Genomic DNA, 72089 nt, shown 5'->3' on the forward strand with positions numbered 1-72089 from the left:
CTGAAATCAGGATGCAGAAGCTACTTCTCCTGCAGAATATTAAATTTGTCATGAAGCATGAAAACTTGGCCATTATATATAAGCATTCAGGAAAATAATTTAATTGGGTACTTGTTTATGTGTAATGGCTTGTAACTCTTGGTCTGCTCCTAAATTACCTTTTATTTAGGAGAATTTAAGGCCATGTGCAAAGACATGGATCTTACTCTTCAGGGTTTAAATGTGCATGGGTATATTCGCAGTTATAAAACAACAACAGCAACAAACAAATTCTGTTAATAAAGTCAAAGTTCATTAGTCCTACTTGAAAGGTGTGTCCTCCCCATTGCACTCACGGTAGTTCAGAGTCATCTTCTGTCTCCTAAGCTCTGATGGTCATTTGACTGGCAGGGCTTTGCAGCCATGGAGGGTGACAGCTGTGAAGTTCTCCATCCAAGCCTGTCTCCCAAATGCCTGGCCAAACATTCAGCAAGGGCACTAAGGAGAAGGCACACATTTCTCAGACAACCATTTTAAAGAAGTTGTATGGCATAGTACTAATCTCAGTCCTTCCTGATGCACATATTTCAGAAAACAACCACAACAAAACCAAAACAACAACAGAAAACAACCAAACAATGAAACAACAACAACGAATATCATTTTTCTAAACAAAGACACCAGAACAACACACCCTTTTATGTCTGCACACCCTCCATAGCCGCCTTAACTCCAGGCTAAACCACTTCTGTATATCTCCATAATCTTAAACCTTAGCAAATTAGAAAATAAATAGGTGTGTATGCATTTGAAATAGCACTTTCTCCTCCAGGATTTCTTTCTCTGTTAACTCCTGAAGTTGTCTGACAAGGCTGCTCCTTGGAGTCCCATCACACAGATCTACAGTGAAAAGGTTTCAGCAGTTTGCAGTGCAGATGTACCATCAGGATTGTCACTGGGATGCTCTGGGGGGATTTGTGAAAAACAACTGCCCCTAGAGAAGACACGAGCAGGTCTCTTCTGTGTGCAGAGGCTGCACAGGCATGGAGTAACTGTGTATAGCACCTCTGATAGAGCCCATATCAGACTTACTGCCTAAAAAAACAGCTTCAGTTGTCTCTCTGCCAACAGTAAACTCAGCAGGGCAGTTAAAAAGTGGCCTGTGTGATGTCTGTGTGAGATGTGCTGGTATACTACACGGAAAAAAAAAAAAAAAAAGGGAAAAAAGCTGGTGAGGATATCTGAAGTCTTTCAACAAGCAGAACTTTTATTCCCACCAAATAATGCAAACAGAAACTTGTGCTTTATATTTGTAGTCTACTACCTTGAAGCTGCAACAGGGGTGGTTCAGGCTGGATATCAGGAAAAGGTTCTTCACCAAGAGGGTGGTTGTGTGCTGGAACAGGCTCCCCAGGGCAGTGGTCACAGCACTGAGCCTGCTGGAGTTCAAGAAGCATTTGGACAACACTCTCAGAAACGTGGTCTGATTTTTGTGTGGTCCTTTGGGGTCCCAGGAGTTGGACTTGATGATCCTTTTGGGTCCCTTCCAACTTGGGATATTATGTAATTCTACCTGGTGGGAAAAGGATTAACTGTAAACAAAGGTGTTTCATGAAAAGGAAGCACTACTGCTATCAACACCAGCCCTGTAAATACATTTAAATGTAAATTCCTGTTCTTTCTGCTAAGTCCAAGCTGTCAGACTGCATTGGGCATAGTCTCCCATCAGGCTGGTCCCTTCAAAGGGCAGGGATGAACCCAAAGTCCATGAACCCAAAGGAGTTGGGTTCATAAAATAAATATCAAATAAATACAAATCAGTAATAGAAAAGTAAAAAAAGTAAATGCAAAAAACAAATAAAATATCAGCAAAATGACAGAAGTTATTAAGCACTAAAGAAACTTTACAGGTAGAAACACAGAAGTCCAAGAAGAGGTAGGTACTGTGGGACGAGGCAGGTTTCTTGTCACTTAGGTGTGTAGGCAGACAAATTCCACCCAGGTAGCACATTAGGCATCAGATTGCTTCTCTGGACCAGCTGTATATGGACACCGTGTAGCCTACATGGGAAATACGTGGTGGAGCATGAAACTCAGCTCTGATTTTCCAAATCCCAGTGCCTTAACTGCAGACTCCTCTACCTCCAGTGATTCTGATCGCACGAGGCTGTTGCTTTGCCATAGCTATTTAGTTCTCTGGAGTTCCTCCAACTTAGCACTGATACGGGAACAGAGATAGGCCCTTCCAACACAAAATAAACACGGGTAGTCCATATATGCTAATCACGCAATATACGTTCGGAGAGTACAGACTCCCACCCCAAAATGCTGACAGCTGGAGATTGTTTTAAGATCAAACACTCATTATTTTAATAGGCTTTGTCTCAGTAATCTATCTTAACATTATGGTTAATATCTGACAATTATGCCAGATTAACATCCAAGAGTAATGGAAAGACGGAGGTAAATGCATTCAGAACAGACTCCCATAAAGCTAACATAGAGCTGTTTGCTGTCAGGGAAAGGTTTTCTATTATAAACAAGTACGTTGCTATTAATGTTGACATGTAACTACCTAGGGATAGCAAGTGGGCCCTTTGCAACTTTAAATGTTAAGTAACTATAGCATGCAAAAGCTAAGGCTTTGAATATAAAATTTATTAGGGTTTCTAATTAAAAAAAAAATAGATAATATAACAGCAAACCTGCAATGCTCTGCCTTTTCTTGTCTCCCCATCATGTTGTTGCCCTACTTGTCGATTCAGTATATACATGCCTGGTCAAAGATTGAAACCAACAGAATCAGGTTTCATAGGACGCTCGGGTATCTAAGGAAAGATGCAAGGGTGAGACAATGTACAGGAAGGAATTCAAACCCAATTGAAAAATAATAAGAAAGAGGATCTTCAGCCTGAGAATGCACAGTATGAGAAACAAGGGGGTACACGGATTTTATTTATATAGTCATGCTTCATTAAAATGACATTCAGTAAAGTACATCATTAAAAATAACCCCAAAGATTTCAAGTTCCTTAACTAATGATGTTTCTGCCCAGCAAACTACAGCTACTGAAACATCGCAGAAAGACTTCTATGAAGCTGCACCAAGAAGTCATTGGACAATACATATATAATATTTGAAGTACAACATTCCCTAGAAATGTATTTTTTTTAAATCTGCTGGTTTTGCTGCTCATATCTCATGAATGGTTGGGCAGGGAGTATGGATGTGTGTACAAATACTGAAGTCCAGGACATTGATAAATGCACAGATTTCCACTTCTGTTGTATGGCAAGTGTTTTGATCAATACAAAGACCTCTTATATTTCTGTGTTATTACTGGTGACCAAATCCTACAGTATAGTGAGAGAAGATATCTTTGACCTGTTGTTTGCCATGATTCTTCATAAGTTATTTAATTAAAACACATCATTAATACAGGATTTCCAGTGTGCACTGATGCCCTTCAGCATTCAACCTGTGGTTCCTAGGCTCTGAGTATGATGATTGGACTGATACTGGAGATACTGCTGTCAGTGCTGCCACAATTAATCGACAGTGCAAGAAGATTTCATGGAACCACAGAATCACAGAGTGGCTGAGGTTGGGCAGCACCTCTGGAGACCATCCAGTCCAACCACATGCTCAGAGCAGAGAAAATTGCTCAGGATCATGCCCACCTGGGTTTTGAATGTTTTTGAGGATAGAGATCCCACAACTTGTCTTTGCATCCTGTGTCAGGGTTTGATCACCCTCATAATGGTGAGGAGGACTCAGGAGAATCTCCATCCTTTACTGGATGCGAGGGGAAACCTAGTTACTAAGGATGAGGAAAAGGCTGAGGTGCTTAATGCCGCCTTTGCCTCAGTCTTTAGCGGCAATACCGGTTGTTCTCTGGATACCCAGTGCCCTGAGCTGGCGGAAGGGGATGGGGAGCAGGATGTGGCCTTCGCTATTCATGAGGAAATGGTTGGCGACCTGCTAAGGAGCTTGGATGTGCACAAGTCGATGGGGCCGGATGGGATGCACCCGAGGGTACTGAAAGAACTGGCGGAGGAGCTGGCCGAGCCGCTTTCCATCATTTATCGGCAGTCCTGGCTATCGGGGGAGGTCCCAGTTGACTGGCGGCTAGCCAATGTGACGCCCATCTATAAGAAGGGCCGGAGGGCAGACCCGGGGAACTATAGGCCTGTCAGTTTGACCTCAGTGCCAGGAAAGCTCATGGAGAAGATTATCTTGAGGGTCATCACGCGGCACTTGCAGGGCAAGCAGGCGATCAGGCCCAGTCAGCATGGGTTTATGAAAGGCAGGTCCTGCTTGACGAACCTGATCTCCTTCTATGACAAAGTGACGCGCTTGGTGGATGAGGGAAGGGCTGTGGATGTGGTTTACCTTGACCTCAGTAAGGCTTTTGACACCATTCCCCACAACATTCTCCTCAAGAAACTGGCTGCTCGGGGCTTGGACTGGCGTACGCTTCGCTGGGTTAGAAACTGGCTGGATAGCCGGGCCCAGAGAGTTGTGGTGAATGGAGTCAAATCTGGTTGGAGGCTGGTCACAAGTGGTCTCCCCCAGGGCTCGGTACTGGGGCCGGTCCTCTTTAATATCTTTATCGATGATCTGGATGAGGGCATCCAGTGCACCCTCAGTAAGTTTGCAGATGACACCAAGCTAAGTGCGTGTGTCGATCTGCTCGAGGGCAGGAAGGCTCTGCAGGAGGATCTGGATAGGCTGGAGCAATGGGCTGAGGTCAACTGTATGAAGTTCAACAAGGCCAAGTGCCGGGTCCTGCACCTGGGGCGCAACAACCCCAAGCAGAGCTACAGGCTGGGAGATGAGTAGTTGGAAAGCTGCCTGGCCGAGAAGGACCTGGGAGTATTGGTTGATAGTCGGCTGAATATGAGCCAGCAGTGTGCTCAGGTGGCCAAGAAGGCCAACAGCATCCTGGCCTGTATAAGAAGCAGTGTGGCCAGCAGGTCTAGGGAAGTGATTGTCCCCCTGTACTCGGCTCTGGTGAGGCCGCACCTCGAGTACTGTGTTCAGTTTTGGGCCCCTCGCTACAGGAAGGACATGGACGTGCTCGAGCGAGTCCAGAGAAGGGCGACCAAGCTGGTGAGGGGTCTGGAGAACAAGTCTTACGAGGAGCGGCTGAGGGAGCTGGGCTTGTTCAGCCTGGAGAAGAGGAGGCTCAGGGGCGACCTTATCGCTCTCTACAGTTACCTTAAAGGAGGCTGTAGCGAGGTGGGGGTTGGTCTGTTCTCCCACGTGCCTGGTGACAGGACGAGAGGGAATGGGCGAAAGTTGCGACAGGGGAGTTTTAGGTTGGATGTTAGGAAGTACTTCTTTACCGAAAGGGTTATTAAGCATTGGAACGGGCTGCCCAGGGAGGTGGTGGAGTCACCATCCCTGGAGGTCTTTAAAAGACGTTTAGATGTAGAGCTTAGCGATATGGTTTAGTGGAGTACTTAGTGTTAGGTTGGAGGTTGGACTCGATGATCTTGAGGTCTCTTCCAACCTAGAAATCTGTGTCTGTGTCTGTGTCTATAATATATTTTTTTTTTCTCTTAAAATTAAGCAGAATTTCTTGCATTTTAATTTGTGCCTATTTCCTCTTGTCATTTCATTGGATACCACTGAGAAGAGTCTGGTTCTTTCTTTTTTAATTGTTATCTATTTATTTTGTATATGTATTGTTTATTTGTCTTTTTATTATATCTGGTGTCAGATTTGAATTAGAATTAGGATAGTTCAGTTGGAAGGGACCTACAAAGATCACTGAGTCCAACTGCCAGGTCATAATGTTGTTATGTGGTTATTAAACATTATTCTGTCTTATATCTTGTTGTTATATCTTTGTTACACCCTCCCATAAGATACTTCTCTACATTGAAAAGATACCCCTCTGCTCAAAAGCCTTCTGTCCTCAAGATTTGTTTGCTTTCTCTTGGTGACCTTGGTGGCTTCCTAAATGCTGGCCCTAACTCCAGAATTCATTTGAGTTCCACAGGACTGCTCTTCCCCTTAACGTTATTTGGATGCATTATTGCCTGATGGGACAGCAGTACTGTTCTTTACAAACACATTGTGAAATCAAGCCTCAGGAACGACGTGATGAATATGCTGTTTGAACTACGTTTCTTTTCCTACTCATACAGAAGCCCATATGTCTTTTAAATACAGGAAAGAAAATTGCCTTCCTTTTGGCAAACAATGTAAGAAAGGTTCTGTGGGAAGGAAAAAAATAAAATAAAATAAAATAAAATAAAATAAAATAAAATAAAATAAGAAGAGGTGGAATATAGATGCCACTTCATCATAATTTTGTCCCTGGGAAGCAATCCAATCCATATGACATATGGCTCAGATGCTCCATACAACCACTAGAGAGTAATCAAGTTCAAACACTTCTCCCCTCTGGCAACATACCACAGCGACTATGTGCACCCCAGCAGCGATTCGGTCTGCTCGAGTTTGTTGTTTACCTCTTCCACTAGCAACATGTGGAAGTAGGAGAAAAGTTGTGCTCCCTTCTCCATTTGGCACCTTGGCCACAGAGCCTCCTTGGAGGATGGGTGCTGGAAAAACCATCGCCAGAGTTTCTGCAGTGTTCGCAGTTGTCCCTCGAGGTTTAGGAGCTAGAGGCTGTGTTTTGAAGCACCTGTGTAGTCCACAGCCTGAATGCTGTGTCAGAAGAGCACTTTAGCTATCACCCAGTAAGGGCACTATGGGTGAACATGCTCTTGGCTGACCTTTGGAAGCCAGGCAGCAATTAAAACCCATGGGACCAGGTAGAAAGCTGGTGAGAGGAATCCTCACGATAGGCTGGCAACTGGCTTGTTTTGTTTATGGCACAGCAGAATTGATGTTCAGATCCTACATTCAACATCAGACTACCTGCCATGGGATAAAAGCTTGCTTCTCTTCTGCTGCCAACATGATGTCCTGTTCTCCAAACCCATCAATCTTTCAGAAACTGAGAGCAGCCTCAAATCCCTACCTCCAGCTGCCAGTTCTTTGGCTGTGAAGCTTCCTGGCTCTGCACTTCAGAGGCTTCTCTGTCTTTTTCTGATCCCAGGAGCTTTATATCTTGCACTGACTCAGTAAAACCCGAGCAATTTAAAAAAAAAAAAAAAAAAAAAAACGTATTTGGATTGCAAATTCAGGCATTCAAAAACCAGGAAATACTAGCTAGCTAACTGAGACATTTCAGCTTTTTTCCCTTTTCATCCATTCTGTACTGCCCAGGCTGTCCTGTCAGTGAGCGTGAGAGCTACTGACTTTAATTACAGATCTGACATTAATGTCAACACCATCCTAAGCATGCATGGGGGGAGCCTTCGTAACCTAAATAACAGTAAGCCAGTCCTCCTTCCTTCCTTCCTTCCTTCCTTCCTTCCTTCCTTCCTTCCTTCCCAGCCAGAGTAACCCTCACCATTGAAATACTGCCAGAATTTGGAGCTCTGAACCTTGCATACTGCATATTGAACTGAGCTTCAAGACTAACACCATATACCAAGAAGGAAAGCTGTATTCTTTAAGCCATGGAGAGGATGCAGAGCCCAAGCTCAAGTCTGAAGGAGTGTTAGTGTAGCTCCTGACCTTGTGATCTTTCTCCTTTGTGCAGAAGTTAGACAACTTCTGCTGTACATGCTGCTGCACAGGGTAATTAAGATCTTGGGATGTGGGCCATGCCTGCTTGCCATTAGTTTGTTCATCTCTTTCTGCTTAGGAGCTGAAGAGTAAGAGAAGTATTGGTGCTCCAGTACCAAGTTGTTCCTGGAGCATGTGTGCTATGTGAGGGAGGTAACCCAAAATCCCTCTCTCAACCCCCCATTTTTTTTTCCCCTCAAAAAGACACCCTCAGGTTGGGTGTCTTTGTTCTACATAAACAAATTCAAAGCTTTATATTTGGAGAAGAAACTTACATTCAGTTGACAAGTGATTTTCCTCAGTGAAGAGGTTCTTGATAACTTATTTTCCTGAGTAAATAGGCTAACTAGTTTGAGTTACAATTTAGTATGAGTGGGCACCTTAAGCACTTTCTTGTCTCAAAATCTGGTGGTTTTATAAAATGATTTTTAATGATTTTTTGACAAAAAATAAATGTGGAGCCAACATCCACCACCCACTACTCATTGCATTCGTTATCCTACTTCTTCCCCAACAGGCTCCATTTGCAGTGTAATTAATGAAGTCCCTTATCATAAGGATTGTTGTTTTGTGACTGGCTGGTTTGTGTAGATAAAAACTTAATATAGTTCATGGTATGCTTTTCCTGAACAGTATTCTGTCAGCCATATGCTTGCCCTCTGCCAGGTTCAGATGTACAGCCCAGCTGTCAGGATCAGAAGTTGTTAGGACAGATCTTGTGCAGTCAGACTCAACTCTCTGCTCTTCCTGGTAAATTATTTACACAGGGCATGCAGGTACATAATTTTATTTTGAGACATAGACCCTTGTACTAACTGTTATCAAAGCTGCCCGTGGACTGAAAGATGTTAATGCAAGGAACACACACACACACACACATTAAGGTGGGCACACAATTTTACTTCCTTAGCAATGATGGTGAGTTGTATGTTGCACGCTGGCAGAGAAACAGAAGGAAAACAGCATCAAAGAGGCTTCACATTTGATTGCTCCTGAATCCTCCTGATTGCAGGTGTGTCACACACAGCAGTGACACCGCGGGGTGGCAATTCCAGCGGGAGGGCTCCTGCTGTCAGCCCAAATGCATCACAGCCATTTGACAAAGGCTGTTAAGTGGAGCAAAATCTTTCTGCCAGTTCAAATGTGTTCAAGAGAAGTTTGAAGGGGCAATTTTGTCCCCAAAGACTTTATTTATATATTTATTTTCTGGTCACGTGCAACCCATCCTCTTCCAGATGGCATTAACATTACAGTTCTGCGTAATTCAACAGAAACAAAATTGTGAGTTCACATCAGACCCAGGTTAGGTTTGTAATGGGTAGTTACCCAGCATTGATGGGAGCGGAGCGATGTCCTCACATACAGAATAATCTTTGTACATGCAAATGGCTCAAAAGTTACAAGAAATAAGGTCTGATTTCAAGCTTTTTCAACAGTTGTGTACTTCACCTTTGGCAGGCCACTGAATTTCTTTGTCTCCCCTTTCTTACCTGCAAAACAGGAGCAATAATTACTTGCTGGTGTAATGAGATATGGATGACAAATGGGAAGGATTGCTATCACCCAAAGAAGTCTTAGCCCCTCAGTGTTAATTCACATCTATTAATCTGCTCAGAAGTACCCTGTTAGTCTCAGGAGTTGCAAAAATGCTTGCTTCTGCTGCCACATATGTAGGAGTAGGTGAGGATTAACTCTCCTGAAGTTAATAACAAAGCCAGGCTGAGTAAATGCAGAATCAAACCTTCCCAGTAATGAAACACCCCAGACCCACTCTCACAGGAGCTGAACTTTCTCCAGCTACTTTCAACACCATTATAATCTCCTGTGACAAAAGTCACTTCTGCTCCTTGTTTTCCTTCAGGGACTCCCACAGATCCAACATTTCCAAACCCAATCTCTTTCCCAAGTCAACAACTTGATTTTCTCACCTGGAGAGCTTAGGTCACCAGTCTTGGTGTGCTCATTTTTTAATTCCCATGGACAGATACTTCACAACAAGAAGCTTTCACCACCTGTAGCAAGGGTGAAGATCACACATTGATTAAATCCAGACACTTATTTATACAGTATCTATTTTACTCAACTATTGCTGAATAACAATTTCAAAAAGCTGAAAAGCAATGATATGAGGAAATCTTATACACATGATTTCCAGTGCTTATGGATCAGTGTGTGTGTGTGTGTACTACATGTCACCTCACAAAATAAAGAAAATTCTCTAATTGGACTTCTATAACATTTTTACTCCTCTTCCACAGGTTCCCAGCCTAGCCTGAGGTTCAGTGAAAATGTTGCTACCTTTGTGTAAAGTATGCATTTTTTTTCTATTTATTAAGGTTTGAGGCACATATTATTTTCTGGGAATAAACCAAGCAGTCTGTAGCTCTGGACTCTAACTCAGAAAGCAGCCCTCAGGATGTGGTGGATGAGGATGCTCCAGAGCATGGATGCATGGAGAGCAAACATGTCCCTGCACCAGGGATGGCAAACTCCTGGGGTGACAGGCACCAAATACACTTGAGAAAAGACTGCAGCCTGTTACTGCTGGGACCAGTCCAGCTCCACCTAGGACAAAAATGGCTCCATTAATGCCCTGCACTGCCCACTAGGTACGTAGCCACAGCAAAGGCTAAGGGCAGAGGACAGCAAGCTTCAAATCCTTGCCTTATAAAGAGCATTTTGTCTCCAGCTGGCACCCATGTGGTGTATACACAGGGAGAAACTGAGATGTTCCAGGCTCTGCTGTCATCTCGGGAGCAAAGCAATAACACACAGCCCTGTGCCTTCTCTCCACGGAGCTGGATGCTGGTGCTTGGCTTCTCTCTTAGCATCTGCCTTCGATGGGAGTGAGGGCAAAGCGCTGCGCTATGTGGGACAGGCGCAGGGCCTGCTCTGGGCTGCTGGGCAAGCTGAGGTAAGAGAGGCACAGGGGTGCTTTCACTCAGCTGTCGAGCCCAAATATCAAAGTCATTTTTTCCTGTCTTGAGAAGCATTCATGCAGCCCTGGTCTCAATGACCGACACCTCGCTGTATCCTGGCGAAGAGGCAGGACAGCTTGCTCGAGGGAACGGCAGAGGAAGGTCACCTCAGCGCTTCAGCCAGCTCAGCTCACGTCTTTCTAGCCAAAAACCTGTGGTGGCACAGGGGAGCGGCCTTTCATCCCCAGCGTGTATTTTGTGCCAGGAGAAAGCAACACAGACGGGGGTTTGAAACACCAGCCCACAACCTGAAACTCTCAGACACAGCTCGAGGCAGCAGAAAGGCTGCTGCTGACAAAGGGAATGAGTCCTGTGCAATTGCTATACAAAACTGTGTCACCATTGGGCCTGTTCAGCAGGGTGGGCCTGGCTCCCTGCCCCTCTCCTCCCTCCCTGTGGAGGGAGTTACAGGGCCTTGAAGGAAAAATCAGGCTGGAAGGCCTTACACAGTGCCTCTTCCAGGGAGAGATCAGGAAACTTTGCCTACAGAAACACTGGGCAACACCTGCTTTGGGGCACAAAAACATGTGGCTATGGGTGGTAAAAAAACGCTTGTGCTAACCGATCTGTTAGCATTCACTTCAGACCTTGCAAAGCCTGTGCCCCAATCCCCTCTCATTAACAGAGATTTAGACTAAATGTGTATTATTTCCCTCAGACATATTGCACTGCATATGCCAACATATATCCTGTATTCAGTTCTAATTATATAAGCAGTCACCTTCTCTATTTAAAGAAGGGGATGCTGGTCATGCAAGCTTTTTTTTTTTTTTTCTTTCCATTTTGGCTACATGAGTCCTTCTGACACGAATAAGCAAAAAACTTCTGGATCGCTTGATTTTTGTTGAGAGCCAGGTGTCAGCTTCAGGCTTATGTTAACTTGTTTCCTATCGAAGCAGTTCTTGTGAGCCCGTCAGTGCTGTGTTTTCACAGCAAAGATTTTTCGCAGCAAAATGCGACTGTAACTTCCTGTATGATCTGAGACAGGGCTGTACTCCGTGGCCGATACCTGCAGTAAGAGAAGGAGGGGACCAGAGACTTACCACGTTTTATTATTTTGATTTTTGCTTTTCTGGCCAGTGAGGGCTTTCGTGCCATTCCTAGGTCCAGCTGGAAGTAGGCCATCATATCCCATCTATTCCCTAGTGGGAGAAGTGCCTGGAGGGTGAAAAATATGTACATTTCTATAACATATACATAGAAATATACAAGAAGGAAACACTTCCAGGGTATTTATAGCAGACTTGATACTTTTTAAGTAGCCTCAGAAGATCTAGGGAATGCTTAGGAGGGAATCAAGACAAAGAAAAAGATCTTAACTTAAATTTGGATATTTTTTTTAACCCTCTCCCTTTTCCCCCCACGAAATAGCCATGTGTGTTCTGCAGCCTGGAAAAAGACCAGCAGCAAATTCTGAAGGACAAAGAAGATAAACAAACAGTGGTTTAAATTAGGAAACTGCAGATTGATGCACAGCATGCATGGCTACAGTGAGAGTGAAAGCTGAGGGAGAGGCTTCAGGAGGCAGGCCTGAGTTTTGCCAGGAGCAGGATAAAGACTTGTCTGCAGCCTGGAAAGAAGCTGGGACCAGGAGCACCCAGCTCCACACAGCTGCTATATTTGCAAGACTAAAATTGTTTTCTGCAAAAACTTCAGTCGGGTTGATGTGGTATCTGCAGTTACAGTCTGGACTTCACAAAGAAAATCTAAGCTGAATATAGGCAGGTGATATTCACCTTTTAGAGCGGGGGGAAGTCATTTTAGGGGGAAAAAAAAAAAAAGTTCGTAGTCAGTTCAGCTAGTGGGAAGGGCTGAAAATCATGGGCTTAGTAATAGGGGCTTGATTCAGTTTCCTAAAGAAAACATTTACTGTCCTCAGGGTGCCCTAAAGAGTCCAGTCTGACCCCGTTTACTACTCGGGTAGGGCATGGGCCTTCTGTAGGCCTTCTGCTTTACCCAGGAGTGTACGTGGATGTCTCAGAGTATCGTAGAACCATCTAGGTTGGAAAAGACCTTCAGGGTCGTCAAGTCCAACCATTGACCTGACTTCACAAGTCCCACCACTAAACCATGTCCTTCGGTGCCACATCCACACATCTCATAAATACCGCCAAGATGGGGACTCCACCACTTCCCTGGGCCGCCTGTTGCAATGCTACAGCACCCTCTTCATGAAGAAATTCCTTCTAATGTCCAGTCTAAACCTCCCCTGGTGCAACAGTGCCAGTCAGGACACGCTGGAGTACCAGCTACCGGTGTCCAGCAAAATTACCCAGGTCTCAGGCTGTCATTAGCAGAGCACTCATGACATTTTGTATAATGATGTAGTAGAAAAAGTATGCATACTGAGCAGGCTTGCTCACTGGCCCTGCTTTGAGCAGGGACTTGGACTGGACGATCTCCAGAGGTGCCATCCAGCCTCAGCAGCTCTGTGACTGTGTGTGGAAGACAGCTACATGCTGTCTCTAAGTTATTATTTCTCCTCTCCCAAACTGTATTACACAGCTGATGAGCATATAATTGATGTCATAGTCAAGGTATTTGCCAGAAATAGTATACCAGTAATGGTAGTGGTAGACAGTAGACCACAGCTTTATTCTTACAAGCTTAAAAAACAAAGCCTTTGCAAGTTGTTCAAACATTTTACTTCAAGTGTAGGATATTCACAGTTTAAATGCATTGTGTATAGTGGTGCTAAAACAGCTAATCATCTAAGGGCATTATAGTATGCAGATTTTAGGGAAGCCAGATGTTGTTTGAAGAATAACTAAGAAGATGTAGAAAAGCTCGTATTAATGATAGAAAAGAAAGGAATACTCAAGTGCCAGCAGCCTATAAAATAGCCCAAGGAAAATCTGGAGTGAGTTATACCAAAGGAATGTGTGTGAAGGGAGGAAAAGAGAGGGAACATAACCACACAGAGAAAGCTTTGCCAGTGCAGGCCATGCAGGACTGGTTAGAAATGTAAGATGGGATCTAAAAGAGAAGGGAATATTATCTAGCTAAGGTAAAGGTGGACATAAACAACCCATAACAAACGGTGACAGCTGAAAGGTTGAGAAGGATATAAATAAATGAGGAAGGTAATTTAGGTAATTTATTTGAGGAAGAACTGTAAAGGAGATGCAATCACATCTTTAGCAAAGTGTTTTGTAAAAAAAAATAAAAATAAAAATAAAAATAAAGTTTTTCTAAGGGTGATCTCCAAGTGGAAATGGCATGGAAAAAAAATTAAAAATTGAAAACTCTGAAGTGTCTAACCTGAAAAGGAAGGAAGGGAGGGAGGAAAGAAGAATGGGGAGCAGGGGGTTGGTGGGGTGAAGAGAGTGGGAGGGAGAGAGAGAGAGTTTAAGCAATGTTCAGTCTTTGACAGATTTTTGGAGAATGGAGGAACTCATAATCCAACTATGTTAGGAACTAAATTCAGGGCAGAAAAGATTCAGATATACATGTATAATAAAATATAAATTTTGTAAAGTGCAAGCGTGAAAAAAATGAAAGATGTAAAAATATATGCCGTTCATGGCAAAGAAAAACTGCTGCCAGACACATGGCCAAGTTCACCTTTGCATTTGATCTGAGCTTGCCACAAAAACTAGGAGGTAACTGGGGAGTCCCTCCACTGCTCTGGGAGGCAGGATCCTCTTCATGACCAAAGTCTTTGTGCCAGGATCCCTTGCAAGGGGTAGACTGTTACAGAGAGTGCTATCCTGACTCTGCCTCTTGAAGACTTTGTTGGAAGAATTTCTTAGGCAACTGTAGCTGTTTCTTGACTACTTTATTCACACCGTGATGTTGGGCGTGGGACCAGGACAACGCAGTGAAATACAAAGGACAAATTCTATGGCATAGGCCATAAACTGGATGAGAGATCATACAGTGAAGTAACAGTTAAAAATGCAGCAAAATGCATCTGCACAACAGGAGGGTGAAAACAAAAGAAAGACCTTGGAAAAGAGAGAAAGAAAAATAAAAATAAACAATCTTGAAAAGGTAAGTATCACCATTGGGCAAGGCTGGTATCACTATAGTCATTAGCCAAGAATAAAAGCCAAAACCAAACCTGCAAAGATGGGTTTGATTTGAAGAATTAGGCACTGGAGAGAAGTCTGGACTTTCTCCAGCTTCATTCAGCAGCCAAAGGTGTGAGCAAGACGAAAAACAGAAACCAGTCAATGCTAAGGAGTGTCCCAGATGCCAGAACGTGAAACAAGAAGAGTGAAGACAAAGAATTACAGAGGTAAGAGACACAAGGTCCGCAGCCAGCTCAGAGAAAACACTCCCTACCTCAGATCACCATGTTATTCACAGGAAATGCTATGGCGATGGAATTGATAGAGTATTTCGCAGGGAAGTTCCAGCCTGTGGTGTAACCTAAAAGAAGCTGAACCAAATGTGGTTTGATCCAGTGGCCAAAGCTATAACTTTCTAAAGAAATTTGGCATTCTGTCTGTGATGCTGCAGGCCACATGACCCTGGTGCAGACCATAAGCTGAATACCACAGGTAAAAAGTATTTTGCCAACATTTTGCAAGAGCCTGCAGTGACAAAAAGAAAGCGTTGGGGAAGAGATTTTCTTTCCAGCTGAGCTCCTGCCTTCTTCCCACATAGAAATATCCCTTTCCAGACTTCTCTGGTAGGATATGACCAAGGGAACCTCCTCTTTGTGGAGGAGGCAGGCTGACAGGCACCTACCCTCACTGAAACACGTAGCAGCTAGTGTCTGCCCCAAGTCACAGCATCTTCTGGGATTTATGGAGAAAACAGCCATGCTCACTAGCACTAAAACAGTGTATGTTACGTGTTCTGAGAGAGCTTGTCTACCTCTGCTGATCCCAGTCTACAAGTGCTTTGCAGACTCACCCCATCTCTCTGTTCTCCCTGATGCCCCACATGATCTGGAACAGGAGGCTGCTCTGTTCCTGCCTTTAGCTACCCCATTGACTCATAAAGTGTTAAATCACACATACAGGATGCTGAAGAGGAGACGTCATCCATGATAAATGACCTCTGAAAGCAAGCTTTGATGATGCAGTCGTGTAGGCTCGTTGGTGATGTGACAGACTGAAGACAGCTGATGCAGGTTGTGGGATTTTTGTCCGTGTTAACTCACAGCTTCGATGCAGGGTCATAACCTCAAAGAAGTGCAACTCCACTGTCCTGTGGCCTTGAAAGAGTCAGTGGCATCTCCAGAAACTGCAGGTGAAATGTGTGACCCACTCATCACGGCATGGCATGAGGAGCACCCTCACAACTCAGAAGCAGGTTGCTGCTGCTGCCTGGATGCTTGCTGACCAGGCACAGCTCCATGGCTCACCAGCTCAGTGTGGGCAAGGCAGCTGTGGGTTTATGGAGGAGTACTAGAGAGTCTCTTTTTAAAGACACAGACCTGAAAAAATGAAATTCAAACCATGTAAACATAGTTTAACCTATAATACAGACTGGAATATAGAGCAAGAATGTCAAACCTACCACGTGAGTCCACATGCTAAGTGATGAAAGTGCTTCATATCCACCTCAGAGTAAGAACATACACATGGGGATCAAAGCGTAGCTGGGGCATTGCCAGCTTATATCCCAGCTTGTTTGCAATAACGGGAGCATCTGTCTGTGCTTCATGCCACTGAATGCTTAATTGGAACAGGACACTTTCATTTTTCCTGAACATGTTGGTAGGTCCATAGTAATAATACTAATGCTAACACTAACACCACCACCACCACTAGTAGTAGTAGTAGTAGTAGTAGTGGTGGTGGTGGTGGTAGTGTACTACTACTACTAGTAGTAGTGGTGGTGGTGGTGTTAGTGGTGTAGTAGTAATAGTAGTAGTAGTAGTAGATGATTCCAGGGACATATATATTTGTTGGGGAAGGGAAGCAGGAAGCACCTAAGGGGCCTGTAGTTCTCCTCTTCCCATTAGCATCATCTGGTTTAACATGCACTCCAGGCCATGTAATACTAGAACATTATTGTGACTCCGCTTCCAGCACAGACAGCAGCTGCGTTTAGCCTCTGTTCAAAGGACTGAGTCTGCATCTGTGTTTTTCGGCTTGCGCACACTGGCCAAAAAGCCATCTGGTAATAAGTGTGAAACCACCTTTGCTGGTAGGTGAGGGAGCAAGAGTAGGGGAACCTTGCGTGATTTTAATTTCCTTTATAACTTGACAATATGATTATTTATTTATTTATTTATTTGTGATGAGGATAAAACCAAAATTACACTAGATTTACAGAAACATTCATCGATGATTCTTTTCCAGAAGTCTGAAGCACAATTTCCACTGCGTAAAAACATATTACACTGGAGTGCCACTTACAGATTAGTTATGCCAAATATAATTCCTATTAGACTTTCAGGAACAGTCATGATTCACTCTAGTTCACATTTGATAGTTCTGTTTTCAAAGCACTGCACAGCCAAGAATTAATCAATTCACTCAGAACAGTAGAAAAAATCATTAAGTGCATTTGTTAATTGAGAAATATAACCAAAGAAGGCTATTGGTGATGTTTTTGCCAAGAATTTCAGAAAATAATAAAAAATAAATAAATCCGAAACAGAGATTTGAGCAATATTGAAATAAGATTTACTAATTTCTTCAGATGTAATTCTAGAAATACTAGAATGTCATACTTTTAATGACAAGCGTTTCAGTATACTTTCCATCACATCATAATTTGATAGCTTTTTACTTTCGAAGTTAACAGTTGCTCAGAAATGAGGATTAATTCATTCAAGATTCAAATAGTTCACACTAACAGAATTAATCTTGCATTTTTGTTTTCCCACATGAACATTTGTTTGTGACTTCTGTGTCTGTTGTAGATTTAAAATATTGGCTTTGATACAAAACATGCATTATTTATGAAATACTGGACAAGGGGCAAGTTGCTAGCATACTTACTGAGCTATTCCTCAAAATATTGTAGAAATGTTAACTAAAATGCCCTACCTCAAACTCAGATCAGCTTCAGAAAGATCATTTAATACCTGAGAAAAGTTAGGTGATAGGTTTATGCAAAACTTGTCAGGGAAGATCTTGTTTTACATCAGGCTAAATTCAGAACCCTCTTCCCCCGGGAAATTAAGAAGTGTCAGTTTCCATTTTCGTCCTGTTTTATCATCCCAAAGAAAGCTGGCATTTCAACATTTTCTGCATGAAACCAGCACTAACCACTACTTATTCATCACCAAGAATCAGACTTCAGCAATAGATGCAAATTCTGCTGCAGTTTTATTTCTTGTTACACTATTCAACCAAGTTGTTAGTATTCTTCACCAATGGTTACTCTCCCACACTCAGAGATACCAGAAGATGCATTTTACTCTTTAAAGGCAGGTCCTGAAAAAGCACAGAACAAAAATTCCAAAGCTTTTAATCAAGAAATTTCACAGTAGAGAATCAAGTTGAAACAATGCTAAAAACCTTTGTTTCCAGTCATCTCAACATTAAACTTTCATTTCCCACTGCTCTATGTTTTAAAAAGCTTGTCAGTTCAAGTAAAGATACCCTGTTCTTTGCCACAGGCATGGCAAGCTGGTCACACTACATCTTCTGTAACATATCAGCCAGAGAAGTCAGAGGGAAAGCATCATGCTACAGTGAGAGCTGTAGCACAGGAATTTCAGCCTAATGGAGAAATTGTGGAAAAAAAAAAAATTAAAAAATCACGTACAAATTCAGATTGTTTTTTTTTTTTGAAAGTACATCTTCTGATGTAAAACAATTTTCTGGCCAGCCCTAGACTGCTTTCTTGTCATAATTGGGAAAGTGGTGTATGCAGCATGAAGTTAGGCTCTTCCCATTCCTACCTGCATCTGCAAACTAGATGTTGGGTGAATGACTTGCAAAGAAAGGGCAAAGAAAGGCTTGACTCCAGGTTCATCCCAACTCATGCAGCAAGTAGGAGTCAGCCAGGCACCTAAAATGAAATAAACGTCACCCTTCAAGTAAAACAATAGTCTACCCAGGAGGGCTGGGATTCACCGTCCTGTGTATTAGCTGTACATCTGGCTCGGAACACTTCTTTGAACCAATTTCAGGAGCAAGCAATTTGCAGATTGATCTATATTTAGAGTTGTGCCAACAACACACTCCAGCTGTACTGAAATATGACCCAAAAAAGGCTCTTAAAGTGAGCTTGGTAAATTAGCCTATTTTACAGCCAGGCACAGCTAGAGTCAACGATTTATAGTAAACCACTCACAATTCTGCAGCCCGCATTCACTGCGGAAGAAAGAAAACAATAGAATAATCCTAAATAAGTAGTAAACAATTTTTAAAAATGAATGTATAATGCCTGTTGACCTGAAACAAACATTTCATTCATATTGGTGTAGATATTTAATTTTGAGCAGAAAGAGTAACAAATACAGTTTTCTCTTACACGCTAGCCTATTCACGTTCTCCATTGCAGCACTACCCAACTGCTTTTCAGTAGTGCATTAAGCAACACAGTGTTTGTTCTCCCTTCCTCTGCCCCAGGGGAGAGGTTTGCAGAATGATTTGCTTCGATAATTTGGGTGCTTTTCTTTAATGTACATGTTGCAATGCCTTTATATCATAGAGGCTGGTTAAAGAAATCCTGTTTGCATTTATACGATGATCTTTGTGATAGTCTTCAGCTCCTGAGGGAGTTCATTTCACACTCTGGGACCAGACTTTGAAAGCCTTTAACCTCCTGAGTGGAGTACATTGAGGCCAATGAGTAAACATTTTTTTTCTTGATTTTTGTCTTGCTTTTCTGTCTCGAGCTTTAGCCCATCCTTTGGATCAGCGGTCTCCAAAGCAGGGTGCAGGCCCCCCACGGGGTGTGCAAGACAACCCACTGGGGTTTGTGAAGAAAACACCTTTTGTGCCATTAATAAATAAAATAAGTTTTAAACATTGTGTTTATTCCATCCTTATTGCATCCTTTTATAATTTCTATTTCTACTTATGTTTTATAATGTACATAGTATATTAGTACAGTAATGCATGTATATAATTCATAATTAAATATACATATAATGGGGAGCACGTGCTCAACATTTTTTGTTGATAGGGGTGTTCGATCAAAAAAGTTTGGATACCTCTACCTAGATCACGGTTCCCTGATGATACCACGCCCTAACAACACAAACTAAGATCTTGAGTTTCTGTCGGTACTCTGTGAATCAATGCAAAACCAAAGATAGTTGTCAAGCGTACTTAAAAGAAGCGTTGTTGTTGTGGAGAGTTGCTGTGGCCTTCCCATGCTACATGGATTTTCCTGGTGCCAGGAGTCTCATGCGGATACATTGTGGGACCGTTGTCTAACCAAGGGGTGGTAGGAATATGAGAAGATGGCAATACAGATCTGCCAGCACAAGAGTCTCCCACTCAAATAGAGATAATTAAACACTGATTGCTTTATGAGCCCCTATTTGGGCATCAGGGAAAAAAAAATAAATAAAAATTCTCACAAACTGTGGACTGAGCTAACTGTGGGGTTATGCATTCACACAAATTAAGCTAGAGTGGATGTGTAAATTCTCTGAGAAGTTTTCTGTGAGCACCACCTCCAACTTGCTGAGATTTTTGACCCAAGAGTTGATGCCATCATGTTGTGTCCTTAAAAACCCAAGTCAATTGCCTAAATGCGCATGTGAATGCCATCGGGTGACCAGTGCTAAGTGATCTGGCATTAGCACCTACTTTTGAAAATGTTGCCTTCCAAAATCAAATCAAAGTATTTCTGAGGTGCCAGTTGTAAAAAATCCTTAAAATCCTTGTGTGTGTGTGTGCCTGCAGGGCTCTTTTATTTACTCTACTTTGACACAATTAGTTCAGTTATGCCATATGCCTAATCCCTAAGAACACTTACAAAATAAACTTACGGAAAGCCAAGTAGGCACTCTGATTTAATGCAGGTCGTACTGTAAATTCACCCACTCCCTCACACACAAAAACAATGAAATGCTTTCTAGTTTACTTACAACATCCAGAAACGCCTGACTAGTTACACGGAGGTAAGCCTGAAGTCTTCCTGACTGAGCCAGAATTTTCTAAGCATTAGATTTCACGTTTTAGCAGTATTGTAAAAACAGATTTTCTTCCTAGTAAAAGCAGGCATGGCTTTCTGAAACATCCTCTGGAAACAACTGCGTTCCTGGTGGCAACATAAAGTTGCAACCTCAGGTGCACAGATTAATTGATTACTAATTAATAGCCTGTCCATACCACAGGGAGGAGGGAAATAAGACGTTAAACAAGAATACTTCAGGCAGGCACCAGCAATAGCTCACAGAAGCTGTCTGCTGGCAGCAGGATATGATAGAGAAAAGGATATCAGCACCCGGAGCTCCCGGGACATGCTCCAGATCCATGCCATAGTGAAGGGAACAGGCACAAACATTTGGGCAACACCTTGCCAGGCACTAAAGGGGACACTCCAAGAAAGCCATGGGTATTATTACTATAATTATGAATTAAACAGGGGAATTCAGGGGGCGTAAGGTCATCAACGCTGCTTTGTGGGAGCCCATGCAGCACTCTGTTGGTACACGCTTCAGCACGGTGGTATGGCTGACGGCTTTGATGGGGTTGGAAATGTACATGAGGGAGAGGGATGGCACGAGGAGAGTGCCCAGGCTTTGCTGTGGGCTGCTTCTCTTGCACTAGCGTGCTTTGGGAAAAGAGAAAAGGCAGCACTGGGTCGGAGAATGACTGGTGAAGTGGAAAGGGGACTTAAGTAAGGACAAAACTGAGCCTCAGGGCCCTGAGCCCACTCCCATCCTCCTGGGGGTTTGGCTGCCTGGGCTCGGGGCCAGCTCTAGGGACAGTGCAGCTGGTGACCCTGGGGAAAGCTCTTCCCGAAAGCTCTGCCGGGAGGCCTCAGCAAGGGCTGTCCCTCCTTCCCCTCCTTCCTTACTCCTTCCTTAGGACCTGTTTTTAAGTGGAGACTTCCCTCAGTCACTGCCCGAGTTGTGTTGCAGCTGCACTGCGGTCAAGCCTGCGCATCGCCTGCAAAAGACTCTGAGAAGAAAATTGTGTGTCCATGTCTGGCGTTGGCAGTGGCCATAAACTTGCAACGGTAGAAACTGCAACATCCTATAATGAGTAGTAGATCATTAATCACATTTGGGAGTGTTGTCCTTGTTCCTTACTGACCTGGCATTAGCATCCTCGCTGACAGATTTCACTCAGTTTGAGGAACTTTGTTATAAATTTGATTTTCTGAGTGATAAAAAGTATCCTGTAAAAACATTTTTAAGAGCTACTTGAATTCCCCCCAGCAAATATAATTACAGCTGTTGTATCGAATTGCAGAATTAACAAAGTGTGCCATAACAAATGTGTTTGCTTAGTGTTGTTTTCTTATCTTCTCCCTAGACATGGATTCATAAGGATCATCCTACAAGGACATTTTAATAAGCAAAATTTCCAAATTTCATTCCTGTCCATTACTGCATGGACTAAATCCACCCAGCTGAGGTTCTGCAGCCCATGATAACTGTAATAACTGCTCACTAATTAATACGAGGACAAATTAATGGAGGCAGAGAGATGTTTTCTAGGAACTTTGGTAACATAAGACAGAGTACCACTGACCTGCTGGCAGATTTAGAAATCAGCGAAAATGAATAAGGTTATCTAGACAAACAAGAGACGGAAAGCAGATGTTGTAACAAAGAGATGGCTAAATTGGATTACCTGAAGTCAGCAGTCAGAAAGTTAGGAGGAGGCTGCGCCCTGATTGAACAAGCACTGATCAAAGCCACGGGGAAAGTGCCGTTGTCTAAACACCCAGAACAGGAGCTTCGCGCTCTTGATTAGAGTGCATCTTTCACAGCCCATTCACTCGCTGATAAAGCACATCTGTCCGAGCTGCAGACTGCAAAACGCAGGACTGTGAAGGAGAACCATCAAAGAAACACAAGACATGAAATACCAAGAATGGACTATTTTTTTCAGTGAGGCAGAACGTGAGATCCTATGGCTTTAGGAGCTGACTTACATTCAGAGTAGAGGCCTGACCTGAAGACAGACAAAAAGGATCAGATCTTAATAAGAAAGAATCAATATATGTTAGATTAAAAAAAGGATACATCACTTTAAAAGAGGACTGAAACTAAGAGGAAGTTCATTGCATTTGCTAAGGCTAAACTGTTGGTAAGGCTGTCTAAAAGCCCTAGCCTGAAAATACAAGGAAAATGTGTTTGTGAAAGCTGTGGAGATTAGGATAATACTGAAAAGGAGAAGAGAACAGAAAGTGGAAAATAGACTCTGCAATGTATCTGCCATACAGCGACCGTTCGCCAAAGACAGCAGGGGAATCTGCAGAAGGAGTGGAGCTGCCACGTGTCCTCTGGCTCTGTCAAGGTGAGGGTGCAGCCAGAGGGGAAGGCTCTGCGACAGGACGGACGAACCTGGAAAGACAGCGATGAGGACAGCTGCTCCCAGCCAGCCAGCCAGAACTCTTTGTGGAGGCCTGTGTGCCACTGGGCCCCTCTGGGTTTAAGAGTAACAGGAGTCATGCACACAGCAAGCATGAGAAAACGTGGAAACCAGGAAAAAATGCTGGACTCTGCACTGCAACGTGAGCTTCTCTCCAGTGGTATAAAACCTGTGAGACACCAAGCCCCAAATGGACTGTCACTCGGCTGACAGATGCCCTGCATTCGGGGCTGAGGTTCTGGATAAAACATTATGGATTTAATTCTGCAGGACTACAGTTATTGATATTCACCCGTCAGACCCTTTTCACACTGTTTTGAAGAATAAGAAGGCTTTAAAAGGGTTATAAATTCCATCTTTGAACACTTTAAAAAAAAAAAAAAAAAAAAGAAGAGGGGAGGGGGTGTATAAATTACATCACTGAACACTTTCAAATTGTTCTATAGTGCCAGGCCAATACAAAAGCACTTAGTATAAAAGGGAACTAAGCCAAGAATGCGTAACAGAAAAGGCATGAACATGTTTGGAAGAGTTAAAATATCCAGCAGCGTATGCAGGACTAAGTCATGCACTGGCATTGAGTTTGCAGACAGGTGTGCCAGTTGGTGACATTATCATTCTTCCAGTTGTTCCTGAACAGCCCTCTGCCGAGAGCTTCCACCCCCACAGCTCTGTTGGCAAAAGCAATGATGTGAGTGCTCCCTCACCAGCTTCCAACAAGTCAGATGGATTAGCCGATGAGAGGGTATAAACTAACCTGCTCACTTGGCCTGGAGCAAATTAAAGACCCTCTTAAACAAACCCTTCTACCAGCAGAGCTATGTCAGCAGTAACCACGGCATCTGAGATGGAAAATGGCACAGTTAGATCTGGAGCAGAGTGTCTGTCCATGGGCTCACGAGTATTCACAAGTTATAGCATCTGATATGCATAATACTCGTCCATGTGTATGTTTTGTTCTGCAGCAAACGTAACACAAAGTAATGCAAATATACTTAAAGTTCTGGTGTTGTGGACTAGGTTGACTCACATTATCTCCTGCTTGCTCCGTGCTAAAAGTGCAAGGCAACAGTTATCAAGTGGTGGATGGTGAGTTTTAATTCACGATACCTTCCTGACCTGTCTGCGGTCACAAGGTGTGATTGTGCAAAATTAAGTACTTCACTGCATGTCCTGATTAAGGTTGTAAATTACTTTTCCCAGTATCACTTACAAGGTATTCCAAGAGGAATAACTGCACAAACTCAATCTGAGTTCAGTTTACTCAGAAACTGCTACTGACTGTAACCCCTCTGGGTCTTCTGGGAGTTTACAAGTTCTGTTATTGGGAATGGGGCTTACACTTCCAAAAGTCTTCTCTGATGGTACTATGGAAGCAAGGATTGCAGCACAAGCAGATGCACCCGTGTCAGGTTGAACCGCAATGAAAATTCAGCACAGGCTCCTTCCCAAGACAGCTGAACCCGTGCCACCCTAATCCACTCGGGTACATCTACTTCAGCTGCACCTGGACGTGCAGCACAGACGGAACGTCAGACCAGTGATGGCATCGAGGTTTGTGAGTCCTTTCTTCCCCATCTTCAAGTATTATTTTCTCTTCCTGGTACTTGTTCTGTGGCGTAGTGCTGCTCATACTACAGGGTGACTGCTTATGCTATCTATTTTCAGCTATAATCTATTTTTCCACTTTTGGCATATCAGGACAAATGTGCATTCACTTCTGCCACAGTAATAAGGCTCCAGTTCAGCCATGCTCACTGTGTTGTGTGATCCCCACAGCAAATAATCCCATTCTCTAGAGTAATGCTTTTATTTGTGAGACAAAAGCGCCTCTCCTATTAGTGAATTTCTAGCTTCAAAAATCCCTTAACATGCAGAAGTATTTGAATTGAAACTTTCATGTGCCTGGGAACATAGATTTCCAATAATACAAAAGACATGTTAGTGGAGTTTCAACTCTAAAAAAAAAAAAAAAATCTTGAATCTTCTTTGTTGTATGGATATCTGTGGCAGAAATGTGCTCTAGGAATCAGATAACATCCCATCAGTCTTTGAAGATATCTTGGAGGAGCCAGCCTCATCGTGAAAGCGGTTGTTAGGTCTTGGCAGGAACTTTGGGACACAAATCTCCCCAGAAATAACATGCTGTTAGTATGAGTAGCATTTTGCTGAAAATGCCACGATTGGTATACCCTGGAACCGCACGATGTTTCCCATGGCACGATCTGCTTGTCACTGATTTCTGTAAGAGTTGACTCAGAAGTTAAATATTCTCCTCAGCTGTGACCAAAGGAAACACTGGATGTGTGTATGAAGCTCACTCCCCCTGTGGCTTGCATACTGTCCCCAGTCAGCATGATATTCTACATCGTGGGTTACACAAGTATGAGAATTTAATTCTCAGGGTCTCATACAATGAATTTTATCCTCTAAGAGCAAAAGATCCTATTCTTTGTGTAGGAGCTTGCCATTTGTTCACTGAAACCCTAATTCAGCAGAACATACAAACATGCTTTTAAATATTTTGATGGAATGGACTTTAAATATTATTACATATGGAATTTATCAGCCATGACATTCATCCACTAAGTAGCTCTATAAACCTTTCTCCCCAGATATACATATGCAGTTGGAATGCTAAACAGGATTGTATGCGCTATTCACTCCCTTCCGTAGCATTATGCCCACTTAATTATTTTTAAACAAAGCAATGCCAGTGACTGGCAATGGCATAGTTTAGATTTGGGTTATTCTAGATTTGGTGCAAGACAGCACACTGCAGCAGCAGCATATGCAACACGATGCATCGATTGTTAATTCCGCTCTCCCATGTGAGGCGTGAGAGCTCTTCATTTACAGGAAGCTGAATCAGTTTATGATTTTTTTTTTTTAACTAATGAACCATGGGAGACTTGCATGCCTGTCTGTAGTATAGGAGAAAGAAGCGGAAAGAACCATGGGGCTATCAGAGAAATAAGAAAGCTGCAAGTTTTATCCGTAGGATTAGATTTGCGACTGAACAAACCAGATTTGCTGTCTGCAGGACTAGGGCACTTAACCACTAAAGAGTTCTTTCCTATACTGTCTCATCAAAAAATGGAACAGGAAAGAGATTCTAGTTGTTGTCCAAACTGATGAACTTTGGTAGTAAACACCACTGACTCTCAAGAGACTACAAGGAAAAAAGGTGTGCTAAAAATCACCAGGAGCTGCACATCAGTGATCATTTCTACCTAGGAACCTTAGTAGCATGTGGGTTTGACAGGGGAACTGAAAAACTGTTGATGAAGAAACAGTGAATTAATGTTACTACGAAATAAATGCATTCTTGCTACAGCATCTCAGGATGCTTTTTGAAATATTTAGTCCCATCATGAATATAACATAAAACTGCATTTGCAACAAAGCACTCTAAAAATAAAAACTTCTGCAGCAAAGATAAGCAATTTAATTTTATTTTTGTGACTTACTCAGTGACAAGAGTGCTATGCAAAAGTTAAGATTACCTGGTGAGACCTGTGTCCATAGAGTAAAAGTATCAAATTCACCAATACAATCTAAGTTCTGTTGTCACAAGGCCATTAATGACCAATTAAATTAGCCACAATGGTTTGAGTTCCCCACGTTGAGCACTCTGAATGGAGGAGGAACCCCTTGGAGGGAGCTGGCAAAGCAAGAGAGTGGTGAGGTGATTTGGGAGGAGCTGTGCTACTAAACGTTTTCTGTGCAAAGAGTCCCGGAGACTCTGAGATGTTGTCCCTGAGCAGCCTCATGTATCGCTGGGGTCGGCCCCGCTTTGAACTCCAGAGGTTTCTTCCAATCTAAATTATTTTATGATTCTCTATCAATTTTATTAGCATTCTAGATTACCCACTGCACTTAAATGCAGATTATCCTTGCACTCCAGCATCGGGACCTATAGCTTGTTATCCTCCAGCTCCTCCTGTGCTGCCTGAGCATCCCAGTTCACTCCGAGATGTCCATTTCAAGCACGCCCCTCCTGGATGCAGGGTACGTTCCCTGACTGCAACGCCTTTACCTCACGCATGAGTCCCTCAGGGATTCTTCGTGTAAGCTCACGGCAACCTGCACTGGTTTAAACATTCAGTAAGAAATAATCCATAGCAATACAATTTTCAAACGACTAAGAAATTCAAATGTAGGCATGTGCTGAGGCAGACATCAGTGGATGGACGCGTACAGACAAGGACCATGAGCTGCAGGGACGTAGGAGCACTGACACATCGCACAGCCTAAAAGTGGACGAGCTACCAGTCCCGTCTGCGCTTTATGGACGCTGCACCACGGGAAGCTTTTGCTTCGGTGGACCCAGGTTTGAATCGCTATCTCCACCCTGTGCCCCGCTGAGGCACAGCAAATTTCATCATGCTTTATCTCCCGTCCCTCCTCTCACCCCTCGCCTAAATTTAGAGCATCCCTCCTGGAAATCCGACACTGCCTTTGACGGCTTCTGTGTTTATCCATGGGTGACTCTCCCCTCACCCCTGGAATTGTAGGACGATTTTCTTAACCAGTGGAAACTAATTTTCCACCTAAAGTCTCCTTTTCTCAAATAATTATTTGGAAGGAAAGTGATACTATATGGCACCACCTACAGCATTTACAGCATTTACAGCAAACTCTCCTCAGAGGTTTAGGTTATTTCCCTCCCCGTGTCTTTCACGATACTGAAAAGAGTGAGCTCTCCAAGTGCTTTGAGGCGGAGGATTATCTTTTTTGTTACCGAACACTTGCAGACACAAAACCTGCGGCACCAGGGCTGGAGGGTGCCAGGAGGGGAGGCTGCACACATGAGCCAGCCAAAAGGGCACTGCAGGCCCCAAAACACCATGAGTGGGACAGGGAGCAGGGGGCTCGGCCGGCCTGTCCAGGCAACCGGCCAGCCATGGGTCTGCCCACAAATGGTGCCATAAAACCATGGGATGGTTTGGGTGGGAAGGGCCCTACAGATCATTTAATTACAACGCCCTGCCATGGGTGGGATGCCTCCCACAAGGTCGGGCACCCGGTGATGGCCTTGGCGCCTCTGCTGCTGTCCTGTTGCTGGCTCCTCTCACTCCTCCACTTGTGTTTGCCCCAGAACCACTTGGTTTTGCCCCAACTCCCCTCACAAACCCGCTTGGTTTTGCCCCAAAACGCCTTTGTTCACACATTCACTCCCCCCTCTCCGTGGGGCGCTCGGCTACCGTCTGTGTGAATCCCCCACCACCCTCCCCGCCCTTCCCGGTGCTTCCTTTCACCGATTTCAGTTTTATTTTACTTTATTATTTTATTATCTACTTTAACCCCTTCGGCGCCGCCGGGCCGGGCGGGGCGGGGCTGTGGGCGGGGCGGGCTCCCCGCGCGCGCGGCGGCTGCGAGGCGCCGCACGTGCCCGGCGCCTAACGGTCCCGCACGCGCCCAACGGTCCAACGGGCGCAACGGGCGCTCCGTCAGGCGGCGGCGGCGGCAGCGGCGGCGGGGCGGGCGGGACCGGCGGCCGGGTGCTCCCCGCTCGCACCGGGCTGGGCTGGGCTGGCGGCGGCGGAGCACGGAGAGGCCGAGCCGCTGCCGTTAACACGGGACGGGGCGGGGGGGTAGAAGAAAAAAGGGACGGGGGGTGGGGGGGGAGAGGGGAGCCCCCTGCGCGTGCGCAGTAGGAGGAGGGGGGGCTTGGGGTGGGGGGCTCGGGGGGAGAGCAGGAGGAGGAGGAGGAGGAGGAGGGGGGGGGCTCAGGAGGGGCGGGGCGGGGTCGCGTGACGCGCCCCAGCTGTCGCGCGCCCGCCCCCCCCCCCCCGCCCCACTCCCCCCCCCTCCCGCCGCCGCCGCCGCCGCCCCCCGCTCGCGCTCCCCCTCCCCTGCGGCGGGCCCCCCGGTGCATTGTGGGAGCGGTCCGTTGTTCGCTTTGCCATTCGACCTGATCCGGGGCCTGTCGGGACGGAAGCGCCGCCGAGCCGGATCCATTGTGGGCAGCCCGCGGCGGCGCCCAGCTAGGCCGGAGCCGGGGGGGGGCCGGACTTTGTTTCCCTCGGCCGCCGCCCCCCTCGCTCCCTCCCTCCGCTCCCTCCTCCCCGCTCCCTCACGGCGGCGGCTGCGACGACGGGCGGGGGGCGCGCGCCATGTTCGCGGAGATGAACCGGCGGACGCTGGCGTTCCGGGGCGGCGGCCTGCTCACCGCGGCGGCGGCGGCTGCGGCGGCGGCGGCAGCGGCGGGCGGAGGAGGAGGAGGAGGGGCCGGAGCGGGCGAGGCCTGGGAGCCGCAAGCCCCCGAGGCGCTGAACGGGCGCGGGGCGGACGAGGAAGTGGAGCTGGAGGGGCTGGAGGCCGAGGAGCTGGAGGCGGCCGGCGACGAGAAGGAGCTGCTGCTGCTGCCGCCGCAGTCCGCCGCCGCCGCCTCCTCGCCGCCCCCCGCCGCCGCCGCCGGCCCCATGTTCGCCGAGCGGAACCGCCGGACGCTGGCCTTTCGGGGCGGCGGGGGGCTCCTCGGCGGCCCCCCCGCCGCTAACAATGGCTGCGAGGCCTCGGCCTGGCCGCGGAAGCACTTCAACGGGCGGGGGGCGGACGAGGAGCTGGAGCTGGAGGGCGCCGAGGGCCTGGAGCCGGAGGGGCTGCTGGAGGGCAAGGAGCTGGTGCAGGACGGCGGCTCGCTGAGCGACAGCAGCGACGACGAGGAGGACGGCGAAGGGGGCAGCCTGGGCGACGGCAGCGGCGCCGAGGGCGGCAGCTGCAGCAGCAGCAGGCGGTCCGGGGGCGACGGAGGGGACGAGGCGGAGGGCAGCAGCGTGGGCGCGGGGGAGGGGGAGAGCATCAAGCACTTCCCGCTGGCCCGGCCCAAGTCCCTGCTGCAGAAGCTGCACATCTCCTTCCAGGGCTCCTGGCTCAAGGAGTTCCCATGGCTCTACTACTGCCAGGAGACCGGCCTCATGTCCTGCGCCTGGTGCACCGCCGCCGCGGCCGCCGCCGCCCCCCCCGAGCTGATCCTGGCCGGCGGCCCCGTCCCCGGGGGGCACGACGAGCTCTGCAAGGGCACCCGCAACTACAAGCGGGCCCTGCTGCTGCGGCACCACCTCTCCGCCGAGCATCGCCTCAACGAGCCGGGCAGCGCCGAGCAGGTAGGGGACGCGGGGGGGGGGACGGCCTCCCCTTTCGCCCAGTTTTGTGTGGTTATTTATTTATTTTTTTTTTTAATCCACGCTTGCCCACGTGTACGGGCTCCTTTACGCGGCTTCCTGTGTTTGTCGCGGCTGCGGCCGGCCTCGGCGCATGGGGGCAGCGAGTGCCCCTTGCCAAGCCCGCCCGTCCGTCTGTCCGTCCTTCGTGCCGCCGAGGTAAGCCGGCGCAGCAGCGGAGGGCAGCCCGCGGCGCTGCAGTGATTGAAGGCGCCGGGCACCGCTTCCTCCTGCCGTCCCGGGGGAGGAGGGCAGCGGCCGGAGCTCGGCAGCACGAAATCCCGCTCCTTCGGGGCCCTTCCAGCGCCCTGCTCTTGGTGCCTTGCTCGGGTGGCTCCGGGCTGCGCCTCCCCGTTTAAATCTTTCTGCCGGACGCGGTGCTTTAGATTAACTTACTTTGTCAGAAATCTGCAGTCGCAACTTGGTGTTTGTTTGAGATAAACATGTGGTTTCCCGAAAGCCACGGTAATATGCCAGCTCTCCTCCAGTGCTTTCGGACTAGTGAAACCCTTCGTGCTCCCTGCCGAATTCAAAATCACTGCATTTCTTCGCATCCCTTACGTGTCAGGCAGGAGCTAACTGAGAGCTTTTCATCCGCATATGCTCCAAAGAATAGCCTTGCCGAATCACTGGCCTCCTGCAGCCTTTCTCCCGAAGGATGTCTGCACTGCAGAAGTTCGCTCAGATTGGCTAACTGGCAGTAAAGTTGCCAGCAGGGACAAGCTGCTGAGCTCCAGGTTAGGTTACTGCTTGACCTGTCAGATCGAACCCGAGCTGTTAGGTGGAATTAATCCTCGACTGCTCTGCTCTCACTGTTTAGAGCTGAGTTTTCATTAAAATGCCTGTCGCCGCTGCAGTGATGCATCTGGACTCCAACTCACAGCGTAGCACTTAAATTGAGCTTGTCGCTCGAGCACTTTAAGGAGCTCAGGGTACCTTGGACAAGAGCTGCTATTCTAGTGGTTTGGGTAGGATATCAGAATGACAGATAAATGTTAGGTGAGCATAGGTTTTCTTAGAGCCGATCGGAAAAGGGATACAGGTTTAATTTAAAACTCATGCAGGACTTTAAAAAAGAAAGTTATGAAGTAGTACCAGTTATCCAAAACAGTATTTTGGGTCCAGAAGTGCAGCGTTCACGTTTAAGATGAGTAATGCTGCCTCTACAGTAAGTGCATTCACGGACTGAAATTCTAGGGCCCCTGTTGTTACGCACGTCCCATGGCAGGAGGTCGCTTTATCAGTTTCCTGCAATCTGAGTTCTGCTATTCTCTGCAGTATTTTGGCCTGACTTGCCTTAAATATCTTCAGCTTCTATTTTGAAGCTCTCAGTTGTGATTTCTTTTATCTCTTAACATTTCGAAAACATTCTTTTTGGTCAGTGTTAGCATGGTATGTTCTGTGCCATCCTGTTGTGAATGATTGATTACCCTGCAAAGGTATGTCCTGTCGCTGCGCAGCCTCCATCTCACTGGATAATGCTACTTGGTGGCACAGTTGGAGGTTTCTCTTACAGTCCTTAGCTATGTGCAAATAAAACATATTCCAGGTGTTGTTTTTTTTTCCCTACTAGGCTTAATGCTCTTTCCTTCTGACCTTCTATCCCCATTGTGTCACAACACTAATATTGGGGAGGAGGGAGGAGCGGGTGGAATCTTATCTCGCACATCACAGTAGCCTAAAAGTTAATGTATTGTTTGTACTTGAAGATTAACCTTTCACTGTCATGGGAATCCTCATAAAAATGAGCCTCTGCCTTTATACCACTGATAACTCGAGAAAAAATAATTGTAGTAACTGTAATAATGAATGAAACCGGTAGGATAGGTAAGATGTGTCAGTGGTTCTTTTGTACTTACTGATGATAAGGTTTGGACAAAGTAAGCTTTCAGTAGCTCTAGAAGGAGTGGTGATTTTGAGTAGAAAACGGCTGGATGCGTCCCTGTGCAATCACACTTCAGTTAAAAACTTGCTACGAGGGAGGAATTGCAGTTTTTCAAGAGTTCCTGTAGGGTTTTTTTGTGGTGCGCTTCTGGGTTACACTTGCCTTATTGCAAATGTGATTAAGAATAACTGTTTTCTTTGCACTTTTTGTTTAGTTTTCATTTCCTTTCACATTTTTAATAGCACTTCCGCTTATCTTGATCCATATGTTTAATCTAATACCAAAACAATAGCCATATTTTTATCTTAATGCCACGATGCCAGATACTCGGAACGAAAGTGGGTAATGCGTACCCTGACTGTATTTCCAGCGCGCATAATGAGGCAGCAAAGCCTTTTAAATTTAATGAAATTTGGGAGAGATCTTTTAGTCTTTGTCTTAGAGACAACACATATGTATTCTTGACTTGACAAGCTCCAACTGCAGGGCATGTTTAGCAGCTGCTAATAAACATATGGCAGAGTGCCACTGTTGGAGAGCGGGAAGGAAATTGTAGGTGTTGAGACAGTAAAGCAGTGGAAATTTCTATAGGTCTGTTGGATATTACACATGAAGAAGTGAGTGATGATTTCAGTTTATTTTTGGGATACGTTTAATTTGGAATGCCAAAATACATCACAAGTGGTTGCAGCTGCTGTAATTCAAGGGTATGGGGCTGTCAGGGGTTGGTGTTTCTTCCTAAGACCAAAATCGCAACTCCTTTCTTTCTCATCTAGTTTTTAAAATAATCTCTCCGTGTTAAAGTTTAGAGAGAGATAAAATTCAGCAAGAAACTACCTTCAGATTTTTTAGAAAATGGACTTTTTTTTTTAAAACTAAAAATGAAACAATGACACTTACTGGGAAATGACTGTAAAATATTCTGTGATGAATTTAGATCCATGAGTTGCAGATTTATAGGCAGTTGTTGGTTCTTCTCTTTAAAGCTGTTTCTTAAACCTTTTTTTTTTTTTTTCTCTGGACATAATTTGAAGCTAAGCTTTGGAAATACTGCCAGAAAAGCTTTCTCCAGCCTAACAGGCATGTTGGTTTAAAGCAGAAGCTCTCCGAAAGGAGGAAGGCCTTTGATGTGTTATTTTTTCCATGTGAACTGTAATTGTTTGCTTTCTGTGAGCAGTGATGAATAGAAGTCGTGCTTCAGATGCGAAAGTGGCATTGTAGTGGTCGAAGTTAACTTCTTGAGTTACTCGCAGCAGAGCAGAGCAGCGAGGAGGAAGTCAGGACCGCGGGGCAGGGACTCCCGCCTGCCCTAGCTTTGCACAGTGCTCCCACCCGACATGGAGCCCCTCGACTGGCTGTCGGGCAGGGGCGTAGCAACTCCGAGTCGCTGGGTTTCGAGTGATGCTGCAGCACGTCAGACAGCGGTGGAGCTGATAAGACCGTTTTACGAGATAATTTTCCTCTGTAGCTGCATGTGCTGGAGAAATTCCTGGCAGCTCATTTTTGTTACAAGGTCCGTCTTTCAGGTTGCGAATTGATTTGGGGGTATAGAAAAGATTCTGTAGAGCAAGGTGTGGTAATGGGGAAGGGATTACAAAAATGTGGCAAAACTACTTTTGGTATACGTACGGCTGGGGTGGAATCTGTGCTTGGGTTGTTTTTGCTAACCTCCCCCCGCTCTTGTTCCCAGGAGGCAGAGCATGCTGATGCACAGGAGGGAAAGAAAAGCTGGTTTCTAGTAGCAGTTCTTGATCGTCTCTTTCAGCTACTATTAGCTTGTAGGCAGGTTTAATTAGTGAGTTATACATATGAAAGAGTCATTTATCTTTGTGTATATTCAGAGACGGGTTAACTGGAACTGAGCTCAATATTAGTTTCTCTGAGCAGTTTGTGTTCTGTTAGACCACTTCGTGTTGCACGCAGAGTGAAGCTTCTCAAACTTACTCTGTAAATTCCACGCAGGAGAACACGATTCTTCATTTTCTAGATGTCTAACGAGTTTTTAAAGGTAAAGTGGTTGAGGTAGCTTAAGCCAGGGGAATATTTTTGTCTGTATTCTGAAAATGTAATCTGACATCTAAGGAAATACTAGTTTGTGTTTCTTACCAGAAAAACATTACCCATATGATGATTGCTATGAGCATAACGGGGGTAATAGAAGCTTGAAGTTAACTTTTCTTTGATTTTTCTGTAATTATCTTCTTAACTCTAATCTAGCAGATTGTGTTGTACCTCTTCTGTACTGAGGGGAGATGTTTGAAACTCTCCAAGGGGGTTATTACATTTCTTCCATTTTTCTCATGGTAAATGCTAACGCTTGGTTTCCATAGACTTGTTAGCTGTTGGGATGTTAGGGCTTTCATTTTGTTTGAGGTGCAGCATTAAGGTTGGCTGCTCCCGTAGCAGCAGTTAGCCAGTTGTGTTCAGTATTAGAATCAGCTTAAAAAAAAATCTTTATGCACCCCATTCTGTAAAGCTCTGGGTGCCTGTGGTAAGCATATCTCTTTGCCCCAACACCCCCCCATCTGTATTTCAGATGTTAGTTACACTATGTCTCTTAATTCCACTCTGCCTCCCGTTTTCATAATGAAGACTTCAGCCTTCTTTCTGTAGCACATAAATCTGCAGGTCCTTTTTACCATGCTGGCTTGTCGTTTTCTTAAAGAAAAGATGCATTGTAAATCTCACTTTCCAGCTGGATTTGGTTGCATACACATCGTCACTTAAAACGTACTCTATCACTTCTCTGTAATCAGACACTGTAAAAAAGACACTGTAATCTGCCTCCTGCAGGTTATGTTTAAGCTTTATGTGGTGTTTAACATGTTTCCAGATAATGAAATTCCGTCAGCTATTGTAGCCTGTGCCCGACATGTGCTGTCTACGATGCAAGTCACTGATGTTTGATTTGGACTAGAGTGACAACACTTTGGTACCATCATTTTTGTTTTAATCTGACGCAAAATCAGGGTGATTGGCACTTTGAAACTACACAGTGCTCCACTGCTGGGCGACAGCAACTTGGTCCACATCTGAAATCCTCAGAACTTAATGTCACACTTAGTTGTTGCGCATCTGGGATGTCATTCCCGTTTCAGCGGCCTGATCTGGGAGAGTACTTGCTTTTGTCAGAGAGCATGTACTAAAATGCATTAAAAAAAAAAGTGTAAAAATGTATATATTAAAAAAAAAAAAGCTGAGGCTGGACAAAGATCTGTTGCTTCTTTTCATGTAAAAACCTAATTGCTACTGGGTGCTTTCTGAGAAGAGATTTAGAAGTAACTCGAATGTGACAGCAAACTGAACTTTGTCTGCACGAGATGCTGAAAACTTTGTCTTGGTTATGTTGGGCATTATTTGCTGCTTATAGATGTAAAATCCCTTTTTGGAGGGGGTAGTTACAACCTCAGTTGTTCGGTTGGCATCCCAGTGATCAACACTGGGACTGTATCTTGAGGCGAGTACTCATTTAATGCACTAATTCCTGTGTAGTGGAAAGTGGCTGTTTGATATAGCTGCTGTAGTCCCAAAATAAGGGGAGTGCTTTGCTTTACGATATATTTTAGCCCCAGTATACATTATGGGTTCTCAAAAGCCCATTGCCTGTATCTGACCTGTAATGCTGAGGCAGTGGAGCTTTTAATACCTCTACCTTTTCTAATACCTTTGAGTCTCTGTTTGGTTTTGTTTTTTAAACAGAGGAAACAAACCAACAAACAAAAGGCATAATTGGCAAAATATACCCCTCTCTCATTCAAAATCACTTTGGAGCCAGCCAGTTTTGAACTGTTCTTATTTGCTAGAAAAGAAGAGTCGTAGAGATCCAGCACAAAAACGACCCTGTCATCATCAGTGCTCTTGATGGCAGCACCGATCAATCAGTATAAGTATGGTCTCAAACATGCCAGTCTGTGTTACCTTCTGCTTGCTTCTAGCTGCTTCTTTGTACCACATCTGAATCATCACTGTCTAAACATCAGTTACAAATTGCCCCAGTGCTGTAAAGACCTCTTGTTACTCATCAGCCTCTGCCTGAACTAATCTTTAATAACTCATTTCTTGGTGTTGGATTGTTTGATGCTACTGTTAGGAGATTTTTGAAGTCACTTTTGAGATCTCTTCTTGGAAAGGTTGTAGAGAGACACACAAGTACATATTGTCTGTATGATTAAATATTTAGCATTTAAAGATGTCGCTGCTGGGAAGTTTCAGTGAAGTTTGATTCAAGAAAGCCGTAGATAATGTCGCTTAACTTTTGTTTGCAATATTCTGTCCACTTGTCTTCTAATACAGCTATTTAATACTAAACCTGCACAGTCAGAAAATAATTTTAAAAAGCACCCTAATTTGTTAGAACTGTAGAAGAAATGTAGCTGTTGTTATAACTACTCTGACAATATGTTTTCTTGGAACATATAAAACAGGTAGAGGTTGGGAGATAAGACATCATGTATTCATCTCTCAGCCTGAGCAAATGTTGAATCCATTATCAGGGTTGCCTTTTGACCTGTTAAAGTGGAGAGTTCTAAGGAACAACAAAGAACTGGATATGGGAGAACCATGTAGTTAAATCTTAGGAAAGGGACTCCACATCTTTAATGTATATGGCTTAACAAAGACAAGTACTTGGTGCTCAACTAAATCTTACCTTACTTTTGGCCCAAATTTTACTTCCTTTGTCCTTAGGGCAATTGTGCTAGTTCTGTCTTTGTTCCATATGGGAGAGTGGGGGGCGGAATGAGAACGTGACTCTTAGTTTACAGAAGTATTTTTTTAATTATATATTCCAGCCTGTCTTTATGACCAAGATTATTAAAAAAAAAAATAATCTAAGTTTAGTTCTATATCCTTATAATAGCATTGTATGATTAAGGAGAACATTCGTTAAGAGCTAATTATGGCTTTTTTTCTAATTCCAGGAGTCAGAGTTACCGTCAGAACTGAATAATGAAGGATACTGTGATTTTAACAGCAGGCCAAATGAGAACTCTTACTGCTATCAGCTCCTGCAAGAACTAAATGAACAGAGGAAGAAAGGCATTCTTTGTGATGTCAATATTGTGGTGAGTGGGAGGGTCTTCAGAGCTCACAAGAACATCCTGGTTGCAGGCAGCCGCTTCTTTAAGACTCTGTATTGCTTTACAAACAAAGAAAGCCGTAACCAAACCACTGTTACCTATTTAGATGTTGTTGCTGTTCAAGGTTTTTCTGTCATCTTGGACTTCTTGTATTCCGGGAACCTCGTGCTTACGAGCCAAAATGCCATTGAAGTGATGTCAGTGGCCAGCTACCTTCAGATGACGGAGGTTGTCCAGTCTTGCCGCAATTTCATTAAAGATGCCTTAAACATAAGTATAAAATCAGAAGCTCCGGAGACCGTTGTGGTGGATTATAACAGAAGATCTGTTAGCAGGGATGGTATGTCTCCAAGGGATCAGAAAGTTGCCAGTTTCTGGGCAACACGAAACCTTACCAACTTGGCAAGCAGCATAAAAACTGAGAACGATGGTTACTCTATTGATGAGGCCCAAATTGAAAGCTACCAAATGAATGACTGCAGTTGGGTCCAGGACAGCTCACCTGAAATGGCTGAAAACGAATCTCAAGGCGAGGGAAAAGTTTTCGTGTGGAACGACATGGGCTCACAGGGACAATCAGTTCAAGAACCCGGAAAAGCAAGAAGGAAAAACCAAACCGCAAAGAGATTTATTTATAATATACCACCTAATACTGAAGAGAACTCGGAAGATTGCTCAGTGTTGCAACCATCAGTCCCATATCCAGAAGAAGATTTGTCATTTATTAAAGAAGAAGCAGGTAAATATCGCGTAGCATCAGTCATTATTTGAAAACTGATTTTTTTGAATAAAGTACACAACAATGTAATTTTTATAAGGCTACGTTAGGGTCTTTTACTGAAAATTAGCACACAGAGGATAATTCAGCAATCTGATTCTCTCTCTTGGGCCGCACCAATGTGTCTTCAGCTAGAAAAAAGATTTGCCTTAGCCCATGCCATGTGGTACGTAACACTTTTTACAACTGACTCTTGGGTTGCGGCTCCTTACCAACTAGTGGAAGCTAAAATCTTCACGTCTCTATTTGATCTGTAGCTACAATTAGGCACAAAATCAAGGAGCAATAGCTGATGGGTAATAATGCTAGCTGGTTGCATGGAGATTGTCTTTATAATTTTCTTTCCCTGGCAAAAGATTTTTGGGGCCGTCTCCCTGAGTCTCAACAAGAAACAGAAATGACCTTTCCACTGCTGCTTGTTGTAAGGATATCTGGGAAAATGCACAAGGAGTAATCCTGGCTAGTATAATATTGACTCTTACAGCAGGTAGATTTGAGAAGCAGATGGGAAAGAGATGCCACGATGACTTACCGGAGAGAGCATATCTTATTGTTGAACTGTTTTGCGAGCAAATCTTGAAATGTGGCTTGATTCACAGCGTTTTGTTTTTTTCAAAGAATATTGGTTGATGTAAGTGCTAGAATAAAATTAAATGTGTTTAAAGATAAATACAGGCACAAAGTTCTAAGCAGACAGTTCACAGTGTATTTAGAATTCAGGGTAGTGTAGTTTTTAATTATTATTACATCATATGGGTAGCTGAAACACATACTTAAAATACTGCTGTTTACCTGTATCACTTCCAGGCGGATTGGCGACTTTGAAAGTGTGACTCTGAACCTTGAATTTCAGAGCTGACTCCCAAATAGAGTTAAATTAAAGGTAGATGTAAGACAGCTGGAACAAAGCTCTTTAGACGTGTCTGTTTCTAAAGCCTTTTAAAATGAATGGCCCCTTCAAGCATCTCAAGAGACTGTAGGTGTCCTCTGCCTCCCAGGCTCACATGGTAGAATTAAGAGGAGAATAACTTAAGGAAAAACAAAGTCACTCAGACCTGTGGGCATAGGCTATTTTTGTAAGCCAGCGACAAGACAGAGTTGAAAGCAACCTGAGTTCTCAGGAAGGCCTAGAAACCTACATTCATTTTGGCGGAAGGAGGAATGACCTTAGCTTCTTCCTGTGCGCCCAGTCTTGTTGAAAAACAAGGCTGAAAGAAATCCAGATCAGTTCTTCTGGGGCCCTGAAGCTCCTCAGCTCGTGGTGCTGTGGAGCCTTTCTCTGTTGCTGGCAGCTGCCGAGGTGTGAAGAGGCAGCGGGTGGGTAGCAGTCCAGCAGAGGGCACGTGGTGCCTGTGCTGTGTTGTACCAGAACAGAGTCGTGGATCGTATATACGTGAGCACCGCGACGGCATGTGACAGTGGAGCGGTGCAGACGGGAGCTATGGATAGCTCTATCTGGTGGGAGCAGGAGCGGGCAGTTCAGGAGACGTCCGTTGTCAGCAAGTGGCACTACGGGAGCAGATCTGGAGAAGCAGCTGTGCTGGGGAGCTAACACTGGCTCTGTGAGTGTAAAGGGGGGTTGCTTTTCTGCAGCCTTCATCTCTGAACTCGGGGCAGGTCCTCAATAGCTGTTCAGTTCGGCTTGGGAACACACTTGTGAGGAGAATTTCCCGATCTTAGCGTACTTTGATTCACATTGTGGAGCATTCTTGGGCTGCACAGGGTTTCTTCTGCGTGAAATGAAAATGAAGGCTGTGTTTGAGAAACGTGCCTATTGTGTGTCAACCACAAACAGCTGTTGGGTCTGCAGCACCAGGTTAGATACAGCCTGAAGTAAAACAGCTCGAGCTGTGCGTAGTGGCGATGTTGGGTCTTCAGCACCCACATAGCACATCTGCCTGTGCTGGGCCGCACTGCTTGCTGAAACATGTTTGGCTGGAATGGCATGAGGAAGGGCAGCAGAAAGGCTGGAGCAGGAGTGGGGGACCTGAGGTGCTGTAAATTGCACAAATACCAAGTTCCTGACACAATTTAGCATGTGTTTTTTACTTCTGATTTATTTGGGGTAGACAGTCAACTCTTCTTTTTACTGTTGGAAATATCACAGAGAATAAGTATGCATCTAACAAATGGTGTCTCCTGCAACAAAAATAAATGCTTGTACACATTCTACAGAATTTGAATAGCTGTTTTGGACCTTCCATGTAGGAATAAGGGATGATGGGGGCAGTGCAATAACAATCGAACAAGTTCTGAACTTGCTCAGTTTTTTTTTTGGACAGAAACACCAAGGTTTCCAGTCATTCATTGTGCTGAAGCATTAAATTACAAAATATATTCCATGCAACATCTTGATGGAAAGAACTGTGGTGGAGGCATGGGTCACGGTGAATTTGTGCTGAGGTGTCTGTCCAAAATCATTGAAAGCTCTGGTTGTAGGGGATAAGTTTATTTTTTTTATTAAACTATAAAACAGTGTCAATTAATGATCTCCTTGGTACTTTGACTGCAACGTAAGTGATCCCAAGTACATAATTACATCTTTTCTATTAGTTCTAGAACTATTTTGGAAGCCATGTCTAATACTTTTATATTAAGACCTTTACTTTTATGAAGTCCTTTTGAGTATGCTTGTGGTTTGGAATGAGGAGATGCTGGAAGTAGAGCTTGGTACAGCTTACTTTCAGCTGTTCTCAGTGCTTCAGCAACCAGTGTTCTTTCTCCTCCACTGCTTGCTAGCTTTTTCTTTGCTCTGTGTGTGTGATAAGTGCATTTGTTCTGTAAAACACTCTCTTTAATGGCTCCCTCCAGCCCCAAGTAAAGGTGCAGGAGGGAGGAGGAAGAGGGATAAAGAACGGAGAATTGGAAGAATGTCAAGAATGGGTTGTAGAATAACCTGCAGGTTATATGATAACTTCTCAGTTGTGGATTAAATTTCCTGTGGCGATGAAAATCTACCAAAAAACAAAGGCACTGGGAGTTAAAAATCCACAAAAAATGTTTTCTGGAACAGATTTAAAACAATGCAGTTAGAAGAAAAAGAATGAATGGTAAATTCTTGTGATGCAAGCTAAGCAATACACTCTCGCTGTCCCTTTGGCTGCTAAAAGAGAAAATGAGCTTCTTCTGTTACACTTTGTAGTGTGCTGCTGGGGATAACTAACACCAGCTGTGGTTATTAGATGTCTGATTACATGCAAAGTGAGTTGCCCTGTACTTGGTTGTGGTTTTAGGTTGTTTGGCTTTTCTGTGAGGGGAGAGAAATACCACAGGCATGGTGGAAGGGAAGCCAGTATAAGAACATTCCGCTCATTACGAAAACTTAAAAACAAAAACCAAAACAGGATAAAAAACAAAAGCCACTACCTTGAATTCTGTAGTAAATGGACTTTCCAGTTGGGTACTACAGGTAAGTATTAGATAAACAACAAGAAAAGTTTTCTGAGCTGTCACCTCTTGTCCCAGTAAAGCAAACGTGCTAAACTGCTGCTTGCTGAATGTGAGTTTTCCTGCAGACATCCATCCGTAAGGGTATGTCAGCTTCTCCTTCCTCTCACCCTGCGTTGCCAGTGAGTTTGTATTTAACACCTTTCCTGCAAGAAGTAGCACTTTGGGCTTCAGATAACTCCATAAAGCTCAGATGGGTTTTAAATTCAGCGTGACATTGTACTTCATTTATCTGCTTTTACTGAAGCCTTCAAGCATTCTCCCGTTTTAGCTACATTAATTAAAATAGCTGAGCTTCTCCCCGCTGAAGGTACCATCCATCTCACTATTTTCTGTTCTAGTTGATAGTCTGTTAAAAACGTCTGCACTGGTTACAGCCGTGGTGCATCCTACAATTAACCATTTACCATGGTGGAAATAACCGTGCAAACAGTCAGTACCTCTCGGTCAGTTTGCAGTTCTTAAAAGCTCAGTGATTCCAAGTGGTATTTTTAGTGTCTGTTTGTAAGATTATTACCACTTCTTGAATCTGTTTTTCATTTGGGCTTGGTTTTTGGAGTGTGTGTCCTATTCTTAGGCTTCAGAACACAACTGAAGTATTGCTTATGCTTTCCAGAGCTGACCGTGTTGATTCTTACGGGCACTTTAACGGAGTATTCCAGTAGCTTTATGACGCTAACGCTGGATCACTTGTTAGCATGATTTTCAGGCCATGTAATGCTGTGTTATGCGTTGGATCGGAGGGGGCTCAAGGCAAAAGGTAACAAGGACAGGGTGAAAACAGCCTTTTGTGGAACAGGAGTTTTCTGGAGTTTCACTGGAGTTCTTAAGGATTTGAATTCAGTTTGCTATAAAAGCAACTATTTTTCCAGTATGTTACAAGCAGTGTCTCAAGCTGCTTACAAAAAGGTAGTGCTAGTCACAGTTCTTGTCATATGCTGCTGCCTCAAGTCATGACTCAATCAGGACTTTGCAATAAGAACAGGTAACTTTGTATTTAAAGAAATGGAGACTGATGGATTACTTTTTGTAGAGGTAAGTCCCATTTTACTGTCCCATTTAGAAAGAAAACAAATATACTAATAGAAAACTAAGCTTATTTTTCTCCCCCTCTCTTCTGATTCTATGACTCTCAGTCAGATCTTCCTCAGACGGCCGGCTGACACCCTGATTGAAAGATTTAAGTCGCTTAATGGACATTTAACCTCTCTATGTGCTTCATTTCTTGTCTAAGCTGGAAATGAAGGCCCCGGGGGTTTTGAAAGGCACCTAAAGAGAATACAACACCTGGGAGTCAACTGCTTCCCTACCCCGTAAACTTACCTCTCCTCGGGATGATCCTGAAGACAAGTAGATTCTCATGGAATGGACAACCGCTGACCTCATAACTTTAAGGAATGTTTTGTGTATTCATATGTTGGGTTTTTAATTAAAAAAAAAAAAAGGGCAGATGGGTTGGGGAAGAAGGTTATGTGGTGTCCATGGGCACTTGGATTCCAGATCAAGATTTGCACTTTGTCATCTGATTACACAGACTGTTCAAGTTCTGCTTTTTGCTTTTACCATCTGCTGTAGAACTACTTTTTGTCTCAGTGCAATTGAAGCATAGGCAATACATTTACTTCGAAGAAGTTATCGGTCTGAAGAGTTGACTTGATCTTTCCACTACCTCTGCTATTTATGAAATAAATAGTGATGATGCTGGGAACAACGACATAAATAAAGAAAAACAGGGGCTGCCTATCTTCTTGATTCATTTGGGGGACACAGCTCCCGCTGTAGAAGTGAGCTGTGCTGTTCCTTCAACTGCATTCCCTCCTGCACCTCAAAGATGTAGCTCAGTAAGTCACCAAATTCATTTAATCATATGCTGAGCAGTGAAAGTGTTTTTGATCCAGATGTTTCAGATCCTCTTTGATCGTAGATGACTTCAGTGTGGTGCTTTTTTCTGAACTATCATGAAGATAAGAGTACAACTTCCCTTAAAAAGCACTTTCTTTTCCTCCAGATAACCATTACCCTAAAAAAAATAAGGAGACTGTGGATAAAAACAAGACTTTATTTCCTGCGTTCTTGTCTTCACATGTATACCCGCTCCCAGATGACATTTATGAAGCTAAAGGATAGGCAAAGGACTCTTAGTAATGGCTGTCTTTGCTGACGTGGTACAGAAAAGCAATAAGTTCCTTATTTAACCTGCAGGTTTTCTGCCTTGATGGGCCTGTTCAATTCAGTTAAAATACCATAATGCCCCCTGAGAGCTTTTTGTGCTAGTGTGACCTTGTCACGTAAGAGTTTGTAGAAGTGTGAGTTGACCAATTGCTGTTCAGTTCCTTGGGTGGGTTGTTGTTGTTGTTTGCTGTTTGAGGGAAGGTGTAGGTCACCCTCAGTGTTGGTAGCTGTAGTGTAATGGGTTGCAAGTTTCAAGTGACATGTAGTTGGACTAAAACCACTCCTTTCAGCTCTGTTTTCAGTTTCTTTACTGCTGAGTTCTGGCTGCCCAGCTGCTCATGCTCTGTGTGCTGGAGGGGTTCTGGAACCGTAGAGGACTTGGAGTAGTTTTGTGGGGTGGAGGAGAAGTAGGCAGCATTTCTTACTTGTGCCAGTTTCTGGCAGGTATCAGTAAATATATCCAACCAGAAATGTGTTCATATTGTAGAAACTTTATGCTATGAGTAGAATACTATGGCGTAGCAAGTTTATATTATGCTTGTTTGGGAGGGTTTTCCTGTTTTTTTTTTTTTTTTTTAAACAGATCGGTGTTTTTACAGATCTGTGCCTCGATCTTGTACCTTGTGTTTCTTCAAAGCTCTGTGTAAAGACAAAATCTCTCAATATTCCTGGACAAAGTCAGACTTTGGCAAAATCCGTCTGGAATGAATGATACTGAGATACTCGTTTAGCACAAGAGTTTGGGTCAGTTGTGGCGCTGCTGCTTCTCAGGTTGCCTGCAGTTAGAGAAGCTAGCATAAATTGAAACACTCCTTCCTTAATATTTCCTTTCAACTATTTAGCATTCAAAGTTGTTCTGTTCAAAACAGTCTGCATAGCAATGGTACCTGTGCTTATGTCCTTACGTAAGAATAAACACAAATGAATACATGTGGGTCCTTGGTGTACTTGTCTTGACTACAAGCGACGCTGTGATCAGTTAGCGCAGCCTAGCAGCAGTGAAGGCTGGCCTCGTACTGGCAGAGCTAGCAAGAACTAGCAGAATTAAGCAGCAGAACTGGCAGAACTAGCAAGTCCCCTGTGCTCGTGACTGGCAAGGCAACACCTGAAATATTGTGCCCAGTTTAGGGCAGCCCAGGTCAGTCAGCAAACTGGAGGGAGTCCAGTGAAGGGGCACTTAAGGTGGTTAGGGGGCTGGAGAACGTGTTCAAGGAGAGGCTGAGAAACTGAATCAGTTCAGCATGAAGAAGCCCAAGGGGGATCTACCTGCAGTCTTTGACCACCTTAAAGGGATTCTAGAGAAAATGAATCCAGCTGCTTTTCAGAGGTGCACAGTGAAAGGGCGAGAGTCTTGTCACAAGTTGCAGCAAGAGAAATTCCACGTGTCCAAGCTGTTGACCGTGAAAGCAGTTGGGTTGGAGCAGATTGCTTGGAGGGTTTATTGAATCTCCATCCTCGTGTATATTTAACACTTGGTAAGGTTCAAAGCAACATATAATCTAGCTTTGAAGCTAGCCCTGCTGTGAGCTAGGTTGAACTAGGTGACCTTCAGAGGTTCCTTCTGATCTCAGCTCTTCCTTGAGTCTGTTCCCTGAGACCAGTAGCTCCCCCCACATAAATGGTGTGGATGAGGATAGTTCTCACCCTCTCATGTTTCACTGTTGTTGCCTTTATGGGGATACCAGCAAACTGGCTTTGTAAGCAGTGACAGACTGAATGGCACCCCTTTCTTGGGGGACGGGGGGGAGGAGTATTTCGAGGGAATAATGATAAGCAAGCTGTAAAAGCAAGTTATTTATTTGGCAACAATTGCTGGTTATCTGGCAGGGTTAGTTGATGACGGTTCTGCCTCCATAGTCAAGGCACTAAACCAGTTTTCATGATGAATGGGAGGTAGCAAAAATTAAGAGCAATTGGGAGTGGTACATGGAGTATTTGTAAGATTGCACTGGCAAAATATCTTAAGTTTGTCTGAGACTTGTGTTGCAAGAGGCAGTTGAGAAGTAATCTGCCTTGACCCCTTTTCAGAAGCAAGGTTAAAGATGTGAGTAATGCTCTGGGAACAAGCAGTACAATATATTTTCTTTCCTCTACCTTGCCAGTATGTAACTCTTGGCAGCACTGTTTTTTTTTCCTGTCACATTACTTAACATAAGCAACAAATCCAGCTCTCTAAGAGCAAACCAGATTGTATCAGTGGATTACCAGTGCTCTCTTTACGATCCTTGAAAGCTCTGGCCTAATCGCTTATCTGATCTACTTTCTGGCTTTTTTTTGAATTGATCTGAATAAGCAGTCAGTGTCAGAAAAGTTGGGGGAGAAAGCAGTCCTATTGCTTTTCTTCTTCCTTTGGCACTGCTTTTGGTGGTAATATGTATGAAGAAAACAGAAGCTGAATTCATTACAGGTAACTGTCTACTGTGCAGTTTTGTATCCTTTCCACTCATGCACCCTGCCGCCATACCCCTTTCTATAGCGACCTGTTCAACAGCTCAAATCACTGAGCTTCTCGATCTTTTCCCACTCCTTTCTTGAGGAGTCTCCTTTCCTTCCCAAAAGTTCAGCTTATTTCTGCTTATAGAAAAAAACAAAACTATGTCCAACTAAGGATGTTCCTGCTCACGTGTTCTTCATGGTGATATTCCCCTACCTGTTGCCCTGAAAACTGAAATTCAGCATCTGACTTGCGGTTATCCTTTTGCCTGAGAAGTTAAAATGTAAAAGCCTTCCATGAAGTTCTTCCGTTGTGTAAAAGCCCACACGACCACTTCATGGTATTTGGAACAGCCTTAATCTCTTCTCAGACTGACATGATGAGAGTTTTAATGCTGATAGTTAATCAGTTTGTGTTCTGTTTTATTATTGGTATTATTTTGGTTTGTGGTTTGCTTTTTTTTTTTTTTTGAGGTCAGGTTGCTAATAGAAGCCTCTTCTCCACGCAGGGTGGAAGCATGGGTGGATGTTGGAGGCTAGCTGACATTTGAATGATTAACCTACGCTTATTTTAGGAATGAACAAAGCTGTAAAAAGCTGTCCGTAGATTAGGGGAAGGCTGTGGTCAGATGAACTGGTCTGAAGATACAGATTATTGCTTCTAATTACCCTGTTTTTTGGCCTTTCTCACTACTGTGTGGATTCTGCTGTGCCCCCCACCCCTCCCACCTGGTCTGCCCCCACAGCTGCATATGGAGTTGCTTTCAGTCTCCTGTCAAAATCATCTGGGGTTGTGTTAACTTGACAGGAACAACTTGGGTGGTGACTACAGCTGCAGGTTTGAGAGGAGCCGCAGCCTGGGTGGGAGGACTGGGAGAGGGCGCTGCGAGCCCCTGGGGTTTGTGGCATCCCGCACGTGGCTCAGCAGCAGTCGGGAGCTGATGGGGCTGTCGGCTGCGCGTCCACCTTGGGGCAACTACTGGAGCCTAGGCGCTGCGCTTCGTTACGTGTAATTCATGTCTTCCCTGTGTGGACGAGCCATGAGATGTTAAAAATGCCTTTTTAGTGTTTTAAGCCTGTTAGATGTGTGCTCAATCTAGGAAGTAGGTTTTCTGGGTCAACAAATTATTTTGAGAAGGAATAAGCATTAGGTTTAATTATGATCTGCTTAATCCTGTGTTCTGCAGAGGCTGAGATGTCTGTAGCAATCTCTTATCTCTTGTGGTATCTATACCAGTGTTCTTTCATGTTATAGCAGGTCTTCTCTTCAAATTGGAGGTAGACAGACTTAATAGCTTTTTATCTGTACTAGACTACAGCTCTGAAGTCTCTTTGGCTCTGTGCCGGGGCTCATGCTAAGATCTAGGTCTCCCGAGGGGTTTGAGCTCCTAACTTCCCTCAAAGTTCGATACCAGCTGCGAGCGCAGATGTTCCTCATGAAATTCCCTGTGTGTTCTCCTAGATCCATAAGAACCATCAAAGTGACAGTGTTATACATGCGCTTGGCTTGGTAGACCTTTTACTTATGGCCAGTCTTTGTATGCTTATTTTGAAGGAGGTTGTGTGATACTGCCTGTACACAGCATATGCGTTACACCTGCGAGCAGTCAAGGCCTCGGTCTGCTGATCTTGCAGGTCCTCCTAAAACGGGAGGGGACGAGGACTGATTAAAATACTTTAATTGTTGCTCTTCCACTGTACAGCTAGAGACAGGACAGTTTGGGGGAGGGAGGGATAAAACCATGAAGAAAAGTTCTAACGTTTTAAACAAATTATAAAAGGCGTTTTGCTTTTCTATTAGCTCCTGAAGTCTGCTTTAATTTGGAGGCTTTTAGCCTTGAAGTCATCATCCTAGCTTTTGCCTGGAGCTGTACAGCTCTGCTTCCTCACTAATCCTTTCTTGCATATTACAGAAGGAAGGTTTAGTGCTCACCTCAAAGGAATGTGTAGTTGGCATGCCTATAGGGTATCTGTTCTATTGCTTGAGCTGTTGAGATGGCGCTGCGGGAGTATATAGCTTCAGGTTAGCGTAAGGACTTCTTGCCTCTTTTGGACGTAATGACAGCTATTGGAGTTTGTAGTTTAAAAGGTTTTTGTTAAAATGTTGTCCTCATTACTTTGTTTTCTTCTAAGGTGCAGGGAAGCTTAGTCTTCCCTGGCCCTTTCTCCCCCCCACTCCCCTTCTCTCTCCATGCCAAAATAGCTAGGTGGGTAAGTTAAAATACTGACATTTCTCTTACCTCGTCCGTTCAAGCTGTGATTTTTAAAAGCTCAGATGGGTGGAATAGCTTTTTGCTCACTCTGTGGTTTGGCAGTCACAGTACAGCTTTGCTTATCATTTGCTGTTGTGTAAAGGACATGGCAGAATTCTAGGTTTCCTATTTGTTAATTTATGTCCTTTCGAACTGTCGTCTTCTCATGTTGCGGCTGCAATTGCTGCTGCCAACTGTAATACTGCTTGAGTGTTAAATAAAGCTAATATCTATGCCTAATGCTGTAAGGATGGATAATTTGTACTTTTCTCCAATAAAACAGTAAGTTATGAGTGTTTCAGTGTGCTGCTTATACTACTGGCTGTATGAAACTGTAGTTTACACTGAGAGAAGTTCCTTTCCCAGAAAAATCCTTGGAATGAGCAGTATGGGGACAAGTGAAAAAGTCTTTGGACCATGAAAACCTACAGTCTCAGGGTGGAAAGTAAAAATAGATACATTTGCTGTGAAGTCCTTCTCGAGGTTTCTGACAGGAGTGATGTTGGGAATCCAGTGTGGTGAGGATCTCAGCACCATCCAGACAAATAAAAGGAAATCTGCCAGTTTCCATTGCAGTTTGTTTATTTAACAGTTATGTGCCTGTGAGGAAAGTAATGGATTTATGAGTTCATGTTTTCCAGCAAACTCCTGTCTTGGGGGGGAAGATTGATTTGCTCTCTTGCCAGGAGAGTCTTTGACCTACAAATACAATTCTGTCAAATGCCTAGTGCAGTTTTTGGTGTACTATTTATAGTCCTTTTCTGTGTGATATATAATAGTGATTCTGTATTCACTCATGCAAATATTACTTGTTACAAAAGTGTGGAATTAAAACAAGCGAATATCTTTTTCTTTTCAAGGCATTGTTTGCTTCTGACTAATTTTGTTCTTTTAAAGGGGGTAAAAAACCTACAAAGGCCATACAAACTGCAGGAAGAGCTCGTCTAAAGACCAAATGTAAACACACAAACTGGTGTTTCAAGCTGGTATATTTCTAGTAATTATGGTCTCTTGAATTGATGTGGTTATAGAGCAATGGGGGTGATTATTCAAAAAAGGATTTAGACATAGCTGTAGGATACTTTGTATAAATAAAGGTATGTAAAACACTTTGTATACCACTGAGATAGTTTAAAGCAATAAAGCAAATCACACCTGTAGTAGAAAACATGTACATTTGTACCAACTAGTAGACTGCCTGTGGTAGGCCAGATGAAGTCACTGCACTTAGTAGTTCTAGAGAGAAACCACTGGAAAACTTTTTAGCACTGGTGTGATGATAGCGAGGGAATAACTATCCTTACCATAAAAGTTCCTGTGGTCTGAAAAAGGCTTTGAATTTTTTTCAGGTTGGGGTTGAAAAAATGATGCCATGGAGAGCAAGGCGCAAAGATCTAATTTTATTTAAAACAGGAACACAGCTTCCTTCATTTCAGCGCTGAAGATTATGTGAAAGAGGATTATAACCATTACGATTTTAAGGTTTTAAACTTTTTTGTCGCAGTTGAAGAAAGATGCATATTTTAAGATACAAACTGACTGATTAGAAGGAGGGAAGCTGAAGTAATACTGTGTCTGTAATAGGTACTTCAAGTGACTTCAAGTATGGACTGCTGCCGGGTACTTCAAGTGACTTCAAGTACGGATTGCTGCCGGGTACTTCAAGTGACTTCAAGTACGGATTGCTGCCGGGTACTTCAAGTGACTTCAAGTATGGACTGCTGCCAGAATCTTGGCCAAAAGAAGCTTGGGAAAATGGCAAGTATATCTGATACAGAGCAGGTTGTTTTTTGTCGCTGATAGGAGTTCTTGTGTGTCACTGCAGGTAATATTTGATTAACTTCCACAGAGATTTATTAGATTGTGTGTTTACATAATCTTCTCCCACTTCATTTGCCCTTTTGCATAATGTAAATAAGACTACTTCTTTGGAGTGAGAGAGAGAGAGGAATTCAAACATACGGGAAAGTTAAAACAGAACATGACCTATATTGACTCTTGTATTGTGCCTGAATATGAAGGTACCTGAAGTCTTTAGTTGTTTGATAGCTTTTTTGTAAGCTAGCTACAGATTAAATAGGCTTTAAAATTGAACGCTTATTTAACTTTGTATCTTTGTATAGAATTTTAAAAGCAGATCTCAGCATACTTCCTAATATTAAAAAAAAAAAAAAAAAAAACAGCTTAGTCACAGTATCATCTTTAAATACAATACAGACATAACTAAAGCCCTCTTCAGTCAACTTTGTGGTGTGTAGCCTACCCTTTCGCAGCTTGTGTGTCTTATTTATTCAAGTGAGCAATTATCTGTAATCATTTTCTGTCTGAAAACATTTGGAATGTACCAAAAAAACACCATGTTAAACTGTTATTGCTAGATCATCAAAATATGCAGTCTTGCTTTAAAAAAAAAAAAAAAAGAGGACCTTCAGGATGCATAAGACTGGGTAACAGTAATTCCTGCCTCTGTACGACTTTGAGATATCACTGGTATGTGGTTTATGGTTTACTTCAGATATTTTTGCTTTTACAGTGGAAGAAATTGGGTCATCAGAAGGTGAAACTCACTAGTGGGTAAAGGATTCAAACTCAGGTCTTTTGAGGTCTGCCTGTTATTAGGCTGTTAAGTTCCCATACATCTTACACCCCTGATGTCTATGTGTCTGTCTGTCATACTTCAACAGAAGTATATAAAACTACAATTCAAACCCCTTTTTGAACTTCTTTTTTTTCCATGTAACCCCTTACATGACATCATGGTGACATGCAGCTTGCATGTGTGCTCAGATACACCAAGACAGATTTTTGAATGCTAGCAAAATTTAACTTCCACATTATGATGGAAATTAATTTTTGAAGCTTTTTAAATGGAAGGCATTATCTTAGATAGAGGTGTGCACGTAACAGACTAGTTTTGCTTTCTTCCTGCCAGCTTGCAAGTTAGAAACTCTCGTACATAGTCACGTGGCAATAGAGCTTTTCGGATGCTTCCTTTGTAGATGGTTATAATCACGTTTGTAAATTCTTATCTCACTTTTCTCAAAACCTTTGTATTCCTGTGTGGCCATCTTCATAACTGTCACAGCATCCTGTGCCTTTCTATGTCATATAGCAAGAGGCAGCTGTAGTAAACCTTGGTTTTGCAGATAACCTTTGAGCAAGCTGTGTTGTCCCTGGTCCAAGCAATGTTAATAGCTCTCTTTTTCAGAAGAAAGAACTGGGATATTGCTAATTCCAGAAGTTTTTTTATGCTCTCACTATTTCTTTTGCCGTTAGACCAAGTTAGATTTTAGGGAGAGGCTAAGTAAGTTCTAACAGAGTAATCTAAACCAATACCTTACCCTTTTAGCTATTCCAGAATTATGCTACCTTTTACTATCCTCTTTTTTTTTTTTTTTTTTTCAATATTCATTCTTGCTTGGTTATATTTGTTTTTCCTTTGATATAGATTCAGATCTTAGGGCAGGCACTTCTTGCACTTAGTTCTAAATAAATTATTGGGAGAGAAGATCATAACTTTCTAAATGTCACAGTTACAGTGTTTCTAATCTTGAATAAAGTGTTTTCTGTTATAGATGACTTCTGGGAAGTGTAATACTGTTAATCTGTAGTTAACTCACTCTGACTCATGAAATAACACTACTTTTTCAAAGAATTGATCTGTACTCCTGTGCTTAAAATTCCTTGTTTACAATTAGGTATTTTTCTAGCAAGATCATACGTGCTGGACCTACCGGTAGTTGTGGTTTTCTGCAGGCAGGCATTGTTCTGATTTGGCTGATGAAAAGTCACGTGGGTGCTTTATTGTTTTGGCACCTGCTTATTTTTGTGCACCAGGCAGAACATAATGAAATAATCTTGTGTTTCATCATCTTTTCTCCTGATGGCTTATTTTCTTGTAGGCGATTCCTCTGCTTTAATCATGAACAAGTTGAAGTGTCCACACTGTAATTATGTAGCCAAATACAGAAGAACACTAAAGAGACACTTGCTCATTCACACAGGCGTGAGATCATTCAGTTGTGACATCTGTGGGAAGCTGTTTACTCGGAGAGAGCACGTAAAGAGACATTCCTTGGTAGGTAACATCTGTGTGTGTGTGTGTGATGCACATGTACAAGCGGGGTCGTCATTACATTGTGACAAATGTAAAACTGTTTTATATTAATCTGAAATGGATGAAGATAAATGTCTCTGTCATAACTGCCTCATATTCTTACTCCATGCAGTAAGTGCATACAGTAGAATGCAGTACCAATTAAGACAGTCTCTGGAATTCTGATAGATAATTTCATGATTACTTTGAAAGGATCGTGAGAGTTGCAGGATATGCAAGTATCCTGTAGATAACGAAAGGAAATTTTGCTGTAATGTTACAGCAGTAGAATAGCACATCTGCATATTCTATGATGTTGCACCACCATTTTCTGTGAGGACACCCTGTTAATCAAGAATTGCACATCTTGGGGTAGTTCTGAAATACTTACTTCACAACTAGACAATGCTATAGTGTATGATGTGCTTTAAGATTTAGGTTAGAATGAAAAGTATGTGAGATACAGACAGTAAATAAATACCCCTCTGAATTGACATTCTACAAGTACCATATACTCAACAGTTGAGCTTACCTGTTGCATAATTGGGAATCAATTTGAGTACTACTTATCTGAAGGTTCAGAGAGCCTATTATCTGTCTTGGGTATTTAGCAGGTACTTTCTAGTCTGTAAGGAAACAGGTGAGATTTCATTATTATATTTACTGTATAGCATCTAAGGTGTGTTTTAGGGGAGTAACAGAAGTAAGATCATATTGGTAGTGGGAAGGTGGTAGCATTTCTCCAAGCTGTGATCTCAAAAATAAAACAAAAAAAAACAACAAAAAACTCATTTTGCACATACTCAAAATAGGCTACTACGTGGAATAGAGTAATTTGAGCTTTTTCTCCATTTTGATGTCTTTCCTCAGTCCTTTGAGAATCAGTAGGTCAGCTTATGAAGGTTTTCCACAAAGTCTGTGTAGCCTCCTTGCTTTTGCCCTGTGGTTCCCAAATGAGTAGAAAATGTGGTTGTGAGCTTTCAGGTTTTCATGTGGATGCAGTAAAGAGCTGTTGGTGCAAGTCGTCTTAACTTTCCTTTCTGTCCTGTGCTGTCATAAAATAGACTTTCTGTTAGCCAGTAATATTTTCAAAAGTAAATGATAATGGGAGTCATAAGAATATAATTCTAGATGATGCTTAAGACCACTGTAGTAATCTACAGTTTTCCTTAAACTGTCGTACAGGTAGACAAGGCATATGTTAATAGTTCCCAAGTAAATTTTAGAACTGCCATCTTTCTTACATTCTGCTTCACTTCTCTCACCTTAAATACACCTTTCCAGTCTGAATCTGCTCCCTCTCGTCCTGCTGGTATGGGCCACTGCGTGAAGGCTTAGATGCTTGAAGGGACAGGAGTACCTATGATGTTATTGAGCCTGAAGGACACTGTTCTGTAGCATGTGTAGGTGACTGCAGTGATGGATGTGGTGATGGTATGTGGCTTTTTTTGGCTGGGCAGAGGAAGTAAGGTTGTTATTGCCTTATTGTTGGTGATACCGTGTGTCCCAGGAGCTAATCTGCTTCTTCCTCCAGAAGATAGTAACAGTAGGTTGTAGTTGTTGTACAAGGATAAGTAGAGTTGGACTTTAGGTTTCTGTCCTGTCATATCTGACCAGTTTTTTTAAGCTAAGGAAGTTTTACATCCAGGAAAGGAGGTGAAGTCAGACAAAGCGAAAATCACTATAAAATGAACTCAGTTGAGCCCCGCTGATGGATTCGGAACTTTTTTTTTTTTGCCATTCAAGGAACGCCTCAGGCATTTTTTGCTTTGTGTGAAACAGTATCATAACAAGCCTAGATGCTGGGGAAAAGGGAAAAAAAAAAGAAAAAAAACAAGTTGTATCAATTGTGCAGATTAAGAGGGACTGAAGTAACTATTTGTATCTTGACCTTGCTTTTTTTCCTCATGTGGGTGGTACTTTCTCTTTTATCTGAAAGAGCAACTTTTTCAAGGTGACCTCAAATGGGGTATTTAAGCACATAATTGTAACCTGCTGTGTGGACGCCAGACAAGAAAAAAGCCTTCAACTTCATTTTTTTCCAAGACAACAACTATTGTTTATTGTTGCCCAGTTGAATTACTTGTAAGAGTAACGTACTCTTGAATTCATTTCTCCCTGTTCTTAAAATGTATAACTGCAACTACTCTGTTAGAATTGCATTATTGGCTAAATATTAAAATTTATGTTTAGTCAAGGTAGTCAACAGTGGTCTTCTAACTTTGCACACAGGCTCACTCAACGTCAAGGACAGAAAATTCAAACGGGAGTGAAAAGGTGTTGTCGCCTTTGGTTTTGCTTGGCTGGCTTGGGGCTGGGGGGTGTAAAAGAGGGATCTTGATCTTTCAACTCAAACAGAATTTAAACTCCTGCTTGTTTATAATTTTTCTGGGCTTAAAATTGTAATGGCAATTTTCTAAATGAGCAGCATGTCTGTTATGATACTGAGCACAACATAAGCGCTTGTACTTGTTCTTAGTGCCATTTGGTGTCTTGGTCTGAACCGTGAGCAGTTGTAAAATGAATGCTCACCTGCTTACTGGACAGGCAGCTATTCAGCTACCCACTGCACAGTAAGGAGGTGGCTTAGTTGTGGGAATAGCTGATGTAGTGAGTATGGAGCTCTAGCACTGCTCTTCCTCTGAACAGTGTTGAGGTAAAAAAAAAAAATGTTTTTTGTTAGTAATTAGTACTAGAATACTACTGTTAATATGTACAAGCACAATCTGATGTATGTATTTTCACCTTGTAATCTTTCTCTTCCTTAGGTGCATAAAAAGGATAAAAAGTATAAATGTATGGTGTGTAAGAAGATCTTTATGCTAGCAGCCAGCGTTGGAATAAGACATGGATCTCGACGCTATGGAGTTTGTGTAGACTGTGCAGATAAATCTCAACCTGGGGGGCAAGAGGGAGCAGACCAGGTGCAGGACACAGATTTCCCTAGGGATGAAGAATACGAGGAAAATGAAGTGGGAGAAGGTGATGAGGAGCTTGGTGATGATGTAGAAGAACAGAATGACCAGTCTCGATGGGATGAATCTGGGGAAGTTTGTATGCCTTTAGATGACTGACAAGAGCATATGGCTTCAGGGTGCCGGAAATGGACGCTATACGGATTGACTATTTGAATTTCTGGACTGAAGGCTTGCGAAATATGGTACAGGCTGGATGGTAGTTATGTTGCTGTGAAAAATGTAGGGTCAAAGCCTTATAGCAAAAAAGGATTATTAATTTTTTTATGATATTTGCACAGGACTGTACAGCATACAACCATTTGGTTGAATTATACAGAGTCCTCACATCTACAGTCAGTTATCAAAAGAAAAATGTATTTTTTATTATTTATAGGATATAGCTACTTGGGTCCTATTCAGACATAGTAGTAACTGTACTTACGTTACACATTCATGTATCTGTTAACATGAATGGAGAAAATTGCAACTTGGTATGGAAATACAAAGACAGCTTCCCCAAATCCACTCATACTTTATTAATGAACCAGTGAAGCTAATTTGGGATAGTGGCTTTGTTCCCACAAGCATGTCTTTGCCATACAAACCTTACCTCTCCCGTACTCTGATAGGTGAAAGCCAATTACTTAAATATGCATCACAGATAATGCCAACACCTTATTGAAATTTGGTTTTAAAACTTTTGGCTCTAAGCCAGCAGGTGGTACAGGTGATAAGCACTGGAGATGTTAATGATGGCATTAATTTAGAGTCTGTTTCTTCACAATTCTGAATTTTCGAGAAAGTTGCTATTGACTTATCAGTTCCAAAATAATCTTGCAGAAGAAATGACCAATTATTAATTTAATAGACTGATCAGAGCATGGGTAACTCTTCTGCCACTTAGTCAAAAGAGATAGTCATGCTAAAAAGTATCTGATGTAATAAAGCTTCCTTTTCCCTCTAAGGTTCCCCTCACTCCCCAAACTTTTTGACTCCCCTGCTGTATACCTCAGTCCCACGAAATGAAAATACAAGAAATGGAGAAAGTGTCATATTAAACAACTTTTTGGTATATAATTTCTTGTCCGCTTTTTGGCTAGTTTATGTGATATGAATTGGACACTAGGCTATTGTGCCCATCGTCTGTCATTAAAATGAACACAAACTATTTTTTATTCTTTTGTATTTAATGGGATATTGCTAGCGTTTAATATAAATCAATTACATTTAACTTGTTGACTTAATTTGCTGGATTTTTTTTAAAGAAAACAAAACAAAGTCCAAAGCAAAATAATGCTCTTTGAGTTGTCTTTTTCAGGATGATATGCTCCCTATACTCTTTGTTTCAAATTTTCTATGAGGCATTTAAACTTGAATTTTTGTAGCCATGTGGATTTTTTTTTCTTAAGCTTGTAATATTGTACCAATGATTTCAGGCCTCTTTCACAGGGAGGGGAGGGCATTACATCTTTATCTTAAACTCTTCGGTGTTGTCTAGAGTAAGGCAAATGAATTCAGGCAATCATTGGAACAATACATCTGATGTGCTGTTATGTCACAATGAGTAAATATGCAGAGCATTTATCATAACACATAGCTAGGCCAGTGTGACAGTACTGTATAAAAACCAATCGAGGGTCACCATATTCTTCAGCTTTGTTTAATTTTAAAATGAGTATATTTTTTTCCTATTTTATATCAGGTAACTAAATTATGCTAGTTGTGTGGATAACTTTGAACTATGCTTTGACGGACAGAATCTTAATGGTGCTCCATCTGATCAAAGTTGGTATGTATTTAAAGAGACAAGCTTTACTGTTGTCCTTTACATCAGTAGAACAGTAACATAATGTTAAGACATTGTTTTTGCTGATTGAAGCTGAGATAAGTTTGAACTACAGTTATATGGGAATTAAAATACTTTTTTATCATCAATTTGTTTCATTGTTAGTTTCCACATTATTGTAAACCTGACAAATGATTAGTTTTTTGGGGGCGGGGTGGGCGGGTGGGGTGCTTTTTTTTCTTTTACACTGAAGAACACATCTTATTCTCATTGTTCTAGACTGAAATGAGTAATGTGTAATTCTGGTGGGGTCCAAAGTAGAAATTAGTTGGGCAAAGATGATATGAATGAAAAAGTATTTTAAACGTTTAAGTAATGTTCTGCTTTGTGAATATGTAAGTATAGCATAAAGATTTTTCCATCCCATTTATCCCCTTTAAAACCATAGTTTACAATTGGTAGATCTGTCTATATATATAAATATATATATATATATATGAAATTCACCTAAATCTGCTTTATTAGAATACCGCTCACTTAATGCTTAGAAACTGGACCTGGCTCTACACTCTTAATGTATCTTCCTTTTGTTTTTGTTTATTTTGTTTGTTTTCATTTGTTTTTTTTTTCTTTTTTTCCCTTGAGGTATGAACTTTTTCTCTTGGAACTGAATCTTCTTTTACTACTTAAATCATTTATGTATATCTGGTAAATTATGACCAAATTTGTTGTTAGACTGCATACAGTAAATTGAAATATACACTTGGTACACTACAGAATTGTTGTGCTTTTATTCTGGTTACCTTCGCAAAAGCAGGATTTATTAGAAATCAGTGTAATTTATAAGTATTTTATTCACTGGCCTTAATATACTGTTGCATTGTGACAATCATTGTTTCCTTGGTAATATTTAACTGCTTGCCTTCAGAAGCTGCATGCAATTGCTCTTGGTAGGGTTGGAGGGAGAGGGATGACAACTGAAATGTGATGCTAGCTCTTTAGGAAATGGTGTGAAATAGTTTAATGGAGATCCACTCTTCTCATGCTGGAGAAAAAAATTCGGTTGCTATCTGCTGTCTTTATTTTCTGATCTGTTTGTTCAGATGCTATTTTAAATATATTACTTTGATTGGGGAGCTCTAAATTAATAGATGAATTTCCTAATAATTACCTTAAAGGGGATAGCTCAAATTTCTTTACTGGTGTAAAAAGTAGGAAGAAATTTGTTTGCACTCGAAATCATCTTCCTCTTAAGAAATGCTGGAGCTATGCTGTAGTAAATATGCCAATTTTAAAATTAGAAGAAAAAGGGTACTGCCCTGATAGTGTCTCCTGTATCAAATTAAACCATCTAGAAATGTATCTAGTTTTGCTTTTTGTCTTCTGATGAAATACTTTTCAAACCAAACACGAGAGTTGCTTGTTTGGGGCAATGCCATGCAAGAGCAGGTTTCTGAAAAGAATCCCGCATGTTAAAGACAGACAAATGCAGAATTCTGGTGTTAGGATTCCCCCCTTTCTGTGGCTGTTCTGTTGTAAAGAAATGCTGTGGAGAAGGTGGGTCTTCTCGGTTGTGTTCTGGTGATTGTCTTCTAGAAAGAAATGCGCAGAGCACTTTCTGGCAGGAAGCTGTGATGCAAGACCGAATGAAATCACTAAGTAAATTCACCTTGATTAGAAGTCCCTGTCAAAGTAAGTGTAATTGAAGGAAGACAACTTAAAAATGTGCCTTACGCCTATGTGGAATTAGTTACTACAAGCATTTTCCAGTTGTAATGTCAGACGCAGCTTGCAGGCAAAATGGTTTTTTTTCAATTGCATGTAACGTTTGTGTATTTAAACTAACAAGCAGATCTTCTAGTAAAAAAAAAAAAAAAATCTGAAGTGAAAAGAGTTTTGAAAGCTGAAGATGATGCTTGGTTGCCAGTACTATGATGCACCCTAAGAAATAGGGGTTAGAATTATTGGTCCTAATAAGTGCGTTATTACTTTGCAGATGCATATACTTCTGCCAATGCATAGTTTTGAATTCCTTATTGTCTGTCCCCATTCCTTCTGAAAAGAATGAGCATTATCAGGTGAAGAAAACTTTGGGACCAGAACAGTGGAATCTGAATGGCTTTTAGTTGTGTGGTTCACCACAGTAATTCTGGTTAGCAGAAGATGCTTTCTTTGCCTAGCTTTAAGTTGATAAGTCTTTTAATTTAATTCTTTAATATGGACAGTCTCTCTGGTTTGCTTTCTTGAAGTTTTTTTCCTCACTTTTCCTGTTTTTGCAGCTTGGTAACACAAGTTTCCCATCTATTCTATAATATTTGTGTAGTGTGCTGACTCCATGCAGATGCAGAGTTCTCTTCACAAGACTGTACATTATTGGGTGGTCCTTTTTACATTTTTATATTTAAATGGCTGTGGAAACTAATGTGAGAAATGAAAAGAAGAAAATTGACACCTACCTCCTCGTCCCCTTTGAAAAACTTGCCATGCCAAAAGAAAGTGAAAAAGGAGAGAGATGTTGAACGCAATGTGATAAGAAAAAGACTCTTGGATTTGAGTTGAGTAGTATCATTCAGTTATTTTAAGGAGTATTTAAGATGCACAATTTGGTGACAGCCTTCTGATGAAGAAAGAAACCCAATTTTGATTTTATTTGTCTTCTCCAGATTGTGGTTTAGGCTCTGCAGCAATAGTACCATTGAGCAGTTTTTCTGGAGGTACTTACCATATACTCTAGTCCTAGTATCCTTCCTCACTACAGGTGTAATCTGTTACCAGTTCTTTATTTGAGAGATTTGAGTTATATGTGATTTAATAGCACATTACTGAGTTGCACTAAATAGTACGGTAAAGGTTAAATATTGACACAATGGATAAAAAGAAATAAGTTGATTTTCATATAACTTTCAACAAACCTGCAATAAAATAAGCCTTTCTGTAACAAAGACGACATAGGCTTGAAATACAGGGGCAGGAGCATTGGTGAGCCGAAGACTTTTGAGGTGTTGAAGATCATGTATGTAATTCACTGTTTTTTTTAAATGCTTCGTGTTTATATATTATCAGAAGGATAATATGACAAAAAAAAAAACTAGAAAATAAAATTAGCTTAAGTACTTTGTATTTAGCATTATTGGAATTGGAATCAAATGTTTAAATTAAGCTAGACATAATGTTTTGCTTACCTGAATTGCTTTGGATAAGCCACTTCAGAATACAGACATAAATAACTTCCCACGTATTCATACATAAACAATTCCAAGAATTATGATAGTTTATGCACCAGTTTTTAATATATACTGCAAATGAATTAAAAAAAAAAATCCATTCCATCTGTTTTTTCTGTGCCGTGCCTATTCACCCTCCATAAGTAGATGCAGAGAGACTTCTTCGGATGTGTGTTAACATACAATTATTTCCTGCAAATGACTTAATCTCTGCTTCTGATGTATAGAATTTAAGGTTATAGATTAAACTTCATTCATAATAAGGCAAATCATTTTAAGGTAACTAATAGACGTGTACCAGAATCCTAAAAAATATCTACCTAAAACTGGATTTTAGACAAATTTCAGCTCAATGTTGAGAAGATCACTTAATGGGTGGCTTAGACATAGCCTGATGCATACTGAAGAGATTGGCCCCCTTCAGAAATGGTCATTCTGTGTGAGCCCCAAACCTTTGCCATGGTGTTTTTTTTTTCCTTCTTTCCAGCCTCATGAAGCTCAGGTGATTGGAAAAAGTATTTTCACCTACATTTCTCAAAAACTTCTAGGCTGATTAATGCTGGATGTGTTTGAACTGATACTTACCCTTCTGTCATCTTCCTAAATGAACATTACCTTCATTGGGTTATGCACAAGTGGATTCCTTCAGTTGTTCAAAAAGTGATCAGCCCTTTGTCAGTTCTTTCAAGGACTTGAGAATTTCAGCGTTTTGTTTGCCCTCTAGAGAAAGTGTTAAGTTCTGTGTCCTCGATAGATGTCTGCTTGTACCTCTTGACTTGGATGCTGGGGTTTTGTGAGGGCTCCCTGATGAGCTTTTCCTATTCAGTAGCTCTGCACAGCCTTCTATCTGATATGCAGAGAAGATGTATAGGGAAATTATGGGGAAGAATAGCTCTGTTTTGGGGGTTTGGTTTGGGTTACTGGAAAGTAACTTGTAGGCCATTAAACTTCTGCATTACTTTTGAAGTCTGAATGGTGTTTTTCAGGGAATTGCTTTAAGCTTTGAATATATTTTCAACTTTTGAATTAAGTGCTTTGTAATAATGTGAAACTATGTAATAATGTGAAGTTTTCTTGTTAAATTTATGTAAACTGTTGTTTTGCATGTTAGGAAAATATACTAGGTGACCTTTGTGTGCTAGGTGACCCTGCCTGGCAGGGGGCTTGGACCAGATGATCTCCAGAGGTCCCTTCCAACCTCAGGCATCCTGTGATTGTGTGAAAAGAGCTTCAGATTCAACACAATAACATTAACTTCATAGTTCTAGCTAGAAAGGAGTATCAGGAAAATACACATGTGAAAATTCAGCAAATTCAATCACATTTTATAGGAATTAAAATAAGGGTAGTGAGCACCAGTAGAAGATGAACTGCAAAGTTTGTAATAAGATCATGGAAAGAGTCGGTGCTGAGTGAAATGGTCTCTAGCAGCTTTCTTAATGGACATAAAGTCTAGCTGCATTCATCAAGGGCAGGAAAAGATGCGTATCTTTGCAGCATGGTTGGATTAATGTTGCTGTAAAACTCTTAACTTGTCAAATGCTGACCTTTGAAAAGGATAGATTTTTGCGTGAAATTTACAAGCAGTTGACCTTGTTTTAGCCCTCTACCTTGGAAACACCTAAAGGACTGGCTGCTAAGAGTTACTAAAACTTGTGCTGAGAAACAGCCCAACTTATTTTCAAATCAAACTAAGAGGTGTGGTTTTTTTGAGAATGTGAGTGATTATGTCATCTTAAAGTCTTTATTTTCCAAATTCATACCGTAGAGGCATAATACTGTTCATTCAAAGATTCACTCTTAAGATTTTTATTGATACTGTATGTCAAAACTGTCAACTTCTAAACCTTATGTTTTTCAAAGAAAAGTTGTAGCATTAATATTGGAGCTGCATTTGCTTCAAGGTACTATTTGTACGGAGAAAACATTTCAGAGAACTTAGTCTTTATACACGCAGAATGAAACGGAAAAAGTATAATTTTCATGTTCAGATGCAAGAAGCATTTTGTCATTTCTGTGATTTGTTAGAACCAGAAAACCTCATAAGAGGAGTGAGATGTGATTAACGTCTCTTATCCTTGAAATGCCTCCAGCTTGGAAGGCTTGCTTGTTACCAGGCAGTGTGTGCTGCATCCTCCCAAGATACTGTCTCCTGAGGTTCCGGAGCATTTGAACACACCTAAAGTTCCTTCTTCTTGGAATAGATCGGAAAATATTATCAGTGAATAGATGTGTCATGAAAGAAACCCTACCTGGGGATGTTTTTTCTTGTTTCTAATTGCTGAAATTTAGGAAGAGTGTTTCTGAAGTGCTACTTTAATTGAAAGACTCTTTTTTTTTACTTTAAGGAACTATTTTGTTATGGAATGCTGATTTGATGAGTGACCTGCATGTGCTCTTTTGAGTGTTGTCATAAATCTTCTCTGTAAGTTATTCTCTGCATCCACTTGAAAAGTTAGACTATTGAGGTCATAGGTTATAATATTAATGTCTATGCAGACAGCGGATGTCATCTTCTTGCCCAGAAATGTAGGTAATTGGAAAAGGGGGTGGAAGGTTTATCTTTAATTTCTGAGTAACTGTAATTTAGGGAGACGCTTGCTTTTAAAGTTTAATTAGACTTGTTATGCCAAGATATTTATAAACTGCATGGTATATATAACATTAACGAGGAAGTTTGCAAAAGTTACCATTGCCATATTTAACTGTATTTCTTCCAAATCTACTGGAGTTTTAACCTCAAGGTCATTTTTGCCTTCATTCCTCTAACATAATTTGCAACTTCATAGCATCTACTCACATTTTAGAACTGGCATGGTATGAATATATAAAGTTCACAAAGCAGCTGGGAATAACTTTTTTCTGTTGAAAGGTATTTTTCTGCCCCGGATTCTTCCTGGAATGCTGTTTTTCCCTTTCTGGAAGACATGGAAAGGGATATGGTACACAGTGTATGCGTGCATGGGGAAAAAATTGTTAGCTTGTAGGAAAGGCATGTATTCAGACTAGAAACAGACTTTCCTCCTGGAATTGTTTTTGTACATTCCTCTGAAGCGTTTTAGTTTTGGACCCTAAATAGTAGTATAAAGAAACCACTAGTCAGTCTGAGCTGATACGCTGATTTTGGTGCTTGTACACCACTTAAGTAAATAAAAATAGGATCTCATTGCAGTGCTACACAGGTCTTAACTGTAGTTATCATTGTTTGCACTGCCTTAATAATATTAGCTACCTAAATGGTATGATCCGATTATGGTATTCGACAGAGCTTTTTAAAAGCCCATTTATTGTCCATTTGCGCTGTAGCCTGCTGGGTAGTCTTGGGGAAGTTATTTCACTCCTGCGTACGTCTTTCTGCAGTTCTGTCGGTGTCTGTCATCTCTGTTCATAAAGCTCTCCGAAGTGCTGAGAGGAGCACTGCTTAAGAACCGAAGTATTGGAGCACCAGTGCAAATCTGTGGTGTCTAATGAGAATTATTGGAGGTTCCTTCTCTTTGATGTACACTTTGAAAAGAATCTAAAACTAAATGTGGTTTTATGTTACCACATCAAATGGTATAACTGTAGAGTCTCATCATTGTGATGGATGATGACTCATTTCTTTATCATCACAGGCTAAAATCTCAACCAACTGTTCTCTAAGAAACACTTCTACGTGTTTATCTTGCACTAGAGACTTTTATTTCTGTTCACAGGTTGGAATTCTCCCGTTTTGCTCCTAGCCATCTCTTTTTTTCTAGTTCTGTTATCTATCTCTAAAGCGATTGCCCATTTAGATCCACATACTTCCTTTCTCGCTGGAGATGGAGACACAAATGCTCTGGAAAGGAGTTCTGTAGGATGAACCCAAAGTGGAATTAGGGAGAACTGGGTCTGTAATGCTTGACGTGAGCTGATAGCTGCAAAACTTGGTTGCTTTAATTAGTGTGATTATTTTGAGGAAGAATTAAACAATAGAATTATAATATTCTTTGACATATATATCTCTTACTGGGCTGGATGGGTGTTTTTGTTTTGGGGTGGTTTTGTGTGCGTGTGATTTTTGCCTTGCTTTTACTCATGTTAATGAATATGATTTGCTTTCCCCATATCTACCAAAAGTAAAAGTTAGAGTAAATATTTATAGTGGTCTTGAACATTGGCCAAACAACTCTCACTGAAAATCATCCACAAATCTTTTGAATGCTGAAGATGGCTAACGTGGTGCAATTCTTAATAAATAACTTGGAAGGAAACGATACCTTTTAGTTTTAGATTTGATGCTGGGCTTCTTGAGCAACTCTTAAAACATTTTAGGGAAAATATCTTAATGTAGTTTGGGGGTTATGTGTAGACAGCATTTAGAACCATATTGCACTAATTGTGAATTTCTGCAAGTCGTTTGTGTTTCTATAACTTGATACAGAGCTCTCAGAGCAACGTGTTTAATAACAGCAAGTGAGCACGTGATTGCCAGACCTGACCCAGAGCCTGCCAGTCAGCTCGCCTGAGAACGGCAGGAAGCAACTGAAAATATCATAGGAGGGGGAATCCTTCACTTCTACACAGCGGGGAGGAGAACCCCTGCTTTTAAGAATTCCTTTCACAGTAAAACTGCATGGAATTAGATTTATGTACTTTGGAAGGCGGAAGGACTGAGTCAGCCCTGCTGGAATTTGAACTTTTGTGCTAGGGCGCTTAGATATTTCAAGTCTGAGCTTACCCCACATCTCTGCTTCTAACAGTATACGAGAGCTTTGTTACTGTGGTGTAGCTCTGTCTGCAACCTGGTGTTGCAATGAGAGGCGCAGATTTTGTTTTTAAACCACCCGACTTAAATTCCAGATTTAAAACTTTGAAAGCAAATGAACAACAACAACAACAAAAAAAAAAAACAAATGAAAACCCGCTTCCACTCTGCTTTTGAGAATCCGCTCAAATGAAAGACATCCTGGATGAAGTCTGTATTTAATGCAATTGATACAAAAAAAAAAAAAAAGAAAAAAAGAAAAAAATACTCAGTACCTTTTCACATGCAACAGGGGCTTTCATCCTGCAGTTGTTTCTTCAGATAAGCAAGCTTAACCTTAAGTTGCTGTCCTTTGTTCCTGTCCAGAGGCTAGCTGAGAAACTCACTTTGAAATGCGGCTGCTTTCCACCTCTCAGCTGCCTTTCCTGTCCCAAATCAACCATCAGTCTCCTCGTACCACATTTGGCTTATTTGATAAGTACAGTTTGAAACTTGGTAACTTTTATGCTGTAAATAATTTCTTAGATAAAAAAAAAGAAAAAGCCACACTTTTAGGTGCTAAAAGGTTGTTGCTGGACATTTGACCTCCCAGTGTTCAGGATGGCCCCAGCAATATCTTATTAATGCGTTTAATATTAATGTAATATCAGCTGTGCCTGAAAGCAATCTCCGGTGGTTCCGTGCCAAAATGTGTGCCTTTAGGCACAACTGCAATTATGGATAAAACATGACACAGAATGTACTTGTCTTGCAGAAGTGCAGCAGATCTTTTGGGCAGGTGAAGTGGAGGAAATGGAGGTACCAGGAAAGCTCGAGGTACTGAGATGGAAAGCACTGTCAAACGGCCTTGCGGCATGAAGGGCTCTTTGCCAGGAGGCAGTAATGTGTCCCTCCTATAGAGCCTCATTTTCTCCGTAGGGTTCCCTCTGAGGAGCAAACCCACATGCACATCAGGTGTCTCGCTTTCTCTCCAGGAGAGAGAACTCTCCCTGTTCCTTAATTCTCACCCTTCCTGAAATAATGTGGGGAAGAGTATGACAGCGTCGAGACTTGAGTTATTCAGTAAGCTCTACGTCGTGAGAGGTGGTGTATGCTCAGCTGTCCACGTTTGATACCGAGCTTTCTCTTTTTAATAGAGATCGCGTTATGTAGGTGATATGGATGACAGATTGCACCTTTACAGATTTTATGTCAAGCCTGTACTACTGCGTCTCGTCGCTATTAGTGGAGTTGGTGACTGATATGATAGATTTATTGACATCCCATATCTTCTGCTGTTATCAGCTAAAGAGCAAGGGTCGGGGATTAAATTTCTGATTTAAATCCTTTTTATGATGTTTGCCTGCTAAGCTCCCAGTGCTAATAAGCTACTTTACTCTTAAGCTTTATCAGTTTGCTACTACTGTTGTTAAATCTAAGTGAAGTACAAATCAACCTTGTTAGGTCATCATGGTTTAAAAGAAATAATGAGAGAATCAGCACGTATGCTGTGAAAAGGACGTCTGCTTTTACTCCCAGCTCTAGCTTGTTTATAACTTACTGTACTCAGACATTATTTTCAGAATAATAACAATTTTCTGAAAACTTACCCATGCCCATTTTCTCACATAGCTGTGACTCAGCAAACCATAAAACAATCCTAACCCATTTTTTTAGTCCTCTTTTTTTTTTTTTTTTCCAGCTTACTCTGAATGAATGTGCTTTAAGAAAGAACTCTGAGTTTCCTCCTGGCTGGCAGTACTTGAGGCTGTAGACGACAAGCAAAGAGATGTTGCACGGGCTGTGAACGAGCAGGGTATTTCTCCTCCCTGCAGTCTCATACGTTCTCACCTGTTTTCTTTGTTTTGCTTCAATATCCTACTGTTGCTCTTTTTTTTTTTTTTGATGAAGCTGAAACCAACAAAATAACAATTAAGTATGTTTACTGTATCTTTAAAAATTCCTTTTTAAAAGTCTTTTTTCTTGTGTGTAACGTTTCTACCAGAAGCGGAGACAGAAACTGGAGGGGGATGGAGAGGTGGGGGGGGGGGCGGGGGGGAAGCAAGTGGCAGTGGTTATAGCAAGGTTAGCTCTCTGAAATTGTGGATGTGATTAATGTGACTTCTTTCTAACATCATAGAAGAGGAAAACTGACAACCACTGCCCTAGAGCTTTCCAGATTCATTCCTATGCATAGGGTATTGTGATACTTCTGCTCTCTTAGGGCAGAATATTCCTCTGAAAATCTTGAGGCACAAAACTGTCCGCTGATGAATGTTCAGTGTTAGCGTCTTGCTGAAGAAGGCTGACTAGGCAACAGCTATCGCCATGCTGGAAATACTTATTTAGCCATTGTCTGTTACTGTGTGTTAAATACTTTTTGAATTTGTGGATACTGAACGTTGGACCAAATCTTGATACGACTTCCTTGTACCCTGCTATCCTAATTTTGGTACCAACCATGTTGTTGTTTTTTTTTTTTTTTTTCTTCTGTTGGCTGTGCAAGAAACTCCCAGGTGAGATTTGCACACACATGAGCTGTCAGACACGACCCGAGTGCCTACTTTGTTTGTCGCAGACCAGTTTGGGGCAGGTGGGCAGAAACTATGGCATGGTAAATCTCATTCAGCTTTAGCTCTGTGCCGAAACTCAGCAGCTTTTCAGGCCCCTGAATTTGAACCTGCACAGGATCCACATTTTTTTTTTTCTTCTCTTGAAGAAAACCCAAGTTGCCATTGGCTTTTATATCCTTTCCCCTGGGAAAGGTATCATTACTCCAGTGCAAACGCTTTCCTTACTGTTCTGGGAGTTGCAAGGTGGTGTCCTAGAACAAATAAACTATGGTAGGTATTCTGATAAATTGTCACCTGGCATAAAAGTGTATGTTTATATACAGTAAAGCTTGTTCGGAAACATTCTCCTATCCATCCTTCTATCACACTGTGTTCATAGTAACATCGAGTGCAATCTTACTTCAGTCTGATCAAATCTTCATCAAGTTTGTAAAAGTTAAACATTAATGAGAGCCTGACAAAATTTATGAAGCCTATTCAGAGTGGAAAACAAATATGAAAAACTAAGCTATACTTGATTTTTCTTGCACACAATTTCTTAAAATCTAATTGTACATGCTCATAGCTAGGGTTAGATTGGAAACCAGTCGTAATGACTCCAGCATTCACAAAATCGCGAATCAAAGCTTGATCATGCAAAGTGTGCAACTTCATCAATCAAGTTTTATAAACATATTCTAAATGTGTAGCAACAACTCAGCCACCTTCTGGAGCTGATGCTGATTGTGCTGTGATAACGCAAAGCAGGGAGCGATCGCACCCCTCTCACAGGGGGCGGAACGCCTCCAGCTGCAAGAAGCGAGTCGGTGCCTTTGGCCAGGCTGCCAGGTTTAGTGAGGGCAGGAGAATGAAAGGGGGAAGAGACAACTTTGGGGCCTAAGATTCAAAACAGACAACGTCCGAGTTTATTCCTACCTGCGCAGCATCAGCTGGTGCAATTTAAAGAAAAAAACAACAGTTATGGGTGGAGACTTTTATAGCCACTTGTGATATAACATAAAATGCTTCACTTGGTGTATTTTTGAGGTGTCTTCCCCCCAGCTGACGTGCACCATCTGTCAGGTTCGACTGAAAGCGCAAGCAGAAAGTAATTGTGGGAGCGCCCCTCACACAGCGGATCACAAGCCTTCGCCCTCCCAAAGACACGGGGCTGAGACTGAACCCTGCTTAAACAGGGCAGCCAGTACTTTTGTTTCTTGGCGATGGACCCTGCTATGAACGCAGGAGATTAATTTCAGTCCCATCTTCAGCTTGCACCCTCAGTGAGGGTCCTGTTGCTGATCAGTTTCCCGTCAGGAGTGGTGTGGCTTTTCATAGCTCCTGCACCTAAGCTTTCTCCGGCAAAACCTGCACAGTCAGGCACCTGTGGCTTGGGTTAGGTGTGCAGCTCCGGGTGTGATGGGACTGTCTTAAAGACTACCCCAAGTTAATAGGGAAAAGCATTAACTTTTTTTTTTTTTTTTTAAATCATACAGAATTTAATTTGTGATCCCCATGTAAGCCAGGGAAAGGCAGCTATCACCTTAAAGCAGCAAGGGCCAGGTGCAGGGCCTACAAAGAGATGCTCTGAAAAAGCAACCCTGATATTGAGCTGTTTCACTTAGTAATGGCATTCTAACACTTAAGTCCAAGTGCTTTTTAATAGACCTGTAAGATTTTGCAACAGTTTACTCCAAATTAATGTAATTAGATATGCCTTGGCCTCTGACCAGGTAGCCCTTCATTACATGCCATTGTTAGTTTGTTTGGCTATGTACGCTCCTACACAGACCTGCTGCTCTTAGCAATTGCAATTCAGAGTTGGGGATTTCAAAACAAACTATCCAGAACAAATATTTAATTCTGGTTCATTCATTTTAACCTCTTAAAACGCTACTTCTTTCATTTGAAGAAGCTTAATCAAATGTTTCCTGAATTTTGAGTTCAGTTTATAGGCCCTGATTCATTTAGGCCCTAAATATTTCAGAATGTTTGTCTTGAGCACTTTCACAAATCTAGGTCTTAATTCATGTAAATATGTGGGGTCTGATGCATTCCTACTCGTCACTCTAAGTATGCTAAAATAATGGCCAATTCAAAAGAAATCTACCGTATAAACATAAATGCTGAACTCCTAATTAAACACTTATTACTTCAAGTCATCTGGAGCTTTGGGTGTTTCTTGACAGTCTTAAGAGTTTGCAATGGCCTTAGTACAAAACAAATGCACAACAACAACAAATCTAGTGTGGGAAAAAAGTAGCTAGAGAAATCAGTCAAAGGTGGCAGCTTTACCTTGTTGGGCAGCTGAGCTCCACCACCACCGTGCTCTCACTCCCCCTCCTCAAAAGAAGAGGGGGAGAAGAAAAAGTATGCTGGAAAAAAAAGAAAAAAAAAAAAAAAAAGCTCATGGGTTGAGATAAGAATAATTTAATTAAAGGGAGAAGGAAGAGGGGAAAAAAAAAGCAAAGGTTATGTGGAAGCACAGAGAGAAAAAAAAAATTCTCTACTTCCCGTCAACACGTGGTGTTTGGCCACATCCTGGGAAGCAGGGCCTCGATACGCGTAACATTTGTCTGGGAGGACAGACGTCTTCATAACAAGAGCCCCCCCACTCCTTCCCCTTTTCCACCTTTTATTGATGAGTGTAGCATCATGTGTTACAGAATATCCCTTTGGCTGGTTTAGGTCAGCTGCCCTGGTGATGTCCCCTCCCCACCTCTTGCCCAACCCCAGCCTGCTGGCTCTGGGGGGGTTGGAGGGAGCCCTGATGCCGTGCCAGCACTATGCAGCAGCAGACACAACGCTGGTGCGATACCAGTGCTGTTCTAGCTACAAGTGCAGAGCACAGCACTGTATGGGCGGCTGCAGGGAAAGTTAACTCCATCCCAGCCAGACCCAGCACAGCAGTGAAAGCCATTGCTCTCCACGTGCTTTCTAATTAGGTTGGCTGGTAAACCTCAAATTGAGCATCCTATTTTCAACTCATAAAAGGCTATGAAAGCCAAAGTTAGGAATTAAATTCTGGTAAAGAGCTTATATCACTTCACTTCTTTTTCCAAAAGATGTCAGTGGTTTTGTGTAGTCCTTGCTGGGCCTCTGGTATTTGTTTTCTTTGCAAAATGTCTTCAATGGAAATATCAGCCACCTTCAGCCTTGTAACATCTTCCATTAATAACAACTTTCTTACCATTTGCATTTGTGTAAAATAGTCAATCATCCAGATAGCTGTTGCGTGGATTTTAATCTGTATTCTTTAGATTGGCACAAAGTATTCTCTTTTTTAATTTATATATTGAGTAACACTTTTGGAAAATCAGAGGGAGAAGAATAAAAACACAATGGTGTTTGTAGTTGAATTAGAATCTGTCAAAGAATGTTAGTCTTCTTTTTAAGTCACTTTTAAAAGTGAGTTTTCAGTGAACAATTAGTTCTTTCTTAGAGAGGAAATATCTTCCTGTAGGCCCACCATTCCCTTTCAAGTATTGCCTCGGAATTTTTTATCCTTGTCGAGAAGTGATGTAAGCACATGTGATTTGATTTGCATGGAATCTTGACCAAAGTCAAGTAGCAGCAAGACCCAATACTTTGTCCTTCACTTTTTTTTTCTTCCTTTTTTTTTTTTTCAATAAAAGACCTTGGCAAGATTACATTTACCTTTAATCTACATTTTTTACCAAGTGCCAGTATTGATTTTAAAGCGAACTATGTTGTTGAATCACACTGTAGTGTTCAGTGTTGTCTCTAATTCTCCAGTCCCCGAGATGCTATTTGATTTCAGGGTTGTATTGCGTACACTGTATTGCTCTAGCACTCCTATCTATGCAACTGCCTTTGGTCACCATTGGGGAGCACGACACTAAGGAATACGGCTTCAATCTGAGCCAGTAGGGCATGCCTTAGTCTTATAATACCCAGAGAATTTTGAGTGCCTTCTGAAATTTTGCCTTGTGATAGACTATTTTCAAACAGTTTCACCTCTCTGTACTTAATGATCTTAATATTCACATATTAACAACAAAACAAAAAAACCTTATCCTTAAACAATGCCTTTAAAATGCCTTTGTGACAGTCATAGGTAGGTGCTATCTGCAGGGTTATATTTAAATACTTGACAGAGTTTGCAAATGTTTTCAGAGTTTGATTTTCTGTACCTAAAACCTTAGCATGGCTGTCACCCTTTCCAAGTTTCAGCTGGATGTTATTTATTTCTGCCTGCTGCTGCTAAAAAAAAAAAAAAATAAAAAAATCTGTGTTTTTTTTTTTCTGAATTGTGCAGTCAGAAGAGGCATCAAAACTTGCTTCTGGGAGGAGACCAAGCTTCTTAACAGCTTAAGTGAAATGAACAAAGCAAAAGTATGCAGGCAACATGTTTAATTAAAAGAAGAGAAACCTAATTTCATGCTCTAGTATGCTCTTCACTGAAATAGTGAAGTTTAATCAGAACTGGGGAATGTAGCTCCTAGTTTTAATTTATGATGACGTATATGAAACATTCATAAATAATCTCTAGCCTTAACACAGG

General features: G+C 42.3%; 1 protein-coding gene and 1 long non-coding RNA gene across 2 annotated transcripts; one reads left to right on the plus strand and one right to left on the minus strand.

The window, feature by feature from the left end:
• Positions 1-17824: 17824 nt before the first annotated feature.
• On the minus strand, positions 17825-18518 carry LOC118247987 (uncharacterized). Its single transcript, XR_004778642.1, has 2 exons — positions 18422-18518; positions 17825-17951 (listed from the first exon to the last, which is right to left on the minus strand). It is a non-coding gene; the product is annotated as an uncharacterized LOC118247987 (long non-coding RNA).
• A 10502-nt stretch (positions 18519-29020) lies between these two features.
• On the plus strand, positions 29021-57229 carry ZBTB10 (zinc finger and BTB domain containing 10). Its single transcript, XM_035546357.2, has 5 exons — positions 29021-30139; positions 37001-37898; positions 49826-49999; positions 52144-52319; positions 55106-57229. The coding sequence occupies exons 1-5, from the start codon at positions 29147-29149 to the stop codon at positions 55409-55411; spliced, it is 2547 nt and encodes an 848-aa protein (XP_035402250.2). The 5' UTR covers positions 29021-29146; the 3' UTR covers positions 55412-57229.
• The last annotated feature ends 14860 nt before the right edge of the window (positions 57230-72089 follow it).

Source organism: Cygnus atratus, chromosome 2 (genome assembly GCF_013377495.2).
Source record: "Cygnus atratus isolate AKBS03 ecotype Queensland, Australia chromosome 2, CAtr_DNAZoo_HiC_assembly, whole genome shotgun sequence".
Classification (NCBI taxonomy): Eukaryota; Metazoa; Chordata; class Aves; order Anseriformes; family Anatidae; genus Cygnus; species Cygnus atratus.

Coding starts and splice junctions, on each gene's coding strand:
- ZBTB10 (XM_035546357.2), top strand. CDS start 29,147: ATGTTCGCGGAGATGAACCGGCGGACGCTGGCGTTCCGGGGCGGCGGC. Junction 50,000..52,143: donor AAAAGAAGCTTGGGAAAATG/GCAAGTATATCT, acceptor ATTTTCTTGTAG/GCGATTCCTCTGCTTTAATC. Junction 52,320..55,105: donor ACGTAAAGAGACATTCCTTG/GTAGGTAACATC, acceptor TCTCTTCCTTAG/GTGCATAAAAAGGATAAAAA.